The sequence below is a fragment of the Rhincodon typus genome, chromosome 42 (assembly GCF_021869965.1).
Source record: "Rhincodon typus isolate 14 chromosome 42, sRhiTyp1.1, whole genome shotgun sequence".
NCBI lineage: Eukaryota > Metazoa > Chordata > Chondrichthyes > Orectolobiformes > Rhincodontidae > Rhincodon > Rhincodon typus.
This window is the reverse complement of record NC_063373.1, coordinates 4,664,245-4,736,333: the sequence shown is the minus strand read 5'-3', so window position 1 is coordinate 4,736,333 and position 72,089 is coordinate 4,664,245. Positions and strand designations below refer to the sequence as shown.

Below are 72,089 nucleotides of genomic sequence, written 5' to 3'. Positions count from 1 at the left end.
TAAGTCAGAAATGCCTGCTTCCCATTTACAGAAGTGGCAGATGAGTAGCGACAAGCAGTGAAATGTCTCACTTCTTTGTCCGTGGATGAGAGAGAATTCATCAGAACAAGCACCAGAGACCGCAAGCTCAGACTTCTGTCTGGATTAAGTGTCATTTCTGCAATAACTCTCTGAAATACTGATTGAGTGAAAGTTTCAAATTTGAAATCCAGAATGGGCTCTTTTGGACATCCAAAAATAATCATCTTTTAAATTAAAATATTGAAAGCAATGTGCTAAACACGAGCTGCAACTCAGGGTTTGAATGAGGATTTGTGGCTTGGGTTCTGGTTGTAGATTTTGGCCTGTTCGCCGAGCTAGGAGATTTGGTGGCAGACATTTCGTCCCCTCACCAGGTGACATACTCAGTGTTGTGGAGCCTCCTGTGAAGCATTGTTGTCTTGTGCCGGATCGAATTTACACGGTCTGGTTTTAGCTGCGTTCGTTCGGTGTCAGTTCTGGCCGTGCATTGTAATGGTTAGTGTACGCCGGCAGCTTCATTCACAAAGGCTTCGCCAACAGACAACACAAACAGGACACATCAAAACTCAAAACAATAACCAGCATACCATACATTAGGAAACAAAACACCTCAGAACTGGCAGCCAGAGAACTCAGAGTGCTGGCAATAACGACAGCACAGAAACCAACAGCCACACTAAGATAGCAACCGAACAGAGTTAAAGAGCTAATGTATATCATGGACAGGACTATCGTGGTCTGGAGATACCATGCCGAGACTGCAGAAAACACTACGCGGGACAAGCAGGGAAACAAACAGCAACCGGCATCCATGAACACCAGTGAGCAACTAAACGACACGACGAGATGTCCTCAGTTTCAATACACACAGACGAGAAAAAACACACTTTCAACTGGGACAACACTACTATCATTGGGCACGCCAAAGGGAGGACATCCAGAGAATTCTTGGAGGTTTGGATATCATCCACCGACTCCATCAACAAACACATTGAATTAGACCCGATATAGCGACCATTTCAACGCACAGCCCGAACCGGCATGCACCAAAAGCAGCAAAAACCAGACCGTATAAACTCGAACTGGCACAAGACAACGGCGCTTCACAGGAGGTTCCAGAGCACTGAGGATGTCTCCCAGTAAGTGGACGAAATGTCTGCTATCAAACCTCCCTGCTCGGCAAACACACTAATATTTACATCGAGCTGGAACATTTTGTCTTAATGTTTTGTCAAAATGCATGCTTTCAAGTAAATAATCTGGTTACATATTAAAAATAAGACATCGGGCCAGAAGTCATCTACATAGATTCCTTCATTTCAAATCAGCATGTTGATATTTCAGTCTTCCAATTAAATAGAATATCTGAGCTAACATAATTGTGGAATTTACCAGATAATATAAACGAAGAGGTGACGATTAAGTAAAACAGATCAAAATATAAAATGCTGGAAATCACAGTGGAGCAGGCAACAGTCGTGGAGAGAGAGCAAGCTGAAGTTTCAAGTCGATGTGACCCTTCATCATAGATTGTAAAAAGTAAAAAGTATACCCCGACATATTTACTCAGACAGATTTGAAGAGAAACGTGTTGTGCCTGAAATAGCTGTTTGTCAAGACTTAGGAAGATGTAACTGATCTCCCTGTTTCCGCTGGCAGAGACTCAAAGCAATATCCAACCAGCTAACTAATCAGCTGATCAGCAATCTAAACAGCTAATAGAGTGAAATTGAAATCGGTGTTGAAATTGATACTGAACTTGAAATTTGGAATTATTTTTCCTGTCCTCATTCATGTAAGGTGGAAACCTTCAACATTGCCCTTTCAGAGCACAGTTTCGATTGTTCTTTCACAACGGGAACTTCATACCGTGTAACCACTAGATTTGCCATTGAAACGGATTTGGTTTGAGAAGTTTGAGCAGTTAATGTCTGAGATTGTACTGCTGCTTGGAATGCACCGAGGTGCAGGAAGAGATGTACAATGCCTTCGCTGCATGGTTAATAGGGAATATGTCTTACAATTATCAATAAAATTGGCAATGCATTGAGAATCTGGACAGTACCATATGAAAGAATGTATTTGATTTCACTCTAGCTCTAGATATTCTTAGCAGATGCTGCTGGCTGTGCAGAGGGCTCGCATTGTCTTGATTCAGTGATTGTTGCCTGTATGGAGAAACTGCACTTTTGAGTTTTTCCATCAGAGCAGATGAATGTACTCTGATTCATTAATATGAGTCTCCGAAGAAGGGTTCTTTTCGCGCATACGGAGCCTGCATTCAAGTCTCACCTCTTCTGAGGGTGCGTGACCAGGTCTCTGAAAAGTTGTTTAGAAAATTTCTACAATGACTATAGTGCCCAATAAGTTGTACCAGTGATCATGAACGAAACGTATATCTGTTTATTTCAGCGAAGAAGCTGTCTTATTGTCTGCTCTCTTAATGTTGGCGACAGTCGAGGATAGGGCATTGTCACGATGCACCTGTTTCCTTGGGACGATGTGTCATAGATTCACAATAACTTTGCAATTTAAAGCAAGTTGTTGTTCGGCCATTTATAGTTTGTACAAATATCTGAACATTCAGAATATTATCAAACTGAGTGCTGAATTAAGGTTTCCATGTGTCATTGTGTGAAGCCTGCCCCTATTCTGGATTACTATTTAAACATCAGAAAAGTGTCAATGCACGTGTGAAATATTTTTGAGCTTTTGTGTTTCAGAGGTGTTGTGTCCAGGATATTAGCTTTTATCTGTGCTGTGCCTCATTGGACAGTAATAGCCCGCCATAACTGCCACGCCCAAGACTGTTTATATTGAGATAACCGCACTTATTACAGTTGTCAGCAGCTGCCATATATATGGTCCTGAAACGTAATGACAAGAATTATTAATGTCAAGGGAGTCTAGTTCAATAGCGATATGTGGAAGAATTCATTGTATTTGAGGTTCATCATTACTTGGGATTGTCTTTTCCGGATAATAAAACGTTCCAATACATGATAGCTAGTTAATGGGAGAACGAAACTGAATATCTGAAAATGTGAGAACGAGCAAGACGGTGAGGAAGACTTACAAACAGTTGGGGAATAGATTGCAGACAGCTGACTGTGTTGAATCTGAGAAACCAGCCAATTACAACTGTTACCAATCAATGGCCAAACTTAAGGATTGACACATTTTAGAACCCGAATACGAGTTAATGTCCATTTCTTTATTTTGTTATATCACATGGAACAGTCAGTTTATGTCAATAAAGTTGTGCTCTTAACGGGAAAGGGAATCAGAGATTATGCAGGAGGGTGGATGTATCACAGATCACAAATGATCATATTAAATGGCAGAGCAAGTTTAAGGGGCCAAATGGCCTTCTGAACGTCCCATTCTGTGTTTCTGCGGCTAATTCTCTGACGTTATTGACTTCAGAACAAAGAGCTGGTGAGCTGATTTTATACAGAATGCAACACAGAAAAAAAGATCTTTGGAAAAGCTGACCTTTCTAAGTTTTGAAGGCATTTACAAATCAAAATGGAGATTACTGATCCGGCTCAGTGAGTGGGTGTGCTAAGAGTCTCTGTTGGTTTTTATTTTACCGGCTGACTGCGTCTGTGTCACAGTAATGCGTGGTAGAGACAAAGACAAGACCCCCGGCGATATTTACTGGAACTGTTTCTGGTCTTGGTCCAACTTAGTGCAAAACCGGTCAGAAAACCCCAGAAACATACTTCCCTTTCCCTTGCCGAATTTCCTCAATAAATATCTCAGAGTTTCCCCGGGATATTGAATGCACCAGAAGAAAAGTAGGTTCACTGTATTTTGTCGTGAAGATGCAATTCAGTTTTAGCGACTGTCATTCATGAACTTTCAACTGAAATGGATCTTAGGAAACTGAATCTTGGCTACACGTTCCTGTAACAAACATTATCAAAAATATATGTGATTAAAAAACAATGAAACACATAAACATCTGAAAAATATTTTACATGTACATTGACACTTTTCTGATGATTAAATAGCAATCCAGAACAGGGGCAGGCTTCACACCCTGGCACATGGCAACCTTAATTCAGTGCTCAGTTTGATAATATTCTGAATGTTCAGATATTTGTATAAGCTATAAATGGCCGAACAACACAGTGCTTTAAATTGCGAAGCTGTTGTGAATCTATGACACATCGTCCCAAGGAAACAGGTGCATCGTGACAATGCCCTATCCTCGACTGTCACCAACATTAAGAAAGTAGACAATAAGACAGTTTCTTTGCTGAAATAAACAGATATACGTTTCGTCCCTGATCACTGGTACTGCCTATTGGGCACTATATTCATTGTAGAAATTTTCTAAACAACTTTTCAGAGACCTGGTCACGCACCCTCAGAAGAGGTGAGACTTGAATGCAGGCTCCGTATGCGCGAAAAGAACCCTTCTTCGGAGACGCATATTAGTGAATCAGAGTACATTCATCTGCTCTGATGGAAAAACTCAAAAGTGCAGTTTCTCCATACAGGCAGCAATCACTGAATCAGGACAATGCGGTCCCTCTGCACAGCCAGCAGCATCTGCTAAGAATATCTAGAGCTAGAGTGAAATCAAATACATTCTTTCATATGGTACTGTCCAGATTCTTAATGCATTGCCAATTTTGTTGATAATTGTAAGACATATTCCCTATTAACCATGCAGCGAAGGCATTGTATATCTCTTCCTGCACCTCGGTGCATTCCAAGCAGCAGTACAACTGCCAAACAGGCATTAACTGCTCAAACTTCTCAAACGAAATCCGTTTCAATGGCAAATCTAGTGGTTACACGGTATGAAGTTCCCGTTGTGAAAGAACAACCGAAACTGTGCTCTGAAAGGGCAATGTTGAAGTTTTCCACCTTACATGAATGAGGACAGGAAAAATAATTCCAAATTTCAAGTTCAGTATCAATTTCAACACCGATTTCAATTTCACTCTATTAGCTGTTTAGATTGCTGATCAGCTGATTAGTTAGCTGGTTGGATATTGCTTTGAGTCTCTGCCAGCGGAAACAAGGAGATCAGTTACATCTTCCTAAGTCTTGACAAAAAGCTATTTCAGGCACAACACGTTTCTCTTCAAATCTGTCTGAGTAAATATGTCGGGGTATACTTTTTACTTTTTACAATCTATGATGAAGGGTCACATCGACTTGAAACTTCAGCTTGCTCTCTCTCCACGACTGTTGCCTGCTCCACTGTGATTTCCAGCATTTTATATTTTGATCTGTTTTACTTAATCGTCACCTCTTCGATTATATTATCTGGTAAATTCCACAATTATGTTAGCTCAGATATTCTATTTAATTGGAAGACTGAAATATCAACATGTTGATTTGAAGTGAAGGAATCTATGTAGATGACTTCTGGCCCGATGTCTTATTTTCAACATTTAACCAGATTATTTACATGAAAACAAGCATTTTGACATAACATTAATTCAAAACGTTCCAGCTCGACGTAGATGTTGGTGTGTTCGCCGAGCGGGGAGGTTTGATAGCAGACGTTTCTTACCCTTACTAGGTGACATCCTCAGTGCTCTGGAACCTCCTGTGAAGCGCCGTTGTCCTGCGCCAGTTCGAATTTATACGGTCTGGTTTTTGCTGCTTCTGGTGGATGCCGGTTCGGGCTGTGGGTTGTAATGGTCGCTATATCGGGTCTAATTCAAAGTGTTTGTTGATGGAGTCGGTGGATGAATTCCAATCCTCCAAGAATGCCCTGGTTGTCCTCCGTTTGGCTTGTCCAATGATAGAACTTTCCCAGTTGACAGTCTGGTTTTTCTCGTCTTTGTGTATTGAAACCGAGGACATCTGGTCTTGTCGTTTGGTTACTCACTGGTGTTCATGAATGCGGGTTGCTGTTTGTTTGCCAGTTTGTCCCAGGTAGTGTTTTGTGCAGTCTCGGCATGGCATCTGCAGACCACATCAGTCCTGTCCATGATATACATTAGGCCTTTAACTCTTTTCAGTTGCTGTCTTAGCGTGGCTGCTGGTTTCTGTGCTGTCATGATTCCTAGCACTCTGAGTAGTCTGGCTGTGAGTTCTGAGATGCTTCTTTTTCTAATATATGGAACGCTGGTTATTGTTTTGTGTTTTGGTATGTCCTGGTTGCGTTGTCTGTTGGCGAGGAATCTGTGAATGAAGCTGCCGGGCTATACCAAACACTTCAAAGCACAGCCGGAACAGGCACCTACCGGAAGCAGGAAAAACGAGACCATATAAATTCCAACGGTACAAGACAATAGCACTCCAAAGATGCTCCAAAACACAGCCGACGTCATCTAGTAAGGGGCAGAAATGTCTGCTACCAAACCTCCGAACTTGGCGAAAACACCAACATCTACAACCATCGACCGAGCTACAAATATTCACTCAAACTCTGATTTGCAGCTCATGTTTAGCACATTGGTTTCAATTCTTTAATTCAAAAGACACAGGACTCATTAACCTACTAATAATCCACAAATGCCTTCTTCCCTACATCAGGTGTTGGTGAAGATCTAATCCCATTCGAACGCACGGAAGTTCAATGAAACAATTTCATGAATCCTATGATGCACCGCCTTTTTGCAGCAGTGCATAATGTGACATTACTTCTATTTTTCCTAAAACACATGCTTATTCATGAAATTTGTAAATGTTGTGTCAAAAATATTCAGCTTGAAAGATACATAGTGCAATATAATTTAGCTTGTCTCTACACAGCATGTTCTACTCTTTACATAACAAGGTGTGGAACTGGATGAACACAGCAGGCCAGGCAGCATTAGAGGAGCAGGAAAGCAGACGTTTCGGGCCTAGACCCTGAAGAAAGTTCCAGACCGGAAACGTCAGCTTTCCTGCTTCTCTGTGCTGTCTGGCATGCTGTGTTCATCCAGCTCCACACCTTGTTATCTCAGACTCCAGCATCGGCAGTTCCTACTATCTCTGATGTTCTCTTTGGAGCCTTATTACAATTGCCTCTTCACATAGTTGATTCTGTTTGATGATTGTTGTTGGATGTCCAACAGAGCCCACTCTGGATTTCAAATGTGAAACTTCCATTCAATCAACATTTCAAACAATTATTCAGAAACAACACGAACTCAGACAGAAGTCTCTGAGCTTGCTGTCTCTGGTGCTTGTTTTGATGAATTCTCTCAAATCTGTGGACAGAGGAGTGAGGCATATCACTTATTGTCGCTATTCAATCTGCCATTCCTGTTAATGGGAAGCAAGTGTTTCCGAGATAAATTACCAAACAGCAGGTTTTAGATTTATAAAATGTTAAAAGAACCCCGGTGAAATGAAATTTCCACAGCTACAGATAAAAGTCACTGACTAGTAGAACGAGAATTGAAGATACTGGATGAGTTTGTTGGGGGGAAAATCGGAAACATTTTTAAAAATATATATGGCTGTTTTTTCTCGCTGTAAGACTCTGCTCTGTGACTCATTCTCTAGAGCTGAATTGTTTTTGTCTGTTCTTCTGCATCAAAGCCCCTTCTGGTGAACTCTAACTGACACTCTCAGTGAGTTTTTGTCGGGGCTGTGCCATAACTTTTCATCAGTGTGGGCTTCATAGCACAGAAATACATGGCGGAGTCAGAAAAGATGGTCTTGTGGATTGCTAACTCAGTAATCTTCGTGGATTTATTAAATGTGAAAGAGACTCTGTCAGACAAATCCGGATTTCTGTTTTCAGTCCCTGCTGTCACCATATAAACCATGTACTGTGGAGGCTGCCCCGGCAGCTGATTGTACCAGTAAACATAAGGGCTGGAAGAGCTTGTCTTCAAGCTGCAGGTTAGTGTGACATTGCTGCCCTCTTTAACCGTCATTTCAGAATTAGGCTGTTCCACTTTGTCTTGCTGGCTCCATTCTAACCAAAAAGAAACAAAATGCAAAATTGTCATTCCCGTAACTGCTTAACAAATAATAACATTTGGTTGCAAACATCTATGTCGGGGAAATGGAATGTTACTGGGAAGGAAACACTTACTGAAAAGAGTGATAATGATGAGGAGTGGTGTGAGAATATTCCTCATGGTGCACTCTGTGATTGTAATTCAGCAGTCTGGAAAAACGTCTTTCCGAGATTCCTGTTCAGAGCTGTTCAACTCAGTGACTATCAGTGACAGCTGCTGCGATCTCTCAAATAACAGAGGGAGAGGAAAGCGCTTCAGAGTCATCGCAGCAAATTAAAGCTGAGAGAGGAACAAACACAGATGCGGTCCTGACTGAAAGCATTACGTTGTGTGAGAACAGAAAGTGTGAAACAACACTCAGCTGCATCCGGAACTGTGAATGTTCAGAAGTCTGTGACCTCATTGCCCCCTCAGCAACAGAATCACTGAGGTACAAATAGAAGGGAATGGAATAAAAAGTCACGAATTGTATAGTACAGATTGAAGCTGTTTGGCCCATTATTTCTGTGCCTACTCTTTGAAACATCCATGTAATTAATTTCAGAACCGTAGCTCTTACCACATTCTGTGATTGTGCAAATTTTATTTCTTTCTAGGTGTCTTAACAATGTTATTCTGAAAGTTAGCATTGACTCTACTCCTACTTAGATCGGAAATTCTAGATTATAATAGCGTTCAATGCGTAGAAGAAAGTATGTTTTTTTTGTCAATTCTACTGATCTTGTTCCTTAGGTTACCGAAATCCATACGCCTGAAAATAATTCAGTACGATGAATTCCATTCAACCAAATTTCAGGGCTCAGCAGCTCAGTAAATTTTTTTTTAACCTTACGTTGACACGACGAGAATATTATTGTCTTGTCTAAATTGTTCATGATTCATGTGTCTGATCATCTTTTGTTTCCCAAAATCAGTAAATCCCTGTCCCACACAGGCTGTCTGACCTCTGGGCTAAACTTCGAAATCCGTATCCACATACCTTTCTCCACTCCCAATTTTTTCCCTCTTTCTCTGTCCTCTGCCTGTTATCAGTTGTCCAGCTCCTGCCTGTATACTGCGAATGAAATAAAAGAGACTGATCCAGGATTTTGGATCTGCAGAGACTCTTTGTCATGCAGAACAATGTACAAGGCTGACCAAAACCTTCCCTGGTACTGTCTTAATGGTGAATTTGCTCTTTCACCACCGTGTTCTTCACATTTCCTGCTCAGGAAATGGAGATTTATTCTTCGTGTACAAACTCTTAAAATGAATATGAATTCCTGGCTTAAAAAGCAACAAATACAGAGACAAAGCAGCTCTACCAAATTCAGTAATGGTTCAGCATCACAGATGAAGATATCGCACTGTGCCAGGAGGAAGATGGCGGGAGGGAGTCAAAGAAAAGAGCTGTAACCATCTGGGAAGAATCATATTAGATACATATGTCATCTATTTTATTTTCTCTTTTGGTTTTTACAACGAAACTTCATTATAAAGTATGCGTCTTTTTTTGCAAGGGGTTTGGAATCGCCTCGACACCCGTAAAGGAAAAGATAGAGGTATCCCCCGAGAGTGAGAAACGTCTGAACAGTGACAGACAGAGAGGAAGGCTATCCCCTATCTGTCTGAGATTCTTTTCTCTTTGTGGCCGCCAATTTCTGGATCCTTGGGAATAAATTGAAACGAGAAAACAGGTTCAATTTTATGTCACTGTAAACTCTGGGCGAATCTTCGGGAACATCGTTAAAGTCAGTGCTAGAAATTAAGATAGGAGATAAGATTCAGAAGTGGTGACAGCAATTTCATTGAGTCCTAAACACACTGCCTTAACCACTCGATTACTGTCGTGACATGGAAACATGTGCAAACGGTATTCATACAGGCTGCTCTGAAAAGCATTTGCCAGCTGTGTCCCTGTGGACTCCGTGAAAAAAGAATCAACACATTCACCACATTGAGTGACATTGGTACTCCTTGTTTTTCTGTTCTGAAAGAACCGGACAAATACCTGTATTCATTGGAACAGAACTTACTTACTGTAAGCCACAAAGAAGCACCAGAAATGGAAACCAATATTTAAATTTTACTTCAAAGAGACAGAAACGGAAACCCCACGCTCGACGATAGCATCACTCAAGCGCCCTCTAATGGACAGCTATCGCCAGTACAATGGGATATCAGAACAGCAGTGAGGCGAGACATTCAGGCGCCTCAATTCTGTTTTTACATCATTCGTTCCTGGGGTAACACTAGGCTCAACATGAGTTTTCCACCCATTCCCGACAGACTTCCATTCATTTAGAAACTAAATGTCTGCATCTCAGACTTCATCATCCACCAAGGATCCACACACCTGTGGGCTGGAGAATTCGAAAGAAGCACAGGCCTTTGACGTATGAAAATGCCACGCATTCACTTGTTAACGCCACAAATCTGCATGACGTGAGTCAAGGGTAGCATGTCAGAGCTGCGCCAGTGCTGCACTGGATAATGTGTCCGATCACAACTCAGGAGGTGTAGGTGGAACTGCTTCTCAGCTGAAGCGTAATTTACAAGCTTTCTCCCATTTCTTCACTCGCTGGTTGCATGGGCAATTCATGATGTTCTGGAGTTGCAGTTTTAATACTAAAGTTTGAAATAGATACCAATTTCAAGTATTAATTGTTAAATGTGTTTAAATCATTCTCACCTATATATTATATGAAGGAGGCCTTACTTCTAACAGAAAATTTTAGAAATGTATCCAATCGCACTTTACCTGCACCTCCTCCGAAAGTTTTTCATCCAGTTTCCTCAGCATGTGGTCCTAGATTTTAAGTTGATCTGCTGTCTGTCCTCACTCTGAAATCATATTCGTTTAAATATCCAGTACAAAGAGAATTACGAATCTGATGGACGAAAAACGGGATAGAAATCTCTCGCTGATGCAAGTCGCATGGAGGTCATTTGCAGATTCACAACATCAACTTTTCAAACAAATGAAGGAACATTGCTGGGATAAGTTGCAAGAAGTTGGTATGACATTTATTTGTGACTCATTCACTCGTTGATTGTCCAAATGCGTTTGGAGTTTTAGTGAGCGGTCTATAATCTCACTTTTCTGTTTTTTCTGTTCTCCATAAGTATGAGTTGGTGGAGAGAGAACAATTAATGTGTGCATGTGAGAGAGAACCATTGATGGGTATTTTTGAATTCAATCACTTCGTAGATTTCTAAGCAGTAGATCAAAGTACACGAAGGGTCTAGTTTATCGATAAATTTGCAATGGCTTCCATCAAAGGGAAAATATATAAACATTCCTATGGTTACTCATTGACTAAGAGCTCTGTTTGGACAATATTTTCTTGAACCCATTGAGAAACTGGGAGTCGGCTGCAAAGACTGCAGATGGGATGAAAAGAATTACAGATTTGTCCTTTGAATATCTCTTATTACCAACCTTTAAATGACCAATTGCATCACAGATACAAGCAAATGTTTTTGCAAGATCGTCGAATGCAAGCTGTCAGTGAGTGCAAGATTCTAATTTAAAATAACGATGTGTGGAAGATTGGCGTCTGCAATGAGTATCTGGTTATACTTGTCTATTTCCACTTGAACTGCCATTTTAATTGTCTTCTTTGAAATGTTTCGCGTGTTTTGACACAGATATTTTAGATTTGACTGTTTATTATTCTTGTGACTTCCGGTTTCATCTGCCGTTTTACATTCATGTTTGCACTTTAATCCTCATCATATCATGTACTGCTGATCATTTCCCAAAAATGTGCCTTTGCTGCATTCTTTGATTTAACCAATGTTCCCAAATATGATCCCGCATCTTCAATTTTTAGAACCCTGGCTACTTCCCTAAGCTTGCTGGATCACGGATCTCAGCAGAGATCGGAAATAGGCGATCAGAATGAGATAACTTCCACTTACCCCAGTGCTGGCGCCATGGCCCAGGAACTGAAACCCATATCTGCCATAGCAATAGCTGAGGCATCCATTAATTTCTCTTGTCTGTTGTCCCATCCTCATCTGCTTATTCATTTCATACCTGATCTTCATTCTGCCTATCCATCATTGAGTAAGTGCACCAAACCGCTGCACAATTAGGCAACACCGACTTAAGGTCTCTGTCTTTTTGCTGCAAAATATGCTGTTAGTTCCATTCAATGTATTGAACCTTACTATCACTACTATTCCTTTTGCTCACTTCAATTAAATGGGTCCCCGACTTATAACGTCATCACCAGTTATTAATGCACTGTTAATGTGACTTTCCATATTGCCTTGATCCTAACTCTGTTACACTGCTGTAAGTCATGTTTAGTAACTAGGCCGTATGGCCATTTACTTCACTGAATTACACTGGCATCATAGAATCCTTGCAATAAGAACAGGCCATTCGAGTCCACACTGACCTGCCGAAGAGCATCCCACCCAGGCTCACACCCCTACCCTCTCCATTGCCCATGGCCAGTCCACCAAACCCGCACATCTTTGGACTCTGCGTAAACCCACCTGGACGGGGAGAATATGCAGACTTCACACAGACAGTCATTTGGCTGGAATTGAACCCATTCCCTGGCACTGAAAAGCAGCAGTGCTAAGCATTGAACCAGTGAGCCACACTCAGCCTTTGCTATGTTGAAATCACGCAGTCATGTCTATGAGACAAAATGTTAAATAGAGCAGTCGACCATAACCGACTCTCTCTTGCAGTAAAACTCTCCTGACTGTAACCACATAAACGAATTTTTTTTTTTTCAAAAAAATAGTAAAGCACAGCTCTGTCACTCTTCATACTGCATTTAGCTGTTTCTCAGCTCTTAGCGCACCAAAACATATAACTTTGCATGTGATACTAATTGTGCCGGTGTAGTGTCTTATTTCGAAGATAGATTTCAGTTGTTACTCTGCTTGCATTAGAACAGGCCGTTTGTTGACCCTCCCTGCGGTTGTATGTTCGAGATGCTGCATGACCAAGAAATTTGAATGGCCACAACGTTGGATGCTGTCTTATATTAGCTGACACTAATTTCATGTGCATCAGCTATGACCCTATTAAAATGTTTAGTCAATGTTGACGCAAATAACATGAATGCTCTTACAAATAAACCAAATACATGACCTAATTTGACGCCTAAAAACTAACAAATAACTGAAGAGGCAAAGTAGACGATTTCAGAGGCAGGATCATTTACCATCAGCGGCTCCATTTGATGTAGCCAGAAAGTTAAATTTGTGGACAGGAGGGAACTACAGAATCCACAATAAACCAGCACTCCCACAGGTAGACAGCAATAATTCACTTTGCCAATAATGCAGACTGAAGGCATGAAACTGCAAATTGATCTGTTGGTCACTGTTGAACTATAACTGTTGTGCATGCTCTAACTGAATTGTCCCCACCCACCCCTCCAGACACTCTGATTCGGAATAAAAGAGGAGCAATCTCAACTTTTAGTACAGCTAAGGACTACAGTGTCAGCCATTTCTCCTATTTCTGAAAGACAATGCATGAGGCTGCAATTGGCCCCATTTTTTCAACTTGCTATCTCATTCTCGCTGTTATTGGTAACAAATGTCAAACAAGTTTTTTTGTTTCTGTAGATCTCCGGAAGAAAAATTCTCTCTGCCTTTGCTGTTCATAATGGACCTGGATTGAAAGCTAGTCTCAGTAATAGTGTCATTGAAACAATCATCGTTTACTGTAAAACCCCAACTGGACCTCTAGTGAACTTTAGGAAAGGGGATTCTGCCATCCTTCCCTGGTCTTGTCTACTTCAGACTCCAGATCCACTGAAATGTGATTCATCTTGATTTACCTGTGAAATATCCGAGGAAACTTTACAGTTCAAGGGCGTTTAGAGATGGACAGGAAATGCTGACATTTTAAGCGATGCCCAATCCTTTGAAAGTTTTTTTTAAGTCATTTCACTGATTTCTGTTGAATAAAGGTGCGTCAAATGCTCTTACATAAGCTTTCGAAGATACTGTTTGCTTTTTAAATCTGTAGATTTATAGAAATACGATCAAATAGATTGATGGGCTGTGACACGCAATGTACAATACAGTACAAATACTTATCATTTTTATTTTTGCATATACTGTTCAATTCTAATGAGACAAATTACCATTCAGTGTCTCCATCTTATTTGATTTCGAAAAAGAACGATCAAACTCAGTCTCTTTGTCTGGCAGGTGTCTCTTACAACTTCTTCTAATCTGCATGTTGGACGTTTCCTCTACCTCCAGGTTGCACGTAAAGGTTACTTCACTGGCCTGGATATCAATGACATACAGTATATCTGACAAGAGACGACTAACAGGCTCCAGTTATTCAGTTCTTGCAACAACGTCTTCATACACGCAGTATCCCAGGCCAAGATCAGAAAGGCGCTGCAAAAATTGTTGAATTTTCCCATTAGTCGGGCCATTGGTTGCATTAATCAGTGAGGAAAAAGAATAATATGTCGTAGTATGATTTAATGCTCGGCACTCTCTTCCTCTTTCTCTATGGAATAGATATCATACATTCAACAAGCCAGACTTGAGACATTTTAAGCCCATTTCCCTGTTGTGAATGTTGAAGGAATGCTGAGCTATCAGATGCGCTGTGTTCCTGGATGAGATGCTAAACCACTGAGTGTGTCAACTCTCTCAGTTGGAGTGCATCATATTTTCCAGTTGGCATTCGAAAAAGGACCAGAAATTTTATCCCCGGCTTGCTTGGTCAACATTTGTCCGTCATACATTAGCATTGAAACCAGTTTGCTGCTAGGTTCTCCCGATTTTTTTTTTTTTTTTTTGAATCTTGCTTTGTTCACATTTGATTTTTCAATTCTAACATTTCAAATGAATTTGAATGAATTAATAAATTGTGCCTAAAAGGTTTTGGGGACATCTTGAGGTCGTGAAAAATGCTGCATCAATTAAATTTCTTTCTTTATTTCTCTGTTTGCTACTTTCTTTCTTTTCTTTCTTTTCTTTCTTTCTATGCAAATTATATTTTAATGTCACTTTAAAATGGACAAAATGTATCATTTCTTCTGTGAGCAAATGCAAAAAGAGGGAAGAAATTTAGGAAATTTCTTTAAGAATTCAAGAAATTATAAAAAGGACCATTCTGGAGAAACCTAGCACGACAGATAACATGTGGAGAGAGAGTTAGGCGTGTGCCCCATCTGTGAACATCACCAAAGTCCTTGATTTCAGTTCTTGGGCCTCTCACCTCTGATCCTATGATGGATTATCTTTGATCAAGTCGATCAAATTGGTGAGTTCTTGTCAATAGTCCTAATAACTGCGGCAGAGGTATCCTGGAGCTGAGACAACTGCCTTCTGAGAATCACAAGCAGTTTGGTCGGTTCTCGGTATGACTCCAAACATGGAGAATATTCCCCTGATTCTCATTAGCACATCGTATGCAGTGAAGTGTCATGCGCAACATGTTTGCTGGAATACCCAGCTGTCAGCTGGGACACAGGAACTGACAGTTCTGTAAATTGTGATGAAGAAAGTGTGTTGCAGTGCCTTCCAGGACAATACAGTCTTTTAGGCATCGATTATAAACGTCTTCACAAATACTGCTGAATGCTTTGCTTGATTAATATTTATCCAAATCATTTTAGTTATAATGGCTATAGATTGTAAGATTATTTATCTAAGTCCACCGAATTGCCCAAAATAATAAAACGATACATGTTTATTTACACTAATCAGAACAACTTCACATGAATAATTCCACCATCAATACTGATGGAATGCTGATTTTTTTTTTAAAAAGTGAACTCTTATAAACTTCTAATTATCAGGAACTCAATCAAAATTAGATTCCCTCATGAATCACGGATGATGGATATTTTTAAAATTTTTATTGTTTGTATAATTCACCTAAATGCTGTTCTACCAATATTAATCTCATCAAAGCCCAAAAATATCGAGTAGAAGGAAGACTCTGAAATAATCTTCCTTGGCAATTTCTTTACGCTGTATCATACACCGTCATGTAAAATACAGAAATGGTGGGAAATAAATCTGCCTCCGCAATTGCTATTCCATAGGTACCAAAGACACTTATTAAGAACAGAATACATCTCCCCTATGATGTCTCAGGGAACATAAAGTACAAAGCAGCTACAGAATTAATTTCCTTCTGTAAGGCAGTAGTAAATACTTTTAGACAAATGCAGCTCTGTATAAAATACAGAGAAACTTTGAGAAACTTTAGTTTAGTCAAGGCTGATTATGTGTGAAATTGAGAATCAAGTAAGTTGTGTATCATAGAGGCGTAGACTCATACAGGACGGAAGCAGACCCTCCAGCCCAACACGTCCATGCCGATAGTGGTTATTAAACTGAAATTGTCCCATTTGCCTCGTGCTGTCTGGTCCATATTTCTTTATATCTTTCCTGTCTATGTACCTTACTAAATATCGGAACTGAAATATATTGAATTACACTTAAATATACATTTTAGTAACATAGTTAAACGTTCTTCCTGTGTCGCTTTCTATTCTACTGTCCACTACCTTTTTGTCTTCTCAATCGCCTGGCAGAGTGATTTTCTGTACAGTTTCATCCTCTCTTTGATTCACTGCGTTCTAAGTCACCACGGTACCTGATAGCTGCACACTGTTAAAAATAAGACTGGAGGAGCCTTTCTCAGCTTCCACAACGAATGCAAATTCCGACAACTCTTTCATCCCTGAGTGTGCAGATGCGGTATTTGGGAATTTATTAGCAGAAATGTCTGCAGCAGGATACAACGTCGTTGGAGGCAGACATTGCTTTGTCTTGAAGGAAAGTAGTGTGTTCAACATTTCCCTGATGAGCTGATGTAGGAAATGTCTCCGGATGAGAAGAAATAGCTGCAAAAGACGATCAAATCCGAACAAATTCAACATAAAACAGAAATAAATAAATAAAGTTCCTCTCACACAGGTGGTATAAACGTTATCTATCTATCTATCTATCTATCTATTCTATTCTATTCCATCCATAAAAGGCATAATTTACTTTTAATGTTGCACAGACAAGAAGTCTGATTTAGTATGATTCTTTACAACTTATCATAAGCATTAGTTTTTGAAAACTAATCCTTTTCGAAGTTTAAGCATTGAAAGTAAGATTTTTGAAATCACTGGTGTTTGTAAAATTCTCTTTTTTTTTGGAAAGTTTGACAGAAGGCAAACAGACACCACAATGCAAGATATTGTGTGGACAGATCAATGTGCTTGCAACTCACAGCAACATACTCCAGCGTCATTGACCACGTTGACGTCTCTAGAAATGGCTTTGGACTTCTTTGTTCTGTCAAAGGAAAGTATGTAGCGTCCAATAGTATTATTCCCCCTGTATATGTAACCGTTAAATGTTGGAGCCCGTGTTATTGTTTGTCTGTACTAGGCTGTATTATCACAAGCACGAATACAGAGCTAACAGTCCAAATCAACTAACTCCCTTTCCAGAGAAAGCACTTGATCAGCCTGTGAGATGTCATCCTTACACTCAAATGATGTTACAAAAGAAGTAGAACTCAAACACAACGTTGTACTGAGGGTTGGTAAAACAAGCCGTCTGATTAGAAAGCTAAACTTACAGAATACCAAGAACATTAGAAAACAGGTCATTGCAGGTTTTCCTGTTCATGAAGATGAAGATGCACAGGAGGCGGATCAATCAGGTACTGGTTTTCAGATTAAGATTCTCTGACGACACAAAGACTCTCAATGATGGCGATGGGGAGAAAATTCAATTCTCCCTGGTACAGACAGAGACTGATGGGCGTAATTCTCAATAATTGGATTGTCGTGGGATGTTGATGCCAGACGTCATACAAAGTCACACAATTCTGTCACTCGTTCTCTCTTGTTCTCAATCTATCCCTGTCTGTCTCTCTGATTGTCTCTCCATCTCCTTCCCTCTCCATCTCTCTCTCTTCCTCTTTTTCTGTCACTGTGTAGCGGCTGATTGGATGCTTCATGAAGACATGATCTCTGTCACTTTTTCAATTATAATAATCTTTGACATTTTGGATTCATTGAATCTAGCTTGTGGTTATTGATTGTAAACAAAACGAAACAGCAGTTATTGTTTCACTTTCAGTCCGTTATCAAAGTTCACACCACGTGCTGACGGTTTTGGTTTATGATTTTATTTGTCCACTTGGTGAACCTCTTTATTCATTCCCAAGATGCAGTTTTGGTCATTAAAAGGATCTGAGCGCCACTGGCTATGCGAGAATTTATTGTGCATCCCTTAAAACCAGGAGGGCAGCTAATAATCCACAATATATCTGTGTTTCGAGAGTCACATGTATTCTTGGTCTGGTGACGACAATAGTTTCCATCCATAAAGGGCATTAGATTTTTGCATTATTTGTCCGGTATTGTTTGGCATGCATTTTAAAGCATGAAAGGATGCCTATTTCAATGAAAGGTAGTTTAATCAGGGAGAGACCGAGATCAGTACAAAGACACAGTGCAAAGGGACACTGAGAAAGTCAAAGAAGAAAACGAAACGATCAGGGGAAATTAATGTTTATGCTTCTCACCGCTTGGTGCATGGCTGTCATCTGCTTTGATAGAGAATTCAGTCCTGTATTTAGAAACCCTTCAGTCTCTCAGTAAGCAAAGTCTGATCCTGTTCAGACTTCGATATCAGACCAAGAGAGTCAACACATCGAAAAAAATTGGTATTTTCTTTCAAAACATATGCCGGATACCATTTGCTTTTTATGTTCCTCGCCAATAATAGTGCACTTTTAGAATGGCGAGCTGTTTTTGTTTTTTTAATAATGAGTGTGTTTCACAGGGGGTGTTTTTATTCCCTGAACAATGGAACATTTTGTATTTGTGACGCAGGAACGAGTGGCAATGATACAGTGTCACACAATCCAGCTGAATTAACGGTCTGGAAGGGAGAGCACGCAAAACTGCACTGCCGTTACTTGGCAACTTAGGCTGATGGAAGCCTAATCTGGTACATCCATTGCTCCCGGGAAATTCTGAGATACTTACTGAAGATGCAGAGGGTATGAGTATGAGCCTCCAGAATTGCAAAACAGATTCCCTTTTAACTTGCACAAAAAAATGGTTATTTTAAGCATCTTCATGCTCTTAAACTGAACACGCCACATATTTCTGTGCACTGAACTCCTCACACTGATGCAGAAATACAGCAGACAAAGTACCAATATCTACCTTGTGAATTCCAGGAGTGTACACCAGATGGTGATCCCACACCGATGAACTGAAGCAACAACTCCGCGTCCGCAGTGCAAGTCATTTGTGTCAAACGTGAAATGAACGATAGCCTGGGTTGGTCATCTGGCCATAATCATGCAAAGTCATATGTTTTAAGAATATTTCGATTGTATTAAGCAGAAGAAGTGGAGCATTATGTGAGGAGACAAATTCAATTTTATTGCACTTTCTGTATTTTGCAAGATTAAATGGTTTGTGTTGCAGTTTTACAAGCGTTATGAATGAATTATATTTTTGGGGAAAGGAACAACATCACATTAAGCCATTCACATATTGAAGGATTGGCTTATGGTAATAAAATTTATAAAGGAGAAGCCAATGGAAGATGTGGAAGATGGAACATGCATCTCAACGTGGAATTGCAAGACACATTTTGGGATGTAATTTCTGAAGCCATTTCTTACGTTGACTGTCGTGGTCAATGAAATTGGGAGGCAAAACAGGTCCAAACCACATGGATGTTTTCAGCCCACAGTGTCTTGTAATCCGTCTGAAAGGATGTTCATCATATTCAGCTGAGGGGCAACGCTTGACCTAATTCTGGATAATGAAGTTAGTCAAGTGATTGTTTTGTCAATGTGCGAGCAATTTGGGAAAATGACTATAACTCTGCAAGTTTTAAAATCATTATAGAAACGGATAAGGATAGGGCAGAAGTTAAATATCTAAATCGGACTGAAACCAAGTTCAGTATCATTACAGAGATAGTAGGAACTGCCGATGCTGGAGAATCTGAGATAACACGGTGTAGAGCTGGATGAACACAGCAGGCCAAGCAGCATCAGAGGAGCAGGAAAGCTGACGTTTCGGGTCGAGACCCTTCTTCAGAAATGGGGGAGGGGAAGGGGATTCTGAAATAAATAGGGAGAGAGGGGGAGGCGGATAGAGGGGGAGACGGATAGAAGATGGATAAAGGAGAAGATAGGTGGAGAGGAGACAGACAAGTCACAGAGGCGGGGTTGGAGCCAGTGAAGGTGAATGTAGGTGGGGAGTTAGGGAGGGGATAGGTCAGTCCAGGGAGGACGGACAGGTCAAGGAGGCGGGATGAGGTTAGTGGGTAGGAGATGTCTCCCTAACCATTCCACAGCTAGTCTCCGCCTCCCTAACCATTCCATGTCGACTTCACAAGCTTAAAAATCTCCCCTCCCCCGACTGCATCCCAAAACCAGCCCAGCTAGTCCCCGCCTCCCTAACCATTCTTCCCACCTCAAGCACCACCCCCATCTCCTACCAACGAACCTCATCCCGCCTCCTTGACCTGTCCGTTCTCCCTGAAGAATTAAAATACCAGGGCATAGTAGGCTACTGACTAGTTGCAGGCAAATGGGATTATTCTAGGTTGGTGTCTGTTGGTTGGTACAGACATGATGGCTGGTAGATGGATGGCTGGTATTGATGCTGCACTCTCTGTTCTCTCTCACTGCAAATCTTGAAAGCGAAGATGATGGATTATCAAATGTATGCTGGCAGGTACAAAGGAGGGCAGATCCAAGGAGCTAGAACATAAACAACATTTTAAATGTAAACCACAGTCAGGGACGGCGCTTGAATCGTCGTTTAAGCTGCAAAAATAGTATCGTCTTTTTAATTGTTTACTAAATAACAGGCAGATACCAACCTTGCACTGGGACAGCTGTAAAGATTGTTTCAAACAAAAACAGAATAATTTGAATTAAACAGATCCGAGGTCAGATTACGGGAGTCACTATGACCAGTACATGGGCGATTAGAAGAGTGGAATTTCACAGAAACTATGGGGCCTAAATAAGCCAAATCCAACATAAAACTCTGAGCTTCAGGGCTAAACTATGACCTACAAGTTCATGTCCAAGCTACAAAAAAGTCCTGCCTTGGAACGATATGAACATCCTTCAGTTTCTCTGGAATGCTAGATCTCCTTCACACCACCCCACACCCACTGCTCCAAAAAAGCAAAATTCCGGGTGTCCCAACACCACATGGACTGTACGGCCTCAGGAGAGCTGATCACCACCACCACCTCTCGGAATTTAGAGAAGGGCAATAAATAGTGAACAAACCAACGATATTCATGTCACATCAAGTGATAAATTTAAACACCAGACATGGATTTTAACCCAGCTCCACATCTGTAAAGTGGAATATTCCCTCCAATGTGTCGTTGGAGTTTGCCTATTTTAAAATGCTTCCATTCAATCGGAATTAACACCACCATACCCACCGCCCCCACCCCCAACCCCGACCCCGTCATTCTTCTCATTGCATGCGAGGGCACAAAACAAAAAGATGAGACATCAAAGAACACTATTCAAGGGAGGGATAAGAACTAGAGTCTTCAAATATCAAACTCTTTTAGCATATACCGAGCAGAACAGTGTAGTTGCTTGGGGCTGGTGTTGTGTGGAGAGCATTTCTGGTAGGGAATTGCGACTCAATATATTCCATCTTTCTCTCATTTACCGACCATGGCTTGAAACTGAATTTGAAATGTCCACAGCTCTGATGTTTTCCTTCTTGAACATGGTTTTCAGATCTCAGTCATGGAAGTTCTATCACTCAGCTGCTGTCCTGAGATGTTTGAGTCATGGAGGTCATGACGTTATGGTCTGACTCAACCAATCCTTAAGACAGTGAGTTCCATATTCTAAAGCGAAAGCAGTATTGCGTTTTATTTTTGGATCGTTATTCTGACTCAAATGAAGCAGCGCAGTGTCATCAAAGTTTTAAAAGCGACTACCCCTGAATATTGGGTTCATCATTATAATTACTCTTTTTATGTTTTGAGTTCCTTTCTCCTTCTTGCAAAATATGGCGTAAATCGGTTCACAATAACTCAAGTGTAATGCAACCAGAGTTTAATAGTTATTGAAAAAAATACTGATTTGCCTCACGCTTATTAACAGAGAACTCGAACGCTTCCCTTAAGTGTTAAATTTCTTACCGGCAATGAACGTCACCGAGATTAGCGTGAAAATGGAGAACTGCTTCACTGTTGATCTGGTTCCTGGGGATTTGTTTGTATCACATAAATCTGAAAAGTAGCGAATAAGAGAGAGAAAAAAATAACAGATCATTCGCTGAGAATGGTCTGATATCACTTCCTTCACAGCAAGTAGCTACAAACATTGCATACGATTTGTTCAGCGTCATTAATGCCCCGGTTTTTCTGACATTAACCTCACATTCTACTGATCAGTGAAAAACCAGGTAAATACAGACAGCCTGCCCTGTAATAAATCTGACGTCTGCTCTTTCATCTGAAATATTCAACTCAAAGAGATACAGGGGCAATGTAGATGAAGATCTTTTGTTTATTTTCTTCACAGTCACAAATCAGAATGAATTTGTTGATGCGTTTGGCTTTGATAAACTTGCCACTAGAGATAGACCAGGTGACTTTTGTCGCATTGTGCAGAGAGACACGGCTATGTAATGGATGGCATTTGTGAAGCTGAGAGAGCATTTGTGAACCAGCATGTGTAGTGGAGATTGTCCACTTGGAATGTATCGGGTTTTTTTTTTTGGTGGGAGCTGGGAATAATTGTCCGGGATTGTTCCTGCAAGCTGAATACATAGCATAGTTGGATGAACATCCTGGTGCAATTGACGTTGAGGGGCTCTATCTTTAGGTTTTGTTTTAAAGATCGGTGTCAGTCCTTTGAAAAATATACTCATTATACATTAGTAGTGGATGAATCACCAACAGAGTCCCATCAAATAGATCCAATGAACAGACCACAGTACTCGGTTGCGGGTAAGTGACAGCAAAGATGTGTAAAGGTTGACAAACATTACACACAGAGAAACTGTTCCAGAAGATAAAAAAAATTTCATCAAGTATGTGTAAAGTTTGCACATTCGCCCTGTGTCAGTGTGGGTATATTTCAGGCGCGTTGGTTTCCTCCTGCAATCTAAAGATGTGCAGGTTAGGTGGATGCATCGCGCTAAATTGCTTCGTGATGTCCAGGATTGTGGAAGCTAAGTTGACAAACCATGTGAAATGCAGGGTTACAGGGGTGGGGTGGGATGCTCTTCGGAGGGGCGGTGTGGTCGTGATGGGCCGAATGACCTGCTTCAGTACGGGAGGGAATCTATGATTTTTGTTCTGTAAATACATTTACAAATGCCGGTTTCAGTGAATACATGAGTTGGAATAAAATAATATTAGCCGTCAGTCATCATCAACTTCCATTGATCATTGTTGTGATTTCTTATGCCCTTTGGGTGGCACGGTAGTTCATTGGCTAACACGCTGCCCCACAGCCCTAGTAACCCAGGTAAAATTCCAGCCTGGGGCGACTGTCTGTGTGGAGTTGGACGACATCACAGTGGGTTTCCTGTGGATGCTCCTGCTTCTTACCACAGTCCAAAATTGGGCAGGTTAGGTGGATTGGCCATTCTGAATTGCCCGGGCATGTAAAGGCTATTTGAATTTGGCTGGGGAAACACAAGGGAAGGGTTCATTTGGGTGGGATGCTCATTTGAGGTTTGGTGAGGACTCGGTGGACTGAATGTCCTATTTTCACACCATCGGGAGCCTATAATTTTTCGCCGAAGGTGTCTGTGGAGGTGAAATTATTGCTTCTTTTTATTGGCGTGAGTGCACCCTCTGCTGGACACTACTGGAACTCTCGGTGTCGGGGAGGGTGTTTTTGGAAATGATCGACGTATCTCTGTATCAATATGCCTTTCATGGCACAGAAGTACACCGTGTTGTTGGACACAGAGGTCACAAAGCTACGTAAAGGAACCGTTTTGTTCTTTTTATTTAAATCAGCAGACAGCCTGTTTGCTATTCCTAAAGGATTCTCTTCAACCCTTCTGACCTACATCTTCAAAAAATATCTTGTATTTTTCCTGGGCTAATTTGTGTACCCGAAAAGAATCAAGAAAAGGACAGCTGTGTGTATTTACACTCGAGTATCACTCTCTGAGATTCTCGAATCGCTAATTCAGGTGAATCCTGTTGCATCGAATTCCGGCCACCCATGCTGTAACACAAATGCGTCATGCTAAATTGCCTCGTGATGTCCAGGATTGTGGAAGCTCAGCTGACAAACCATGGGAAAACACAGAGAGAACGTACAATTCCTGGATGATATATTAACTATTTCACCACAGATTCAACAGACTGGAAGACTGTTAATATGAGGAAAATACACAGGGAAGACATGATGTTAGGTGGGAAGTTTAAGAGAAAAATAAGCCTGAAGGTGTTCCGTATGTTAACCTAGTTCAGGATTAGACTTTGCTAATCGAGAACATGCGCAGAGCTTTTCAGGACCAGGATTTGCTGCTTTATCAGAAACAATGACAGTTATTCTCCGATCAATGACAGTTGCATAAAATTACTTTCACCCATTGTTTCCATTTCTCAGGCATTCGATTCATTTTATCAACCGTTCGTGTCTGTCACTGCCCGCACATCTGTCTGTCACTCCTTCCAGCTTTTCATGACGGTGTGGATGCTGGGAAAAAAACACAAAAAACAACAAAAATAAGTGTTTCAAACTTTTGATCAATAACACCACATCAGGTTGAATTAAAAAAAAAGAGAAGGTGCCTATTTTAAATCTGACATAAAACAGAAATTGCTGGAGAAAATCAATCGGTCTGGCCTCATCTGTGAAAGTAAAGCACAGACAACGTTTAGAGTGCAATGACCCTTCTTCAGAATCAAAGAGGAAACATATTTGATGCAAGTGAAGATTTCAGTGCAAGATCGCCGCAGAGAACCTTTTTGCTACATCTGAAGGTTCCTCTTCAACCCCAGTGACATACATCTTCAGGAAGTATCTCGGATTTTTCCCAGGCTACTTTGTGTCCAGCGCTCCAGCTAGAGCTCCTCTGCTTCGCCAGTTCCTTTTCCTTTATCTTTTTTGTTCTTTTTTCTCCAGTTTTCTCTTCCCTTCGCCCTCACCAACTTCCAACTCCTTAAACTTACCCCAAGGGAATGCAGAATGCAGAAGGCAATCCCGCTATGTGAGTCGACTCGGTGACCATGCCAGCGCGGGAGGCAAATCCCGGAAACGAGAAGAGGGCCAGAGCCCGTCGAGAGGCAGTCTTAGTCCAGGCTGGCTTGGGAGGTGAGCCCTAGAGGTGAGTCGTTAGGCGAAACCTGGCACGGGAGGCGCTCCTAGCACAGACCAGCCTGAGAGACGATCCTGGAGGCGAGTCGAGGGGCCAGCCCAGCGCAGAAGGCAGTCCGAGCCCGGACCCGGGCCAGCATGGAAGACAAGTGCTACAGGCAAGTCCTGCTGGTGAAGTCTCGGGCCGGAGTCCGGCCCGGGAGGGAGTCTGAATCCAGGCCGGCACGGGTGGACATGTCCTGGTGGCGGGTTTCTGGACATAGGCCAGCGCGAGGATGCAGCGAAGCCTCTAGTTATGAAGTCGGGCTAGCATGGACTCAGAGTAAAGGACTGTTATTTGTGTACTTTTTAACGATGCTTTTAATCTTATTCTGGACTTTGAGTAATTCGAGTATTTTTTTAAAAATTTGTATTTCTATGTTGATTTTATTTTGACTCTACCAATTCTGTAACAATTACCTAAGTATCTGTACCTACGTATCATGTACTTAAGATGGCACCAAAGCTGCGATGTCATGAGCTTTTCACTGCACTCATTCGAGTGCACCTGACAATGAAGACCATTCTATTCTATTCTATTTTGTCTCTTTCTACTTCTCTGCTGCAAAGACAGTGACATTTGTGTCATATATGTAAGTTCAAATGCACCTTCCCAAGTGCTGCTCAGGGACATTCTGAAAGAAAGACTAACACTGAGCGACGAATTAGCGAAAGTGAGAAACAATTCTGTTTTCAAGGGGTTGGTGTGGATTTTATGGCCCAGTGAACAACCACTGTTCCTAACATTGGTTGAAGGAGCTTTTTTTGTCTTCCACTGAAATCCTCAAGACAGTGAAGAACTATTTAGATGAGCACTTATACGTCAGAACACACATGGCTACGGGCCAAGTGCTGGAAACTGAGATTAGAAAAGATGGATGTTGATGACTGGCACTTACACGATGGGCTGAAGGGCCTTGTCGGTGCTGTAACACTCGATGACTTGATTGGCCTAGATGAGAAAATAATTCTTATAAAGAAATCAAAAGCTGCGTCACTAAAAAGGGATGCAAGCGAGGATGCTGTCTTCCCTGGTGGCCTAGTGGTTAGGATTCGGCACTTTCACTGCTGCAAGCTAGGTTTCATTTCTGGCCAGGGAAGGGCAATTTGTTATTCTTGTACAAACGTTAAAATGACTAGGAATTATTGATAGTGCCAACAGCAAAACCAGAAGAGCTCTATCGAAATTTTTCTGGGTTTTAAATTAGAGACGAATGCATCATAAGTAGCTGGGGCCAATTCACATTTTTCTGCAAGAAAAACAGGAATTGCTGCAAATACACAACAGATTTGGCGTCATCTGTGAAGATAAACGAGAAACAATAGGTTGGCTTCAGTGATCCTTCTTCAGAACTGGTGGTAGTGAGGAAACAGTTGGTTTTATGCAGAAGCTAGCGAGGGGATTCGGGTGTAAGGAATAAACTATAAGTTGAGATAGATCCAAAAGAAAGTAAAAGACAATTGGAATAACGATCAACCCAGGGGAATGAATGGCTGCAAATGGGAATACTAGTGCGTAACAATGAAAATGGTGGACGTGTTCACAATTACGACAATTAAAAAACATTTTGATACTTACATGAACAAGAGGTTAGGACGGATATGGGTCAGAACCAGGCAGGTGAGACTAGTCTTGTTTGTGATTATGTTTGGCATGGACTGTTTCCGTGCTGCAAGACTCTTTGATTAAATGATAACAAGACCTGATGTGTGGGTTGGAGGAAAGCGTGGTGAAAGAGCTGAAGCCCCAAACTTGTTGAAGTCGATATTTAGTCCAGAAGACTGTACAGTTCTAAAGATCAAACGATGTGCTGTTCTTCCAGCTTGAGCTGAGTATCACTGGAGCACTGAGACAGAGATGTTTGCCGGTGACAAAGTGGTGTGTTGAAGTGGCAGATAACGGCAAGTTCAGGGTCTTTTTTGCGGACATAACGTAGGTGTACTGTGAAAAAAATCTCTCAATGTTCGCTTCATCACCTCAATGTAGAGTACAGTGAATGCAGCAAGCCAGATTAAGTGAAATGCAGGTAAAGTGTTGGTTCACCTGGGAGGTCCATTGGGCCCTGCGGCATTGAGAAATAAGGAAGTAAACGTGCAGAATGAATGGGAAGATGCCGTGGGGCTGTGGTAGGCGACGTGTCTGAAGAGCAAGTGGATTATCGTGTTTCAGATGGAATGGTCCTTGCAGAAAGCTGACAAAAGAGGGGAGCAGAATATGTCCCTGGTGGTGGCATCCCGCTGGATGTGTTGGAAATGGCATGTAATAATCTTCTGGATATGGATGCTTGTGGGATGGTAGGTGTGGATAAGGGGACCCTATTGCTTTTGTCGGAGCGAACAGAGTGAAGGAGAACTGAAGTGCAGGAGATTGGTCGGATTCAACTTCGGGCCCTGTCAACTACAGTGCTAGGAAAACGTCGTTTGAGAAAGAAGGTCGACATTTCGTCGACATTCGTATAGAAATTGCCATCATCAAAACATATGCAGAGAAGACAGAGGAACTGCGAGAATGGAGGAGAATCTTTGCACGAAGCAATGTGTGACAAAGTATAGTCAAGACACCTCTAGGTGTCGATTGGTTTGTTGTGGATATTGGTGGCCAGCACTTCACAAGAAATGGAAGCAAAGATGTCGGGGAACCAAAGGGAGAATAAGAAGTGGGCCGAGTGAAAGCGAGACCGGGTTGGAAATTTGAAGCGAAATTGATAAAGCTTTCCAATTTCGAACAAGGGAGGGAAGCAGCACTGATGACATAATCTATATGCTGGAGGAATAGCAGTGTGAGGGGCTTAATAAGAGTGTAACAAGAAATCGTACCCCACAAAGAGACAGGTGTAACTGAGACCCTTGCCAATACCCATGGCCACACATTTTACCTGAAGAAAGTGAGAGATGTTAAAAGTGAAGTTGTTCAGAGTGAGACTGGCTCAGCCAGGCGGAGGAGAATGATGGCTCATTGGGATGGCGCAGGCTTTTCTCCCAGGAGAAAGCGGAGAACCTCGAAACCGTCCTGATGGGGCTGGATGTATTACAGGGATTGCAAGTCAATGGGAAAAATGAGGTTGTTGGACACTTCAAACTGGAAATTCTGAAATTGACATAAAGCGTCAGAGGAATTGCAGATGTAACCAGGAAGGGAATGCATGAGTGGAGAAAAACGACGAGTTGATGAAGAAAGAGATAAGTTCTGCCGGGCAGGAGCAGGCAAAACAATGGGTCTGCCCGATAGTCTGTTTGTGGACTTTGGTAAGGCAGTAAAAGCGAGTTGTGTTATTTAGGAGACTATGATTTTGGAGGAAGTTGTGGGGAGGTTACCGGATGGAATGAAGTTAAAGACGGTAGCCTGATGTTGCATGATGGTGTCATGATCCAGGAAGAAAAAGGAGGAAGTATCTGAGAGCTGGCATTCGGCCTCTACAATGTAGGGATAAATCTGCAAGAAAGTAACAGCACCACCTTGGTCAACCGGCTTGAATACAAATTCAGGGGACAGGTCGAGTTTAGGTAAATACCCTAAGGCATATTCCTCTGCACCTAAGTATTCAGTTGGTCCTAAATACTGGATGCAGTACTATACACCGCTCCTCACAGAAACACACAAGATCTGAGGAGCCTTGACATATTTGATGTGTAAAATTTGTTTCCTTTTCTGAGATAATCTTAGACAAGAAAGGCATATTCTCAGTATTAGGGTTGCACAATTATGACAGAGATGAGAAGGAATTTCTTCTTTCTCAGACTTGTGAATCTGTAGAGTTCTTTACTGCCGAGTCAATAGAGGCTGGTTCATTAAGTATATACAATGATGTAATAGACAGATTTTTAATCAGTAATGAACTGGAGGGTTCTGGGGAAAGGCAGGAAAATGGAGTTGAGTACTTCTGGATTAGCCATGATAACATTGAATGGTGGAGTAGGCTTGATGGGTTGAATGACTTACGTTTTCTCCCACGTCTTATATTCTCAATATGAAGCTGCATAACTAAACTGCAGAAAGTTAAAAATATCTTTATACCTGCACGCAATTGAACTGCGGTGAGACACGCAGAGGGAAACATATGACAGAGAGTCATTTTGGCTGATGGATTCAGAATGATCTGTGTGCCATGGTAAATAGTGAAAACTGTTAACGGACAGAAAAAAAGACAGGCATTTCAACTGAGCCTTTTATCACATCAGGGCAATGGAAGGAACATTGGAGCAGATTAATCCGTTTAAAATTGCAACGTTGACTGTTGTAATCTAACAAAGGAGTGAGTGTTTGATAAAAATGCTGATTCGAAAAATGAACCTGATATTTTCCTCCAGAAATGTCAAATCGGTTTCTCTCCACAGACACTGCCAGACCTGCCGAGTTTCGCCAGAAATTTCTCGAACATAGAACAGTACAACACATAACAGGCTGTTCGGCCCACGATGTTGTGCCAAACTTTTACCCTAAACCTAAGGTCTATCTAACCTCCACCACTACCTTATACTATCATCCATCTGCCTATCTAATGAGGCCAATTCCACTACCCTCTCCGGCAATGCATTCCACGCCCCTACCACTCTCTGAGTAAAGAACCTACCTCTGACGTCTCCCCGATATCTACCTCCTTTCAATTTAAAACTATGTCCCCTCGTAAAAGCTACCTCCACCCTAGGAAAAAGTCTCTGGCTATCTACTCTATCTATACCTCTGAACATTTTGTACACCTCTATCAAGTCACCTCTCATCCTTCATCGTTCTAAAGAGAAAAGCCCTAGCTCTCTCAACCTTTCCTCGTAAGACCTTCCCTCCATTCCAGGCAACATCCTGGCAAATCTCCTCTGCACCTTTTCTAACGCTTCCACATCTTTCCTGTAATGAGGTGACCAGAACTGGACACAATACTCCAGATGTGGCCGAACCAGGGTTTTGTATAGCTGGAGCATAACTTCACGGCTCTTGAACACAATCCCTCTATTAATGAAAGCTAACACACCATACGCCTTCTTAACAACTCTATCCACCTGGGTGGCAGCTCTCAGGGAACTGTGAACATGAACCCCAAGATCCCTCTGCTCCTCCACACTGCCAAGAATCTTTCCGTTAACCCTGTATTCTGCTTTCAAGTTTGTCCTTCCAAAATGAATCACCTCACACTTTTCAGGGTTAAACTCCATCTGTCACTTCTCAGCCCAACTCTGCATTCTATCAATGTCCCTTTATAACCTAGAACAGCCCTCTGCACTGTTCACAACGTGACCCACCTTCGGATCGTCAGCGAACTTGCTAATCCACCCTTCCACTCCTTCATCCAACTCATTTACAAAAATCACAAATAGAAGAGGACCCAGAACAGATCCTTGTGGTACACCACTCGTAACTGAGCACCATGTTGAATATTTTCCGTAAACTGTTTCCATAAATTTCTGTTTATGTATTTTTTTTTCAGACAAATATATGGAAAACAGAGAGGAGCAGTGGGTCACAGGTCATCACTCAGACTGGGGGACAGTGGGTCGGGACTGGGGGTAACTGATTGTCATCATTGACAAAAATGACACGGAAGTACAGTTTCCACATCCAGATATGAAACAGACCTGGGAGGATCTGGGCTGTCATTAACACTGATGGAGATGGTGATGAAAAACAAGAGTCTAAGAAACACATTTTCTGAGATGGTGCTTTAATTTACTTACAGATAAGTTTGCTGTGCAGTAACTAAGTGAGGAATATGGAAAGGCTACAGAGAGGAAAACTAAAGAATACACGATTGAAAAGTCCAAAGGGAGGACATTGTGGAATGAATCAGTGCCTGTGGGTAGCAGTTGCGGAACCTCCAAATGTTCAATGTTTGCATCAAACATAGAACAATACAACACAGGGCAGGCTTTTCGGCCCACGATGTTGTGCTGACCTATTATCTTACTCTAAGATCGAGCTACCGTGCATACCCAACATTTTACTATCCTCCATGTGTCTATCCAAGAGTCGATTAAATGTCCCTAATATATCTGACTTCATTACCACCACCGGCAGTGCATTGCAAGCACTCACCACTCTCTGTGTAAAGAACCTACCTCAGACATCTCCCCTAAACCTTCTTCCAATCACTTTAAAATTATGCCCCCTCGTAATAGTCATTTCCACCCTGGGAAAACGTCTGTGGGTATCCACTCTATCTATGCCTCTCATCATCCAATACACCTCTATCAAGTCACCTCTCATCATCCTTTGCTCCAATGAGAAAATCCCTCGCTCCCTCAATCTTTCGTCATAAGACCTGCCCTCCAGTCCAGGCAGCATTCTGGTAAATCTCCTCTACACCCTCTCTGAAGCTTCCACATCCTTCCTATAATAAGGCGACCAGAACTGAACACATTATTCCAAGTGTGGTCTAACCAGGGATATATAGAGCTGCAGCATAGCCTCATGGCTCTTAAATTCAATTCCCCTGCCAATGAAAGCCAAACCACCATGCGTCTTCTTAACAACCCTATCAACTTGGGTCGCAACTTGGAGGGATCTATGGACGTGGACACCAAGATCCCTCTGTTCCTCCACACTGCCAAGAATCCTGCCATTAACCCTGTATTCTGCATTCAAATTCGACCTTCCAAAATGAATCACTTCACACTTTACCGGTTTCAATTCCATCTTCAACTTCTTTGCCCAGCTCTGCATCCTGTCAATGTCCTGATGCAAGCTACAACAGCCCTCCGCACTATCCACAACTCCACCAACCTTCGTGTCATCGACAAACTTACTAACACACACTTCCACTTCCTCATCCAAGTCGTTTATAAAGATCACAAAGAGCAGGGATCCCAGAACAGATCCCTGCGGAACACAAATGGTCACTGAGTCCCAGGCTGAAGACTTTCTATCTACTACCACCCTCTGAGCTTCTAGTGGACAGACAGTTCTGTATCTAGACAGCCAAATTTCTCTGAATCTCATGCCTCCAAACTTTCTGAATGAGCCTACCATGGAGAAACTTATCAAGTGCCTTGTGAAAATCCATATACACCATATCCACTGCTCAACCTTCCTCAATGTGTTTTGTCACACCCTCAAAGAATTCAATAAGGATTGTGAGGCATGACGGGCCCCTCACAAAGCCATGCTCACTATTTCTAATCAAACTGTGCTTTTCCAGGTAATCATAAATACTATCTTTCAGAATTCACTCCAATAATTTGCCCACCACAGAAGTAAGTTTGGCTGGTCTGTAATTCCAAGGATTATCCCAATTCCCTTTCTTGAGCAAGGGAATAACATTTGCCACCCTGCAATCATCTGGTATTGCTCCAGTGGACAGTGAGGACGCAAAGATCATCGCCAAAGGCGCGGCAATCTCTTCCCTCGCTTGCCATGTAACATTGGTCATATACTGCCTGGCCTAGCGGGCTTACCTATCCTCTATTTTTTTCAAAATTTCTAGCACATCCTCCTTCCTAACATCAACCCCGTTCACATTCACTACCTATCCTCATATTAGCGCTGAATTCTCCATGAATTATCCCCTTTCAGACATTACCCAGTTCCCCTCCGATGGCACTGACTTAAGAAATGTAATAATGGACGAGGATCTGGAGTTTCTTCAGTGCCTGCGCACACTGTGCCTCAGTCAATGATATCAGTAATTGGGCATTTCATTCTTAAAAGGATTTTGGAATACAAATTCTTACTTTGGAACATGATGTTACCCCGTCTTTTTTCTTTAAATAAAACGTCCAAACTGACCCAAACCACCCTAATTTATATGAGAGTGTATCTACAATCTCATTCCCCTTGCTTACAACGTGTTACAGAGGCTGCGACAGGAAAGAGAGAAAGGTTTGCTGCAACTATACAAAGTCCTGTTCAGTATAGAACGCCGGGAGGGCGGGGTAAAGACTGTTTCTCAGCACTGTTGATGTTGAACTCCTGCTAATGAGAACTGTCCACACCTCATCCTAAAATTTTTGAAACACCTCCCATCATTTTCTTCCCAGGGACAGTGAACAAATGAACGGTAAATGGAGGAAAAGTACCGCACTCTCTGTTCTCTCTCACTGCACATCCAAAACTCTGAAGATTAGGGATCGTTAAATATACTTCTGTCATGCAGAAAGAAGAGTAAAGACCATCAGGTAGAACTAGAACAACATTTCAGACACAAATGCTATTCGAATTGTGGCTCATAATTCGGTTACAATAACAGGAAGAGTTGCTTTTCTATAATTGTTTGTCCAGAAACAACAGATTTCATTGTTATGAGATAAGGGATCTTAAATCGATCCGGGGAAATGGGGTATCAGTGTCAGTTCATTAGTCACTTGACCCACAAGGGTAACTTAGCTGGAGTCACTGAGAAGTGTCCAAGCAGTCAGATTAACCGAATTCTAGAGGAGCCATTGATCTAGAATAAACCATATCCAACCGAAATCCGGAGCTTCTGGATTACAGTACCATCTCTAACTTTCCCCGTTATTCAGTCACCTTCTTGACTTTGAACAGTATATATTCCTTCATTGCCGCTGGCTCAAACTCTTGGAACTGCCTTGCTAACAGCATTGTGGCTGTCCTTGCATCCCAACCATTCAACAGTTCAGGAAGGAGATCATCGTAGCCTTCTCTAAGGCAAACTGGGGTGACAATAGGAGATGGGTTCTCTCAAACGTCACCGGAGGAATAAAAGGAATCCGTTGGTACTTGTGCAACTGACATATCCAGATATGAACCACTGTCAAGAAATCAACAAACGTAGGTCGTCGGTGAAGAATATTCAATTCTAGATAGCCCAACAGCAGAAACCACTTGTCATTGAGACTTTCACTGGTGGCTCTGACTCATTAATCAGCCGCTACTGGAAGTATTCATTTCGTTCTTGCTCTACCAACGTGAGTTATAGCCCACTTTCTGGCTGATATTTTAAAGCAAGTTGACATTATCCTGAACCAGTGAATCTATCATTCGCCATTCTGGAACTGTTAACATGCAGCTGCTGGGGCAGTATTGAATAACACGGAAAACGCTTGACGTTATTCAGGTTGCTCTAGTAGTTCGTTATTAGAATCATGTGAGAGGTTATTGTTTCTTGAACAAGACCTAAATCTTTCATTAGACGTAATTGGTTGCTGCATTTTCTACATTATTTCATCGTCGAAAAAGCGGAACATTTTGAGTTAGTTCAAAAGTCACGAAATAAATTATTTGCTTTGCATTCACTAAACTAACAGCTTCAGTTTAATTCAACAATATGCTTAAAATGAATAAAGATATGTATTCAAATGAAAAATATCGGATATCATTGTGAATTCGGGAAGCGTTTCAGATCCACTTCTGATCTCATTGTCTGCCTGACGCGCTGTCATATTCAGTGACACTCTGACAGTTTTTATACAGGATCAGCCCAATTTTGTGGCTCAGTACGCAGTGATACACCGTGCAGTCTGCCATCCCGTTGTCACCCCCTTCAACTTGATAGTGCTGTTAACAAACACTGAGGGAATTCTGTCTCTTGGAAATCTCTCTATGTTCCCGATGTATTGGCTTCTCCATATCAGAAACTCCATGGAGTCACTAGAATTTTGACGGTACCAGAATATTTAGGATCGCTGCTTGATAGAGTGTAAATACAGAACAACTGGATATCATTCGACATACCAATCCAGTGCGATTGATGCTCGTCTCTGTGAGACAGAATCTCCTTGACAAAGTCCAGCAAGACCGAGGAGAATCCGGAAATTACAGAAAATGCTCCATTACTCTTTTTGCCCATGCTCATCCTATCACTTTGAACAATAATCTGAGAAATAAGTCAGAGAAGATCAACAAAAATCCATTTCATACAACTCAGCGGCTGTAACGGGAAAGGGCTTGACCGATTAAATATAATGTTCTTTAATAAACAGATCACACTTTCTAACAAGGTCATTTTCCATTTCAACTGAAGTTTGAGAGGAAAATTGCAAACGGCCCATGAGTTTACAACTGTCGCCTCTGCCAAATCATCTCAATGGACTCAGCCCTGTTTGATTTCTCAGCCTAAGTCTTCCATTGTCATTCACTCGAACACATTTACTAACTTCTCCTAATCAGTGCTGGGTATAAGGACAAGTTTGGCTCTGGATGATTGTTCTCATTCGGAGAGAATGCATTGCTGACTCTGTTTTGGTGGAACTGCTTGTGTAAACGTAATTGCAACTGACGATCTGAAACCAAGAGTTCCACAAGTTATCAACTCACCAGTTAGAACAGCTGCAGATGTGAGGAATAAACACAGTGCTCCGTGCGACATTGTTGCACAGAGATCGCAGTGAGTGTGAGCAGAACTCGTTGAAGCTGAATTTGTTTTAGTCAAGAATTGGAAAGGGGTTAAGTAATTTCTGTATCTCTGCCAATTGCTTCATTGTTGACAAAGACATCAGGCGACAGCCAATGATGTTTGAAAGCCTTTGTTCTTCAATTCAATCAATCAAGTTCCATTGACCTCCACTTCATATGGCCAGGACAGAAAGGAGCACAATGAATTCATTCACCATACCACGGGGTTTTAGACAAACATCAAACTAATTTTGACATTTAATAGGTTTATTTGTCTGTAGCCAAAATCAGAGAAGAAACACAGTTCATGTTCGAGTATCAGAACTGGAGCTCCCCACGTAACAGCTGGCCTCTGATTTTGAGAGCTACCTTCAGTCCATGCAGACGGTCAGTAGGTGTGAGAGATTTGGACATAATGATGAGGTCAGTAAACAACCAGAATTTCAATTACTTAAACTGTAGACGGGAATGTCGTTTTGCTGCATTTTCTGGTAAGATTCATAGCAACCAACGTTTTTCTAATTTTGCTTTCTGCCATGCAAATGTAACTGTAGTATCTCTACTGGATACTTTGCAGCATCTGAAAAAGACGGTTCACTGCTGCAGTTTCAAGGAGTATTACAATTGGATGCCAGAATTTCCTGCGGCACCCAAATTCCACAAGTGAAAATTTTAAGGAAGACAGTATCGTGCAGTTTTTTCTCAAAGTTTGAATGGGAATGGTGAGACAGCAGAGATACGCGTTAACACGAATCCTGAAGGAAAAGAATTACTTTGTGAAGTTTCTGAATGGCACAAAAATAAATGGGAAGGCAAGTGGTGAGGATGACACAAAGAGGCTGCAAGAGTTGATGTGAGTGGGACTACAGCGTCCGCTGGCAGGATATCTAGTAACATTGCACCACAAGGAAATAAACAACTCGGTGAATGGGATGACATCCAATTATCAGCTTTTAGGAAACGTTTTTGACACAATTGGATTCTGTAACTATTAATGAAATGTGAATTGTGTTAAAAGAAAGGCCATTTTACTTCCTTTATGATTGACTTATGATTTAATCTGAATTAATATTTTACCTCTTTGCATCACGCTCGTATTTTGCACTTTCTTCCATTTCTCTTTCAATAGTTTCTCGCCATTCAGTCCTCTACAGGTATTGTCACTTTATTTCAGCTTTTTCTCTATCCTTTTCTTTCACTGATATTAGCACGTGTATACTCTTACTTTATCTTCGCCCAGATTTCTATTTCTCTTCACTTCTAATACTCTTTACATCTTGTTTTTTTTTTTGTCTTCATTCCCGTTAATATTGAATTATAGAGGCCTAAATTAGTAAGGCTGATACTTCAAATTCAGCATCGTGGCCCTCCCAGTCGGTGGAAGTTTTAGTATAGCCTCTCCCTCTGTTTGTACCACTGTGCCTTCAGCAGCACAGAGATAGGTGGCAGTGTCGTTAAGTCTGGTGTCTGTCACCCTTAGGGCACTGTGTTTGTAGTCTGCACTGATTGAAGCAGTCATCCTCTCCCAGATCCACAATGCCCTCCAGTGGCGACTTCTGGAAATTGCGAGGTAAATTTCTCACCGCAAATTGAGTTCACTGGATCGTGCTTGATCAAAACAGATATATCTCGCCTCCCGGAATAACATTGATATCCGAGGATACTCTACACTTTTTTCTTCAACTGCGGCACCCAATGATTTCAGGGAATTTACTTCACACATTGTACAGAAACTTTATTCCATACAGTGATAAGCCTCAGTGTAACAAGAGAACTGTCTCAGCATTAATCCTAAAATCTTCGTTTGTGATTGAAAGCAATGTGTTACCTCAGAGTCGTGCGATCTGAACATTCATTTCCATTGTGTGCACAATGCAAACAGGAAACACGAAGAGCAAACTTGGTAACTCGTTATCATATAACCGTCAACGGGTATTTTTCTGAAATCTTTCTCTCTCTCTCTGTCAAACACACACACACACACACACACACACACACACACACACACACACACACACACACACACACACACAAATGCACACCTTCAGCTATCATTCTTTGATGGATTGGCTCCCAAACCACACAAACATCTTCCAAAATCTCCCTTTACTAGAAAATGCAATGTATTCATTAAACTGCTGCTTGCAAAGAAATTGAGTTTGACAAAAGTGGAGCAATAGTGGAATCGATTGATAGCTTGCACCTGAAAGGGGCCAGAATACTTGCTAAAAGTTCACAGAATCCCTGTTTTGCCTGCCCTTTGGATACAAATTAACAGAAAGCACGGACCAGGTTTCTGTATGTAACATGGATTAGTAATTAGTTCTCAGGAAGGGTCACCGGATCCGAAATATTAACTCTGATTTTTTCTTCACAGATGCTGCCAGACCTGCTGAGTTTTACCAGCAACTTCGGTTTTTGTCCATGAATTAGTAATTATTGTGAACGAATAGATTCTAGATGCAGGTAAACAATTATGAACTGATGATATATAAGTTGATCGGTTGAAACTGATCACTGCAATGAACCACTCTCACCGTGTTATTCTTGGGTACAGATGGAGCAAGCTGTCAATTTTAAAGGTGTCGCGCATCGCTGTCCTTCCTCTGACTTAATCCCAAACGATTTTCGCACTGTGCCTGTGCAGTGGCGTCGAGCCGCCAGCAAAGAATGGCATTATATCAATTTCAGCGCAGAGAAATAGGGAGAGAAACTTCAAACAATCCTAACCTCCTGGGAGAAGGTGGTGGCCAGCTGCCTTCTTGACATCTACATCCGTTGGTGTGTTGGTGTACCCACATTGTAGTTAGGAAAAGAGTTTCGGGGCCTTGACCATCTGATGGTGAAAAAATGTCACGACGGAAGATGCCCTAACAGTAAGTTGCAGTAAGTGGTGTTTCCATGCATCTACTGTCATTGTCTTTCTCAGTGGTGGTCGGCGTGAGAAGGTTCCATTGCAGGACATTTGGTGAGTCATCGCAGTGCATCTTGTGGCCACACCTCTGTAATTGTGCATCAGTGATGAGGCAGTGAATGTTGAAGCTGATTATTTGGGCGTCAACCCAACAGATTTTTACATGTTCTGCTTTTCATTTATGTAAGCGATCTTTACAGTCCACCTTTATGATTCCTCTGAGATTCCATGCATCTTCTATTTTCCTGTTTAACACGGTTCTTGACTATCCTTTGTTGAATTCTAAATTACTCTCAATCTGTTGGCTTAACACTTTTCCTTGCAGCTTTACAAGCTATTTTTAATCTAATATAATCTTGCAGTACTTCTGACAGCTGCAGTTGTTTAATTTTCCTGCTGTATATTTCTGTTTCCGTGGAATGAATAATCACACAATACTTCTTCAACTTGTCTACTTTCAAATCATTTTCCTATTTTGGCAAGCCATCACAGCCAATCTGCCACTCCAATCTTCATAATTTCCATTGTTTAGATTTCAGACCCTAATCCCAGAATAAACTATGCCACTTTGAAACTTGATTAAAAATCCCAGTCTTATAGTCCTATTCTACAAACTTCTTCACAGCAATCTTAGTAATTGCCCTTTCTCTTTACAAAAGGCTTTAGATTATTTGGTCCTTCAATGTTCTGCTTCAGAAATGCTCAGTACAAACTCAAGAAAAGCATCCCGCAATGCATTCGTCGAAGGATTTCCAGTGACGATGGGTAATTGCATCCCGTGCCGCAGCGCTCACATTTCCATGGTTTCTCCATGGTGATATCGTCTTTGTACCTCTTCAAGAGGGGTGATCACTTGAAGCCTTGACTACATACAGATTGAGCACAGTATCTCCCTGCTGTGAATGTTTTGTCAATCTTCTTGAGTAGTTAAAATTCTCTTCACAGGAAGATTGTAATCTGTTTCATAATATAAAACGGAACTGCGGATGCTGGAGATCTGAAACACATAGAAGTGTATGTTTGTCACCCATTCCTAACTGAAGGCAAAGATAAAAGTTTATGTTTCCAGTTTCAAAATGGCATTTGATAGTTCTCCAACATTTGAACCTGTTTGAGTTGCCATACTAATGTAATGACAAAATTACATTTAAATATATCAAATAAAATCTGTACTAAAAATGCACATGGAGGTAGTTTCACTGCTAGATAAAGATGGACCTGCGTTGCTTCCAATAATTTCGTCTTGTCCTGCATTCTGCTTCCAATAGACTTTCCTTTGAAATATGCATCATCCGTACTGGCAAGTTAAAATGAGTTGGAATGCATTACCTGAAAGGATGATGGAAATAATTTCCATCAGAGCTTTCAAAAGGAAATGAGAAGTAAAGTTGAAACGGAAAGCTTTGGGGAAATGTCGTAAACGTGGGATCTGACAGCCTGTTCGTATTATCACTAGATGATTAATCCATAGAGTGAGTTAATGCTCTGGGATCCTGGATTTGAATGATGCCGAAGTAGATGGTGGAGTTTGAATTGAATACAATAAAACATCTGGAATTAAGAATCTCTTAATGACCTCAACAGCATTGTCGGTTGGTAGGAAACCCTATCTGGCTCACTAATGTCCTTCAGGGAAGGAAATCTTCTATTCTCATCTGGTCTGCTCCACATGTGACACCACGCCCACATCAATGGCCGACCAAGCCACTCAGTTGTATCAATCTCTCTGAAGTCTCAACAAAGAAATGAAATTGGAAGGACCACCTGGCATCGACCTAGCCACCGGAACGATAAACTGCAGAAACAGTCTTGTGGACCCTGCAAAGTTGTCCTTACAAACATCAGGAAAAGTAATGCCAAATTTTGCAGAGTTGTCTCAGAGACTAGCCAAGCAAAAGCCTTACATACTCATACCTATGGAATCAAATCTGACCGACAACGCCACAGACACAACGTCACCATTTCTGAATATATCCCATCCCACCCGCGGACAGACCCAGCAGAGCTGACGACACAGTGGAGTCCTCATCATTATCTCTGGACCTCGTGAAGTGTCATGGCTTCAGGTTAAACGTCCTGGTAAATCTTCTGTGGATTACACTTCTGTCCTGCCTTGGGAGATGAATCAATAATCCTCCATATTGTCTTTCTCTCTTTGCGTGTGTGTGTCTGGGTCTGTGTTTGTGTGTGTACGCGTGAGTATGTGTATGTCTGCTTCTCGGTCGCTGTTTGTCGCTGCACCAAAGAGCTTTTCAGAAGCCGTTCTGCTGGCCACAGTAGCTCGCTCTCTGAACATTTCCCTTCTGACTTAAAGTGGGTGCTTGAAGAAATAAAAATGGGCGGGGTGATGAAACCCCCAGCGATTGCATAACATCCAGATTAGGTACAGACAGTCATAACTATCTCTCCCTGGACATCTGTCGGTAATTCTGCAGATAAAGTACTGCCTGACTGTTGTTATTCTCCTGGTCACAAGTAAGTTGTACAGAACATCCAAACTAAATATTCAATTATTTACCAATTTCATTTGCAGGGGGATACTTCTTTCTCATCCTCTCTCTAATCCACTTTATGTCCACTGTTTAATTTCAGAGGTGAATAATAGAGACTCAATGAACCAGTCAGAAGCAATAAAGGACGAATATTCAGCAATATCCTGTACTTACTCGGTGTTTGCTGCAGCTACTAGCTATGACAATGCGTACAGTTATGGTCACTAGCAAAAGGATGTAAATGTTTTGGAGAAGGTACAGAAAAAGAGTGGTGAGTGCCTGGAAAGCATTGACAGAGGAGTTGGTGGAAGCAGACAAAATAGCTGCATTCAAGAAGCACCTGGACGATACATGAATAAGAATGGAATAGAGGGATGCTAATCCTATAATTTAAGACAGTTTTAGTCTGGAAGGGCAAAATGTAGCGGCGCAGGCTTGGAGGTCCGAAGTTCTGTGCTGTATTATTCTTTGTTCTTTGAACTGCAATTACACAGCAAAATCCATTTTCCAATGCTTTTCTGGTGCATTCAGCATGCCGGGGAAGCTCCGAGATATTTATTGAGAAGGTTCGACAAGTAACAGAGAGATAAGTTGCCAGATTTCTCCGACAGATTTTCTGCTACCTGGGACAGTGAAAAGTAAAATGTTCCTCTAAATATTGCCGCTGCTCTTGTCTCTGATTGACTAAGTGACTTATTTAATGTCACGTGTACTGAAATACAGTGAAAAGCTACAAGCGGTATAGGCAGGTCATCGTAAGCAAAGGATGTACAGATCAAAAAGACTTCGACAAAGGCATAGAGTCTACATTGCACAGGGCGTGCGTTAGGCGAGATCAGTATCAGCAAGATCAGCTCAGCGTTGTGCTCAGCCAGTGAGGGAGGTGCACACAACAGACCATGAAACAACAACTTCAGAACCCCGTGCAATGTGCAATAAAGTGATAACTCAATCTTGACTTACATCAAGCCCTGTATGATGTGTTTAGATATCCATAAGCAATTCCATCATTCTTCCTGGCATATTTCAATTCGATTGTTGCCCTCGGTCTGGTTTCTGATCATCCATTAACATGTCGGAAACCTACAGCTATTCCTGTATTACAGATTATTGTTGTATTGGTCTGTGTTCATTAGTTTCTAATTCTGTCTTGATAACAATGAGGTTGCACCTGTTAACATTGAAGATGCTTGGTATTAATATATGTAAGCATCTTTAACATTGAAGAATCTGTAATCAGGTTGCTACAATTGTTTGGACTTTCATTCGACAGGCTTTGGTGTCACTGCAAATTGATATTTCGTGTCAAAATTATTTGTTCCTTTGAATGAGATATTTCTGGAACGGCTGGACTGGGAAATACTTCGTTCTAAGCTACTTCAAGTTTTGCATTCTTCATCGTAGTGGCCTCTTTCCAGCGATTCTCAAATAAACAGCAACTTCCCTCACACAGTGTCAGAATCAGCAATTGATGTGAATGATTTTAAATGATATTTATGTGGACTATGCTCTGGGTATGCCCTCACAAGAATATACTGAATTACCAGTGAGTGGCCGGCTGTTATGCAGACCCCTCAACAGGTAGCAGCTGTGATCCAGAAACCTGTGGCAACGATTGCCATTGCTCGCTCCCAATGCTGTGAGACTCACAGCACATTAATAGACCGTGGTATCAGACAGTGGTAGCCCCGAGATTGTCAATTGGTACAACTTGTCTGACTGCTGGACTGTATCAAAAAAAACTGTTCTGAGTGAAATCCACCTTCAATTTAGGACCACCGCTCTTGTACCTCCGGACTGCAAGCTCGGGTTGACAGCATGGGTACTGATGGGACCAGAATAAGGAATACCCTTGGTCAGCGTAGGTGCAGTTTAAGTGACATATTCTCCCTCTGACTGTCTGAGGAAGGGCTCCCGCTGAAAAACAGAAATTCCATCGCCAAGATCTGGAACACAAGGCTAAAGAAAGAGGAAATCATTTAATAAAACTTAACTTGAATTGGTGTATAAAAAAAATCTTATTCAGTGTGACATGAAATTAAACAGGAATTTATGCATCAATATAACATCAGAAAAATTGGTCTATATCCGTGTTATTTCAGAAGAAATGCCCTTTCCCCTTCCTCTGTTTCTATCTGCATGTCCTTATTTCCATCTCGCTTTCATCTATTTACCTGACGTGTGTTTCATGAATCTATGGATTTGATTCAACCGCCCTTGGCGCCAGTGTGTTCTGTAGTCTGAAGCGTACTTAGGATTCTGTTAATTTTTCGATTAGATTTTTTTTTACTCTTACACTTAAGAATCACAGTTTTTGGAATCTTCCCCAGTCCAAAACATTATCTTTATGATTATCCTGCCAAGAAATCTTCATCAGTGTAAATATCTCTAGCAATTTTATCGTTACGTGAGGGAAGAAAAATGTCCGTTTATATAGTGTGTTTCAAATGTATTGTCCCTTAATACTGGGATCATCACTGTAATTATTTTTGTGCGTTTCGTGTCGTTTTCTTATTCTTACATGATGGAGAGAAAATCGGTTCACAATTGCTCAAGTGTAATGCAGCCAGAGTCCAATGTTTGTTGAAAAGAACACTGGTTTGTTTCACATTCAAAAATACAGAAAATGAACTGCATAATATCAAATAAGACAGAGAAAAAAGGGCTCCGTTAATCTTTACAGTTGAGCTATTTCAAAAATATGTTCGGCAAGTGGAAGACAAGTTTAAAATAAAAGCTGCACTTCAAATGTTGCGTGATAGACAGGACTCAGAAGAATGAAATACTGATGTCATCTGTGGGTAATTAATTCATGTTTTTCTTTCTGTTCCCTTATGGAATGTAGGCATTACAGAAAAAAGCCAGTGATAGCTCTTTGTCTGTGTGACTTGGTCAGTTATTTCAAAAGGCCCATGATCTGTAGTTAAATGAAGCCCAGAACAGTTAACAGTGGCAGATTTCCATTCCTATTAGGTTGCAAAGAGCAATGGGTTTTTACAACAATCGATGACAGTTTCACGACCATCATTACTTGGTCGAGTTAATACAAGATTAAATGTGAATGAGTTGACGTTTCAACAGCTGCTAAGAACGCAAAACATTAGCCTGGCCTTCTTGCTTACTAGTCCAACCACAAAACCATGATACAATCCCTCGTTCCCTCCCCCCACTCCCCATCCCCAGTCCTCCACTGACTATGCAATGTTTCATGTTATTCTGTAAATGTTTCATTTCTTAATGACGTCTTGGAGATTAAAATAAGAAAAGGGACGATTGTCGGGTATAAAATTAAATAGAAATTACTTGAACTGAAGCGTATAATTTATATTTCCGTAAAGAGAAAGAGGTGGTCAGCAACAATGTTAGCCCACTAAAACAGCAAGTTGGGTTATTGTCAATGATTGTGTGGAAATGCCAGTATGTTCAGTAATTATTATGTCTCAGTGTTTACAGTAGAAAGAAGGATAGTTTGCCAGAACTGGCTCAGAAACAGGTACTGAATAAAATTAAAGTAAGCAAAACATCGGAAATGAGGAAATTAATGGAATTAAAATGGGTCAAGTCACCGGAACCTAATGGATTCCATTCAAATATGTTAAAGGAAGCAGGGGTGCACATTTTAGGGTCATTAACTAAATCTTTCAGTTCTAAATGATTATTTTCAAAAATTTTAATGATCTGTGCAGCTGAGCTGTAAGTCTCATTGTACATGCACTGTTTTTAATTTCATACGAAGAGAAGTAATGAAATACTGGTCTTCATATACGGTGGACTGGAGTACAAGATTGTACCGATATTCTGCAGTTATACAAAATCCGGGTTAGCCCATACTTGGCGTATTGTGAGCAGGAAGGGGCACCATATCTTTGGAAAGATATATTGGCTTTGGAGGGAGTACAAAGCAGTTTTAGTGGTTAGAAGCTTGAACTTCCTGGTTTAATTTATAAAGTGAGATTATGGAAGTTAGGCCTGTTTCCATACAATTTGGAAGTTTAAGGGATGATCTGATTGAAGTCCAAATGTATTACCAGGAATAAACAGGTTCGGTAGATAAACTATTCCACCTGCTTGGGAATTCTAAAAAATGGCGGCATAGTACGACAATTAGGGCCAGAGATTTGAGAAGAGATGTTTGGAAGCACTTCGACACACATAAGTTGGTGGATGTTTGGAACTCTCTTTCACAAATGGGATTGAACAAAGGATTAGTTTTTAATTTTAAATCCAAGGTAAATATTTCATTTTAGTGAAACCAAAGCGTTAAGGGATATTGGCCAAAGGTGGCTATCTGGAGTTAGGCTACAGATCAGCCATAGTCTCATTGAACGATGCTCGAGGAACTGAATAGCCTATTCCCGTTCCTATTTTCCTATATTCCTTAATAAAATGAAGCTGTTTTAGATTAGAGATAGTGTGTCATCTCATTCTTAACAATTAGTGGCTTCAGTTGATGGAGACAGAAATGCATATTTTCTTTTAGGAAAGGATAAATGCAAACCTTGCTTTTAACAGTTCACATACAGATACAATTCGGCATTCACCCATTCACCCAAGCTATAAAATGTAATTTGTCTGTTTGTTTGCTGAACTGTAACTAATATGCATGCTGTGTTTTTATAATGCTTCTGGTGACTCCCTGTTGGAATAAATAAGGACCGATTTCAATGTGTCACAGAAATAAGGTTTGCAGTTTCTGAAATTGTTTTTGATTCTGGAAAAGATGCACGGACCAGCGAATGGGCTCTTGTTTGCCATTTGCTACCCCATTCTCGCCTTTATTGGTGCACCAGGTCAGTAACTGATCTCAATACGTCATTTTATGAATATGAATGAATTTAGTTTCTCCACTTTTAAGATCAATCCGAATTTTTTCCAACATTCAGCGCTCTACTATGTGACTAGATGGTATAGTGGCAAGTTATAGAACGTTATTTGCACTTGTGGTATGGAACATGAAACGAAATTGTTCAATGCATTATGCAACATGATTATAAAAATATCACATATTAAATTGCTGAAATATGAATCACCATGAATGAAATTTGCTCAATTCGATTATAATTAAATATTATCTCCATGTAGCAAAAAACTCATCTAGCGTGTTTAATGTTTCTAGTTAAGAATAATATTAGTAGCATATTGCATGAATATTTAACATGTTGATGTGGTCAGCGACATTAATCATGGAGACTTTTGAAATGTGACTGGCAGTGCAAGAACTTCTAGAGATTATACTTTTGCTTTGTCCTGATAGGTGTTGTAAATTTTGCTTTTACTTTGGTTAATTAAACTTTTTCATCCTTAGACGGCTGTTGCTCGTTCTAGCAAGGAGATTAACTTCATAATAGAGTTTGTTTGGATCTTCAGTTCTTGCCGTATGTTTGGTGGGGATGCCGTTTAGCATGTATTACTAATAAATTTGACTATGACGTACGGAAGGAGATATCGATTTTGATACCCAGATCCTTGATCTAAGAGATATTATAAAGCATGTCCCGAAATAGACTGGCGGGCAAGAGTAGTTGAGGAAGTGAGTAATGGAGATCTGAACTTCTACATATAAATTCACAACTGCTACTGAGTTAAGGATTGGTATCATACCAGAATTACAGTTACAGTGATCACAGATGGCAATACAATTTTACAGATGATAGAAGGAAGATTGCACCATTACTTCAAAATCAGGATGCATGAGACTATTATAACCCTGAAATTGCTGGATGAAATGCCAATGTAGACCAGCAAGTATAGAGGTCATGAATGTACGAGACTTGTTATGAATAACAGATCAGGCAGCAAATGGTTCAAATGTGTTTAGATTGGGTAGCAAGCTGTTCGTGTAGTCTCAGTGGTCATATAAATGCGTTTGTCTCTGGAAGGGTTGGGGATTTCTCATCTATGGAGAAATGTTTGCTCCCAACATTGGCTCCAGAGCAGCTGCCAAAGGCTTTGGAATAGTTAATCCGTGGAGATACGACTGGATGCATCTGGAGGGGTTCTGCAATAAGATTTCATCAGGCTGTAGCTTGTGTTTCGAGTTCACTTGGTAATATATTCCTCCCTTGTTATCTTTCACAGCCAACTTGTTAGCGATTATAATTCTATCCCAAGGGCAATGCGGGCTCTCGGAGTGCATCACTTACTATCTGGTGGCCATAGCAGTGAGTGATTTCCTTGTCATCATCACAGGTGGAATTCTTAACAGGATTGGCCGTATTTATTTTAGCTACAGTATTCTTTCCACTACCCCTGGCTGCAGTCTAAATGCGGTGTTGGTGTATGCAGCCCGGGATTGCTCTGTCTGGCTGACAGTAGCCTTCACAACTGACCGTTTTGTGGCCATCTGTTGCCAGAGATTGAAGAACATATACTGTACTAAGAAATTTGCATCGCTGGTCTTAGGAGTGGCCTGTGCCCTAAGCTGTGTCAAGAACACCCCTTTCTATTTCATTTATCAGCCCATGTTTTTCCTAGAAGGGATGCCCTGGTTCTGTGATATCAAGCCCACGTTCCACACTTCACCTGCCTGGCAGGCTTTGCACTGGCTCGACCGAGTCTTGGCCCCATTTCTCCCATTCCTCCTCATTCTTCTGCTCAATGCCCTGACAGTCAGACACATTGTATTGGCCAGCAGAGCACGCAAGAGGCTCCGAGGCACTGAGAATTGTGAAGATCCAGAGATTGCAAACCGCAAGAGGTCCATAGTCCTGCTCTTCGCAATCTCTCTCAGCTTCCTCCTCCTGTGGGCCACCTATATTGGTCGCTTCCTCTATCGATTGCTTGCACATAAGGGGTACATCAGCAGCCTGAACTTCAAAGATCCACAGTACATCCTTCAAGAAACAACCAACATGCTCCAGATAATCAGCTCCTGCAACAATGTCTTCATCTATGCGGTAACTCAGAAAAAGTTTCGAAAGGAGCTAAAAAGAGTGCTGATGTGTCCTTTCACTACTCTAACTGGATGCTTCAAATGTTAAAAAAAAGTACACCAAATCACCATACTGAATCTACTGGTGCCCATCAGTATCAGTGTGCCCGAGAATATAACACTTTCATTTTACAAGTAATAAATAGTAGATTTAAACCGCAAAAGTAGAGAAATATAAGATAAAAACTCTCAAGGTGCGTCAGTACACTAAACAAAATGCTGAAGAAATTCTGAATGACCAGAGTTCATGCCTTTCTGGGTGGAACTTCTGTCCAACTTCTTAATGGAACATAAAATGCACCTCGCCATTTCAGTAAATAATAAGACGAGTTATCTCCATAGTTCTGTGTCAATATTTATCCTTCATGTAGAAGGCAGGGACAGGGTAATGAGCAGATTAGAAGAGATATAGCCTATTTTCCCCTCATGTTTTGTATGTGATTACTGTTCTGAAGTACTGGAATTTACCTCTGCGCAGTTGATGCCACTTTTTTTTGCATCACAGTAGGAACGTGTATAATTTCTTTCTTTCTTTCTTTCTTTCTTTTCTCCTTTCTTTCCTTCTTTCTTTCTTTCTTTGTTCCTTTCTTCCTTTCTTTCTTTCTTTCTTTCTTCCTTCCTTTCTTTCTTTTCTTTCTTTATTTTTGTTGCAGACCCAAGATCGTTAAACAGGTGTATTTTCTTGAGATCTCAGCAGAGAAACGGATTTTAGAAAATTCTGTTTTTGTGCACCATCGCTCGAGCGTTCAGAGAATACGAATTCAGGCTGTGAGTTCGGCCGTTGCTCATACCATGGGACATAATAGCTAATCCATGTAGATTCGTAGGCACAGTTTAAAGTTAGTATTTGTTGTGTCTTAACATCGAGGCTGAGTGACGGAAATTCCATGCTCAGATTTGAAAATGTTTAATCGGGAAAATATCAGATAGACTTGTGTTGAAAATTTAAATTAAAACATTGTTCAATTTGAAATGTGTTTTGTCTGTAATTACCTGTCAGAAATGCTCCCCAAACAAGTCAGACACTGGTCAGTTGCAGCCTTGATCTCCAATTTATGGATGTGGAGGTGGAAATGTTAACAAGCTCGTTCTATTCCCCAACATCAACAACCTGCTGTTGCATGTTAGCTTGATCTGTCTTCCACTCCTTGTGTTCGCTATAGCACTATGGGACCAGTTCCAGTCAGCTGACAGGTAGTGAATGGAAACACCTTGAGACAGATACAGACAGTGTCATTATGAAAAAAATTGTTTCATTGTTGAACACGTCGAAGCCTTTATCAATCTACAACCAGAAAAATGGTCTTATCAACAGTTTTTTTTTTTAAATTCAGGCATTAATGCTATTTCTCCTTTTCAAATGTCATCTGAAAGTTCAGAGCATTGAAAGTCAGAGATCTTCCAACACCACTTCAGCTTCATTGAATTAAGCAAAGTTCTCTATTGGTGGGAGCAGCTATAGTAGATAAATTATAATCACGTTAATAACAAGGTTAAATAGAGAAACTCCATTAAAAACTTTAGAGTAGATTGGATTTAATTAAATGAGGGTTCATATTTACATTGTTTGCAAGTGTCGGCAGTTAATAGTTGCCATCTCACTGCAGCTTTGTGATTTCATACTGCTAAAACCGTGTTCCGCCCAACTAATTTGACTTATCTTCTCATTTTAATGCCTCTCTGCATTAAAATATATAGAAACTGTGACAACAAGACCAATGTGACATAATCATACATCAACATCCTTCGTTCATTTGAGGATTCGATGATATTTCAGCAATTGGACATGGATTTCAGATCACCAGCAGATGGAGCTCTCTCACATTGCTGTGTGCAGTCTGCACGTTGCACGGTTATAGTGACCCCATGTTTTTCCAGGAGGACTAGTGGCTCCCAAAACTCACCCTATTCGTGCCACATGCTATGATATATTCATGTATTTTCTATCCCTTCAAAGAGCTCTTACTTCGACTGTTATTTCCTTACTTTTTCCACTTTCTTTCTCATTGTCTGTTCATTTCTTACAGTTTGTATCTCAATCTGTACTATCTGCAAGCTTCTTCTTTCATTTTATCTTTATGTAATAAGCTCAGTCATTCTGTATTCATTTATTAACCTCCGTGTCGACATTTCTACGTCATTTGAATTCTCTTTGTATCAATGTTGACGCCTCAGCATCTTGCGTGAAATACGCCTTAATTTCTCTGAAAGGCCTTTCCCTCTCATTCACTCCATGTTTCTTTGTTCTTAACTTATTTTCCTCCATTTGTTAATTGTCTTCGTTTTCGTGTTGCTGCCGTTGACGCCCTGATGTATATTCACCGAATACCCTCCCCATCTGTGTCAGTCTCATTGAAATCATTGCCTCTTCCACAGCACATGCCCGGGTCTTTACCACATTTTCTTTCCGTATGCCTCTTCACCTCTAAATACGATTACACCCGGTTCTCCCCGAAGGACTAATTCAAGACACAAATGTGCTTGGTGCTGCTTTCGTCTATCGTAATTTTTCATTTCATTGAATATATGCAAGTGTTATTCTTCAATCCACTTCCAGGAGAATATACTTGATTCAGTGCCTGTTACAGTTTTTAGATTGCGAGTTTTCTTATTCCGTCGTGGAACATAGGCATCGCTGGCCGGGCTTACAATTATTGCCCATCCAGAGCTGCTGTGAAGAAGCTGGTGTTGAGCTGTCTTCTGGAAGTGCTGCAGTCCGGTGTGATCTAATTTGACCAACAAAACCGTTAGGGAAGCAGCCCCCGATGTTAGTAAGAAAGATTTTGTATGGCCACCCTTGTCATTTCTGGTACCCATATCAATGCCAGGTGGTCCTGCCAGTTTTATTTCTGAGATTAACCAATACTCTGCAATTGAAGGCACAATTACCTCTCACAATGGATCTCACGCACTCTCACATTTATATCAATAATCAAAAACGAACATTATTCACTTCCTGGGCTGTAATTAAACACAGCAAAATAGCTGCATTAAAATCAACTCAGACCCATCAGATCCAACACATTTCTAGTCTATGTGTCCGTACAACGTTCCAGCACATTTAGGAGCGTGAAATGTCAGTATTTGTATGCGTCTGAATTTGACCCCAGGTCCCAGTCATGAGGTCTAGTGATCAGCGTGGATTGTTTTCTTGCCCTTGTTGAAGGCATGTGATACATTCAACAGAAAATTATGCCTGGATTGTACATCCCAAAAACATCCAATGAAACCAATTCTCCAGTGATATTCCTCATCATCGAGCGGAGATACTAGGAAAATGCAATGAATTGAATTGGAATGTTCACGGGTTTAATTTTAGGTCAACATCTGTTGGATAAAAACTTCCAGTCTTAAAATATATTTCTGCACTTTTCCTATCGAAATATGTGCGTCAAGATATTGTGATCAGCCAATCACATCAGTCATTATTCCAAGCGGGAGAATCTACTGAAATGAAAGAGTATAGAATCTCCAGAAACTCTGTGACAATCCGCCTTTCTAACTGCAACTACAAAACCATTTTTTTCATGTTGGTAATGCCACAGATGAACAATTCAAACGTTTTGTCCACACAACAAGAGGTTATAACGACCTTCAAAGGGATATCACTGGGTAATTGCTGCAGAAATGTGTACATGTGCAGTGAGGCACAATAATAAATTCTCTCTGCATTCCACACCAGCCTCTGTGATTTCCTTAAGATGCTTACCCCTTCGTGAACGACATTTAGCAGCGTAGGTGTCAGTATCATGTCCAAATGCCTATTAAGACCACACCGCTATAGATATTTCTTTGTGTTATTAAGATGTTAATCCTTAGCATTTGACCATTGGGCGGGAGCATTTTCATCAAATTAAATGTTCAAATCAAATGTTCCAGTGTTTAGATGTTTCAAAAGAAATAGGGATGGTGGTAAAAGAGGTGGGGAAGTGGCTTTGCTCTTCAGGGATGGCATCATAGCTGCAGAAAGAGAGGTATGGGTAGAAGTCAGAAAGAGAAAAGGAGCAGTCACTTTATTGGGAGTTTTGTATAGACCCCACAATAGCAACAGAGACACTGAGGAACAGACTGGGAGGCAGATTTTGGAAAGGTGCAGAAGTAATAGCATTGTTGGCATGGGTGACTTCAACTTCCCTCGTGTAGACTGGAACATCTTCAGTGAAAATAGTTTGGATGGACCAGTATTTGTCAGGTGTGTCAAGGAAGGATTTCTAACTCAATATGTAGATAGGCCGACTAGAGGGGAGTCCATATTGGATTTGGTGCTTGGCAACGAACCTGGCTAAGTGTCAGATCTGTCGGTGGGAGAGCATTTCGGTAATAGTGACCACAACTCCCTGAACTTTTACTATAGTCATGGAAATGGATAGGATCAGATGATATGGGAAACTATTTAATTAGTGGAGGCGGAATTAAAATGCTATGATGCAAGAACTGCGAAGCATAAATTGGGAACAGATTTTCTCAGGGAAATGCACGGCAGAAATGTGGAGGTTGTTGAGGGAGCACTTGCTACGAGTACTGGATAGGTTTGTCCCACTGAGGCAAGGAAGGGATGGTAAGGTGAAGGAACCTTGGATGACAAGACATGTGGAACATCTAGTCAAGAGGAAGAAGAAAGCTTGCTTAAGTTTGAGGAATCAAGGATCAGACAGGGCTCTAGAGAGCTACAAGGTAGCCAGGAAGGAACTGAAGAACGGACGAAGGAGAGCTAGAAGGGGGGTATGATAAAACCTTGGCGGGTAGGATGAAGGAAAATCCCAAGGTGCTTTTTTTTTTAACTTATGTGAAGAACAAGAGGATGGCCAGAATGACGGTAGGGCCGATCAGAGATGGTGGAGGGAACTTGTGTGTGGAGTCGGAGGAGGTAGGGGAGGTCCTTAACGAATACTTTGATTCGGTATTCACCAGTGAGAGAGACCTTTACGGTTGTGAGGACAGCATGAAACAGGCTAATATGCTCGAACAGGTTGATGTTTAGAAATTTTGAAAAGCATGAGGATAGATGAGTCAGAGATAGTAGGAACTGCAGATGCTGGTGAATCCGAGAAAACAAAGTGCAGGGCTGGATGAACACAGCAGGTCAAGCAGCATCATAGGAGCAGAGAAGCTGACGTTTCGGGCCTAGACCCTTCATCAGAAAAGGGGGAGGGGAAGGGGGTTCTGAAATAAATAGGGAGAGAGTGAGAGGTGGATAAAAGATGGATAGAGGAGAGGATAGGTGGAGAGGAAACAAACAGGTCGAAGAGGCGGGGATGGGGCCAGTAAAGGTGAGTGTAGTTGGGGAGTTAGGGAGGGGATAGGTCAGTCCAGGGAGGACGGACAGGTCAAGGGGGCGGGATGAGGTTAGTCGGTAGGAGATGGAGGTGCGGCTTGAGGTGGGAGGAGGGGATAGGTGGGAGGAAGAACAGGTTATGGAGGCAGGGACGAGCTGGACTGGTTTTGGGATGCGGTAGGGAGAGGGGAGATTTTGAAACTTGTGAAATCCACATTGATACCATTGGGCTGTAGGGTTCCCAAGCAGAATATGAGTTGCTGTTCCTGCGACCTTCGGGTGGCATCGTTGTGGCACTGCAGGAGGCCCAGGATGGACATCCCCTGGGCCAGATGGGATATACCAAAAGGTTACTACATGAAGCAGGGGAGGAGATTGCTGCGCCTTTGGCGATGAGCTTTGCGTCCTCGCTGTTCACTGGAGTAGTACCAGATGATTGGAGGTTGGCAAATGTTATTCCCTTGCTCAAGAAAGGGAATATGGATAATCCTGGGAATTACAGACCAGTGAGTCTTACTTCTGTAGTGGGCAAATTATTGGAGAGGATTCTGAGAGATAATATTTATGATTATTTGGAAAAGCACAGTTTGATTAGAAATAGTCAGTATGGATTTGTGAGGGGCTGGTCATGACTCACAAGCCTTATTGAATTCTTTGAGGATGTCACAAAACACATTGATAAAGGTCGAGCAGTGGATGTGGTGTATATGGATTTTAGCAAGGCATTTGGATAATGTTCCCCATGGTAGGTTCATTCAGAAAGTGTGGAGGCATGGGATTCGGGGAAATTTGGCTGTCTGGATGCAGGATGGGCAGTCCAATAGAAGACAGAGGGTGGTAGGAGATGGAAAGTATTCAGTCTGGAGCTCGGTGACCAGTGGTGTTCTACAGGGATCTTTCTGGGATCCCTGCTCTTTGTGACGTTTATAAATGACTTGGATGAGGAAGTGGAAGGGTGGGTTAGTAAGTTTGCAGATGACACGAAGTTGTGGATAGTGTGGAGGGCTGTTGGCATTTGCAACGGGGCATTGACAGGATGCAGAGCTGGACAAAGAAGTTGCAGATGGAATTCTAACCGGTAAAGTGTGAAGTGATTTATTTTGGAAGGTCGAATTTGAATGCAGAATACAGGGTTAATGGCAGGATCCTTGGCGGTGTGGAGGAACAGAAGGATCTTGGGGTCCACGTCCATTGATTCCTCAAAGTTGCTACCGAAGTTGATAAGGTTGCTAAGATGGCGTATGGTGTGTCGGCTTTCATTGGCAGGGGAGTTGAGTTTAAGAGCCGTGAGGCTATGCTGCAGTTCTATATAACCCTGGTTAGACCACCCTTGGAATATTGTGTTCAGTTCTGGTCGCCTCATTATAGGAAGGATGTGGAAGCTTTAGAGAGGGTGCAAAGGAAATTTACCAGGATGATGCCTGGACTGGAGGGCGGGTCTTATAAGGATAGGTTGACGGAGCTAGGGATTTTCTCATTGGATCGAAGAAGGATGAGAAGTGGCTTGATAAAGGTGTGCAAGGTGATGAGCGGCATTGATACAGTGGATAAGCAGGGTTTTTTTTTTCCCCAGGGCAGAAATGATTACTACGAGGGGACGTAATTTTAAGGTGATTGGAGGAAGATATAGAGGAGATGTCTGAGGTAGGTTCTTTAGATCGAGAGTGGTGCGTGTGTGGAATGTGCTGCCAGCGGTGGTAGTGGAGTCAGATACATTAGGGACATTTAAGCAATTCTTGGATAGGCACGTGGATGATAGTAAAATGTAGGGTATGCAGGGTAGTTTGATCTTAGAGTAGGATAATAGGTCGGCACAACATCGTGGGCCGAAGGGCCTGTACTGTGCGGTACTGTTCTATGTTCTGTTCTATGTAAAGTATTATCGGGCGTTTGATCCAGGTCTGAGCCTATTCCACTGCTTGAGGAGTCGTTCCAGTAAAAAAATAGATCAACAGCAATGCAATACCGAATGAAGACGTTCAGCCAGTTTTGCTAGTTCCTCATACAGCGGTCGCTGCAAGTAATTGCGTAGGTGAAGAAGACGGTGAAGAATGCAAATTGTACGTTGGCTTCATAGTGAGGGGTTCGAGTGCAGTAGCAGGGTGTCTTGCTGCAATTTTACAGGGCCTTGGTGAGACCATATCGGGAGTATTCTGTGCAGGTTTAGACTCCTCATTAGAAAATAAATGTTCTGGCTGTAGAGATTTACTGAGCTGATTCCTGTTTTGCCAGGACTGGCGTATGAATTGCGCCTGAATCAGATATGACTGCATTCACATGGGTTCAAAAGAATGGTAGGGGGAGGGGAGAGATCTCATAGAAACCTATAAAATGCTCATAAGACTTGACAGGGTAAGCACAGGAAGATGTTCCCGATGGCCAGGAGATCAGAACCAGAGACCACAGTCTGAGGATATGAAGTAGGGCTGAGGACTGAGAGTGGGAGAAATTTCCACATGCAGAGAGTGGTGACCCAGTTGAATTCTTTGCACAAAATGTGGTTGAAGTACAAGTAATGAAAGTTTTCAAACCGAGTTAGGATTAATGGTATCACCGGGCATATTTCGAAAGTATGAACAGGTTGTTGAGTTGGCTGATCAGCAATGATTGTATTGAATGGCACAGCAAGCTCGAAGGGTCAAATGACCTATTCCTATTCCTATTTTCCGTGCTTTTCTTTGTTTCTATGAAACACACCTCCACCTGTAATATAAAGAGATGTGTTAATTATTGTAATTAAAAAAAACATGTAGTACAAATAAATTGAGAGAGAGTCTGTTATAGTACTTACCAGTTCACAATCTTGTGTGATATAAGTAATGATATGATATGGCATAGTATTGACTTGCACATAATTCGGTAACGAGACTGGATCTATTAGGAATAAAAAGAAACACCACGCAGTGTCACAATAAGTGGAGCAATAACAGGGACTTGGTCTCCCACCATGATAAGTGAGCCAGAGCCAATTCTGATCAAAACTAGTAGACAACGGGTGCTGGAGATCAGATATAAAAACAGGAAGTCACGGGAAGTCTCCGCAGATCTGCAATATCTATGGAGATAAAGAGAAAAAAGAAATAGAGTTAACGTTTCCAGAACAATTTAGTTCTCCTGAGGAACCAAAAAGAGATGGTATAGTAGTCAGAGATAGTAGGAACTGTTTCCATACTGTTAAACAGGGGAGGGAAGTTGAAACTGAAGGCATGCTCAACAAATAAAAGGTAGTGATTGAGACTGAAACCAAATATTTCAATACTCTAACATGTTAGAAACTGTGATAATGGCTGCAAAGACGACAAACCATAGATAAAATGTAAGTATTGACAACAGCATAGATGTCAGCTCTGACAGAAAACAACATCTTAAAAACTAAGACAAAGGTTGAAGAGTAATATCTATATCAAAATGAAAGTCAGAGTTTGTGATCTGCTCTGGTATTGACAAAGAACGGCGAGGCGCTGGAGCTTGTAATCAAATGTAATTATGAAGGAGAAGAGCAGAGAGCAGAGAGCATGGGGAGCGGATTCTCTTGATTACGTCTCGCATCAGATTGTTTCTTCAGGTTAAACCTGCAAGATATACAGCTGGGCAAGAGTGCTCTGAGCTGAATATTCACGATGAAACAAATTGATACAGGCCACATGCACAATTTATCAGTCAACTGGATTGTAACCTCTGTGGTGACAAATCTATTTATGAAGAGTGCTGTGTCATCCGTGGTGGCACCAAAATTTGAAACCGTCAGTTTCCAGCCTGCGACTGCATCCAGAAATAATGTATCAACCAATGCAGAAAGGCATCTGAGGATTATTCAACTTTCAACAATGTAGGGAGAAAAAGGTTAAACGAAATCAATTCGAAATAGAGAGGAAGACAGAGATAAAAGGGCAGCAAAATTCCGTGAAACATAAACAGGCAGAACAGTTCCTGCAAAGATTAACACTGGTTTCTGAAAGAGACAATCTGCTACACAGAGTCAGAGTAAAACAGACAAAGAGAGAAAACTCTAAAGATAGTGAGGAATAGAGAGTAAGAGAGAGGGAAAGAGTACATCTGATTCAGATTTTTTTTAAAAAAAATCTTCTCCTACTTTGTGATTTCAATGTAAATTAATGGAGGTTTTCAGAGATTACAAGATGTGGAATTGTAAGCGACTGCATTACAAAAACGACATATTTAACATTTCTGCGTAGAAATGAGCAAAGAAATAGAGAAAACCGTTAACTGGTGCACGTCTCTCAAGGTCAGTGACTATGGATCACAATTTCAATATTGGCAGCAAGAGAGCTAGGAGAAATGTATTTACTCAGAGAGTTGTTAAGATTTGGAATGTGCTGCCTAGGGAGTGTGGTGGAAGTGGATTCCAGAGGAGGTTTCAAAAGTGAGCTGGGTACATCTTTGAAACTAATGAATTGAGTGGGCTATGAGGTAGCTGGGTCACTTTTTCGGGAGCCAGTGCAGACACAATGAGTGGAATAACTTCCTTTTGTACTCTAAAAATCCATGATTCAAAGGTGTGAAATGTGTATATTTTGAGAAGGAGATGGTATGCAATTTCCGGGGATTGCTGTAACTCATCACAATATCACTGAGGCAAAAAAATGGTGGAGTTCTTTTATGGTTCATTTTAGACCATGATTGAATGGCAGAGTAGACTCGATGGACCGAATGGCCTAATACTGTTCCTAAATCTTCTTATCTGTTCTGTTAAACTCTGGAAAATTTATTCTTTTTAATCGAAACATGTTTGATACATTAATTCCAGACTTTGCAAGAGCACTTTTTAAAATTACTCAACGGTTCAAAATTTTTGGACAAATTTATTTCATCTACTCTTGTGGAAATAAATTACGTATCGTTCTTCTACCCACCTCTCTTTCTTTCTCTATCTCTCTCTCTCTCCCCCCACCACAACCCCGCCCCCACCTTGCTCTTTGTATCTCCCTCTGTATCCTTGTACCTTTCCATGTCTGCCCCGTTCTGTCTCATTAATCGGAAAACATATGTCATTCTTTACATGCAGACGTAGGTCTTACAGTTTCTCCACCATACTCTCCCATTCAATAAGACGATTGCTGATCTAGCAACATAATGCACTCACATTGTCTCTGTACAGAATGTTCAATAAATATATAGTAACGCTCCCAAGTCAATATCCAGAATTGTGGCTCGCATTGATTTGACAATTAATTCATTGAACTTTATGTCCATGATGGCAACCACTCAAACATCAAGTTGCTATGGGAGCTCCACTTCCCATTCACTCTACTTGTCACTGATCCAGATAAGATATATTCTAAGAGTCCTCATGAGTCTGTCACTATTTGTTTTCTGTGAAACATCCCCCCATTCTCGATAATCAGAAGACACTTCTTAATTTTTTCAATGCAATGCTGGGACGTGAACGCTGCTGGCTGGGTCAGCATTAATTTCCTATCTGTAGTTGCTCCTTGAGATGATGGTACTGAGGTGCCTTCTTGGACTGCTGCAAGCTTTATACTATAGGTAGACACTCAATGTTATTCGAGAGGGATTTCCATGATATAAACCCAGCGACAATGAAGGATAGCGATATATTTCTAAGTCAGAATGGTGAGTGGATAATGACTATTGAGTGTAATCTCCGATCTGAAATAAACAACGAGTAGCTGCCTATACTATAAATTTTATTGTACCTTCCTGCCTGGCATTAACAGCAGCTGGTAACAGAGAATATTCAAACTATTTCAATTTGATTTTAGCTTTTCATTGAGGGTATGAATATATTGATATTTACGAAAAAGGAACAAAGATAGAAGAGTAAAGAATCATTTACTTGAATGCAGGCATAAAGACACAGCACAGACAATGGAGGAGCACTAAGATAAATTGCACTATTCAACTGTGATCGCTCATGGCAGTAATATGCTGGTTGAGAACTGGGTATCACACACAATTTTTGCTCCAAATTTTAAATATCTCTCCAGCAGTGGATCATGTTGAGATAGGGGTGGGGCGGGGGAGGTGGTCTGATGGGTTAATCATTTGCATTCTGGGACCTAATTGCCTTCCATAGATTTATCTGGGCCATCAGTGATAGAAGCTACAAATTGTGGCGACCATTGAAATCGTTTTGCTTTGAAATAAACAAAATACAGTGCAGTGGCGGTCTGTTAGATTAGTCGATGTAGAAAATAAAACATCATTTACTTACACCTTAAGAAAACAAGTCATAGCAGACCTTGTGGAGCTGGCACTGACAGCACTAATGCAAAGCCCAACGCTCGTAGTTAAGGATTTCATTCCTATACAACTCATCAATTAATTTCCCTAAACTTGCACTGACTATATCCTAGTTTTGGCTGTCTGGGAAACAGAACAGCACTGAAAGGTTTCACAGCTGCGCTGGAAAGACAAAGCAGTGAGGTAAGAGCATCCTGGGGTATAAATTATTGTCTGATTTCCTTTTATAGACAAGATAGCGAAAACGCCACTATTCAGCGTTTGATTGTTTACGAATCATTTCTGAGAGGTAATTGTCAATTAATGCGGTTTGTTCTTTCTGTAATTTCCCAAAAAAAAAATTATTCGTACCCGTATTGTTAAAATGAGCAAGACTAATATCCTGTTTGAATGTGCTCTTCATGTCTGTGTCTTGAAGATTCTGTCACTCAACTCCTGTCCTCGAGAGTTAAACTAAAGGAAAAACAATTACTTTCTACTGTATCAGTGAGAAAGCATGGAGCATCAATTGTTTATTCTGGTACCGCAATATACAGACAGATAACCTTAGCTTAGACTGATGAAATGGTTGTGAAGATAAAGCAGGTTTTGTAAGAGTCCATTTCTCTGCGACGCTTGAAATCAGATCCAAAATCACCACTTTATCGATCTTTGGGCTGTAGCTTGCTGACACTGCAGTTTTTAACTGCGCCCTGAGACTCGCAGCGATGGAAATCAGTGAGGTAATCATGCAGAAACTCGGGCCGCTCTGAATGCTTGAAATATGCATGTTAGACCAGGAGATTGTAGGGGTCAAAATGACGATGAAGTGCCGCGTCCCTTTCCTGTGATACATGATGAGATGATCCCAGGAAACAGGCCATTGTATGAAACCACTAACACAGTCGGATGATAACGCCCAGATTATTTTCTCAAACTGACAAGGGCGGGGTTGAAATGTGAATGAAAATTCTCAGTTAATTTCAGAGTCACCACCTGGATTGAGTTGGCTGACAGAGTTCTGGCAACCTTCACAATTTAATGTCGAGTTCAATAACTTTAGGGCCTGATTACCTCATTCCATGTTTTTTACCCATTGCCACCACTCTGGTCCTGTCATCATACGAGCTGCTTTCACCAGAGCAAACTGACCCCACCACTCCGCATTTTCAAGGACTCATGGTTCATATTGTCAGTTTTTCTTTATTTCCAGCTCAACGTTATACATACCTTTGTCTACCCAACTGCTGTTATCTTGGTGTTTCATCTCCATCTATTGCCTACTAAACACAACCACTCCACACCCAAGCCCCACGTCCCCCTTTCTTCAGCATACAGACCACCTTTTCCAGCCACAGTTGATTCTGAAGAAGCGTCACTGGACCTGAAATATTGAGTCTGCTTTCTCACCACAGATGCTGCCAAACCTGCTGAGCTTCTCAAGCAATTTCTATTTCTGATTAATTGATTTTTGTTGGATTAGTAACATTGCTGCCTATCTGCGCTGCCGAGTTTCGTTTTCCTTATTCTTTCATGAGATGTGGGCGTCACTGGCTAGGCCACCATTTATTGCCCAGTCCTAATTGCCCAAAGGGAGGGTTAAGAGTAAACCATGTTTCCGTGGGCCTGGAGTCACATGTAGGCCAGACCAGGTAAGGATGGTAGTTTCCTTCCCCAAAGGGCATTAGTGAACCAGATGGGTCTTCTCCTTCTCCCCCCCACAATTGGCAATTGACAATGGATTCATGCTGATTATTAGATTCTTAATTCCAGATATTTATTGAATTCTAATTCCACCATCTGCTGTGGTGGGTTTCGAACCCTGGTCCCCAGCATATTGTCTGGGTCTCTGGATTAACCGTCCAGCGATAATACCGCGAGGCTATCAATTCCCCCGTGCGTGAGATGACTGAGATTTGCGGTTCGGCAGGAGGTTTCGGAAGCCACAAACAGAAAGATTCCGTTTTCTCTTGGAGTTTGGGTGAAATCAGTTTTTCAGATGAGGTAGAGTTTCAGAGAATGAGGGATACTCGGGCTTTGCCTCGCCCCTCATACCCACAACTCGTTGGAAAAACAGTCACTTCCGTTTAGTCCTTCACCCGCTCCACTCTTCCTATTAACCAGGAGTTGCTGTCAATCGTTCAAGCCCCACAGTGACCTGGAGCATGCACAGTTGGACGGAGGCAGTGCTGCCCAGTGTGGGAGAGGACTGAGGATGGCGGTTAGGCAAGAGGTTTCCAAACATCCCGGGGAGGTCGCCAGTCCAGAACGACATGATGCCTTTCCTGCCCCTGGAGTTGAAACTTGTCAGACGGGGCAGGAATGGAAACCGCAGGAGGAAGGCGCCTGGGTAGTATATAAACTCCTGGGTGAGGCCTGAGGCCCCGAATAAGAGCCTCATAGGACGCGTGTTTACCCCTTCGGGGGCTATATTTCCTCCCAGTTACACCAGCAACTGGCCACCATTTTGGTGAAGGGGACGTGGGTATTGTTGAGAGGATGGTTGCATGGATGGCCATCTTGGTAAGGGACAGATAGGTTTTGTTGAGGGTGCGGGCCTTACTGGTGGCCTTGTTGATGATGACGTCTTCAATCATCATTTCCGGGACAGAATTCTCACTTTGTGGCAGTCTTTGTGTCAGCGAGGGTTTACGAATTTCACTCTGAGCGACCAGGCTCTGAGTTTGGACAATGTGCCCTTAAAACAGAAAAAGGGAGTGATAGAGATATCCTGAAAAACACAAAGGTGGGTTGTAAATTAGAGGTGAACGAATCTGTCAATTTGTAGGGCTGGAGCTGAAAGATTCAAGATCCCAGTGACCCTAAGAGAAAAATCATTGGCTTATTGATTTACTGCCCAGTTTGTAGACAAGCCGGAGAACTGAACACATACATGAGTTTGGACAATGTGCCCTTAAAACAGGAAAAGGGAGTGAGAGAGATATCCTTAAAAGCACAAAAATGGGTTGCAAATTAGAGGTGAACGAATCTGTCAATTTGTAGGGCTGGAGCAGAAAGATTCAAAACCCCAGTGACCCGAAGAGAAAAATCATTGGCTCATTGGTTTACTGTCCAGTTTGTAGACAAGTGGGAGAACCGAACACATACATGGGATATGATGGGAGAACACGGAGAGTTGTGGAAAGAAATGTTGAGGATGGATATGGATATCAACCCAGAGAGAAGGGATAGTGTGTAGTACCATAATTTATTACTTTGGGGCAGTAGAAAGGGAAATATTTCCAAAGAAATTAGTATTCGGTTGTTCTTCCCTTCTGGAAAATCATCAGTGCAGTCACATGAGGGAGAAGCTATTTACTTGCTCCACGTGGGGAGAAGGAATTTGCTAAGCCCACCAGCCTCCTGTCACATTAGCAGACTTACACTGAAGAGAAGCCATTAGCTGCATTGACTGTGGAATGAGGTTCAGGCGGTCATGTAACTTCACGATACACACCAGCGAATTCACACTGAGGACAAGCCATTCATCTGCTATTCAACTGTTGACACTTTTCTCACACTGTTGACACTTGCAAAGACTTGTTATTCAACCTGTCAACACTTCACTCACACATTTGTATATACGTTTTGACACTCTTGATTGCCTGAATGATTTTACCATTATTTCTCTGCATACATATTCTAGGCTTGTGTACTTCCCTGCAGTTCATAGGATGAAGGAGCAGCCCTTCAGAAGCTTGTGATTTCAAATAAACTTGTTGAAATATAACCTGGTGTTTTGTGACTTCTGGCTTTGTCCACCCCAGTTCAACACCGGCATTTCCACATCATCCTATTTGTGATCTGTGTGCTTCAATTATGATTGTATAACAATCATCAGCGTTCTCCAGAAATCGCCAGCTTGCAGACAACTGGCATTTTTTTAAAACAAAGCATAATCTTTCACCAATCCAAATTAGTTGTTATTTTACAATCTATTAATGTTCTTCAAATCTTTAATGATTCACGTAAAAATGATACTTATTTCATTTTTGAGAACATTACATTTGTCATCTACAGGTACATTGAATTTTTGTGCTCTGTCAGTGTGACTACTGACCATTGCATCTTACTGCACAATTCCAGCAACAGAGCTGTTGTGGTGTTGGCTTCAAATCACAAGAACAGTCAGTGTCTTCACTTCAGGCTGAGCAAACTGAGAAAGTCTGAGAGGACCATAAGCATTTTCAAGGAGTTTTTTTTGGTGCTAGGTGATGTGAAGGGAGGAGTGAAAAGTCATCTTGTTTCATTTCTTGATGCTGCATGGAGACATGCGGGGATTTTTGGGTTTAATCGAGATTTGGATCAAGGTATCTCAGTTGGAATGCTGCAATTTAGAGGTGACAAAACAAATCTCGAATTAGGCTGTCCTCTCAAACACAGAGTTCCAACATTTTCAAACTAATGTGGCTCGGCATGTATACAAGACAGAAGCTTATGGCTTGTGAATTTACTTTCTGCATACTGCCAGGCAACTGGTGCTGCGCGAAAGGGTCCTCTTCAAGAATTAAATGAAGTTCCTATACATCGAGTATACGTTGGAGAGAGCCCATAGTAGCTGAGACAAATCGTAAGAATTCCATTGGTTTGGCATGAACTATCAGGATCATGAGACATCACCTCAGACATTACAATTGAAGAAAATAACGTATAGTGTCATGGTGTAGGTGTGCACGACCTATTGGTGATAGAAACTGCCTCTTTAGAATCGATCTCTTTGGCAAGCAGAAAATGCACATGGCATGAAGTCACGCAATCTGAAATGCATGTGAACTCGTTTTATTGACTGGAGCATGCCGATAGCCTCTGACAATGAAATTGGCTTGTAGAAAACATGATGTACTTCACAGAGCTGCAGACACGGGCATAAACATAAACATATAGATGCATGCACACACAGAATTACTGACACACGCACAAATGAACACAGAACAAAATGCCATCTTGTGTTAATAATGAGCAAAACCATACTTGAACCATAGCTTCTTGTCTCCTGGGAGGCTCTGTGTCATTAAAATTTAACACAGTGGTGTCTCCACACTATCTTTCAGATGGGATGATGAACAATACTTTGAGGCAAAAAGGAAAGCACTAACTGCGGCAACAATCTTCTCTGGACAATTTCCTTTCAAAAGAGATGAGCAAAATTACATGACTAGGAATTGACACATTTTGTTCAAACGTTGACCTTGATCTGGCGCTAATTAACCTGGTCCACTTTGGGTTAGTTACTTCATAAAATCTGGGACGGCCAGCAGACGGCGATGAGCTAGAAAAACAGCAGAATTGCTTTCTCCGCAGGTAATATATCCAATACCTGTTGTTCACATTTTCACAGTAGATGCAATGGCAGTTCTTCTCCAGCAGATGGAAGTGAGGACTGATAGCAGATGCTTCAACCAACACACTTCTCTTTTATTAACTGCACATGTTGCAGTTCGTCAAAAATCCACAGTGAATTGTAGGCATGATTTTCCCATTCCAAAAATATTTAATCCACCTGATTACCTTCATAGTTCGTAATAATATTTTCTGACATATTACTTATGCAAGATGTTAAGTTAATTGGCAGGGATAGTAGGAACTGCCGATGCTGGAGTCTGAGATAACAAGGTGTAGAGCTGGATGAACACAGCAGGCCAGGCAGCATCAGAGGAGCAGGAAAGGGGATTCTGAAATAAATAGAGAGAGGGGGAGGCGATGATGGCAGGTGGATAGAGGAGCAGATAGGTGAGAGAAGATGGGCAGGTCAAGGAGGCGGGTTTGGAGGCAGCAAAGGTGAGTGTAGGTAGGGATTTGGGATGGGGGTTGGTCAATTGGGAGGGAGGGGCGGATAGGTGGGAGAAAAGACGGACAGGTCAAGGAGGCGGGGACGAGCTGGGCTGGCGTTGGGTTGAGGTCGGGGGTGGGGAGATTTTGAAGCTTGTGAAGTCCACATTGAGACCATTGGGCTGCAGGGTTCCCAAGCGAAATATGAGGTGCTGTTCCTCCAGCCTTCGGGTGGCATCGTTGTGGCACTGGAGGAGGCCTAGGATGGACATGACGTCCAAGGAGTGGGAGTTAATTGGCAAGTAGTTTACTGCTTTCTGTATTACCTCTTTTTAATCAAGGATTCCGTTTCATAATTTTCCAATCTACTGGAACAATCCCTGAATCTCAGGAATTTTGGTAGATACAAGCCAACGCATGAAATACTTTACAAATCACGTCTGCACTGCCCTAACATGCAATTCACAACGACCCCGGAATGTCAAAAAGGACCTGCAGTTATTTGCTCAAGAACACTTCAGGAAAACTGATGATTGTAGTTTCATTGCTATCTTAACGTCAATTCGTTTTCTTTATTTACCAGTTATTTCTGATGTGTTACTTATATCATCTACTGAGAGGACTGTAGCATAAGTACCTGTTCAATTAACTATCCATCTCATTATGGTTACTGCTTTCACTGACTCAATTTCCACAGATAAGACGTCCTTCTTCTTAACTATGTTTTAAAGTATATCAATATTATCTCTAACTTATCTGTTTTACCTTGCTAGCTAACTTCTATTTTTACTCTGATACGTTCTTCCTTCTTAAACTTTTATTCTTCAGCTTTTCTCTACACTGTCCAATCATCTGACTTCTCACCTAACCGTGTGCAATGATGTAGACTTACGTTCAGTTTGATGCTATTATTCTATTTTTAACCATGGGTTGTGACTCTTTCCCTTGGGTTTTGTTTTCTCACTTTACAGAAATTACCTATACAGCATATTCTGAAATATCTCCTTAAATATCTGTTAATGCAACGTTATTAATTATTCCTTTCAATGATTTACCAGCTGACTTTAATTAGTTCTATTTTCACGCCTTCATATTTGTTCTTACTTAATTAAATAATACCAGTCTTAAGACACTCTTTGTGAACTCAGAACAAGTGCAGAATTCACAAGATGATTACTGCTTCCTGAGGTGATTACATAATCCAATCTTGTGGCATAACATCAAACCTAGTAAACCATTTTACCTCTCCTCCTTCTCTCAGAAATTTGTCAAACGTACTTACTCAAAAGGGCAGCTCCAAAGTAACAATACCTAAAATTTATTCTTGATATCTTGTATGAATGGATAAAAAAAAGCACCAAATATCGCCAGTGGAAAATTGAAAGGCAGAAAGACTGTTCACCGATGCAACCTCTGTTTTTTTTTACCTGAGATAGCGCCAAACTTTCCTAAAGCTTTCTATTTTTAAACAAAGGTTTGTGAGCGAAACTACTTTTTACAATTTAGTTCCTTTCACCCAGTGTTAAAACTGAGATTATCTCTCTCATAGTTAATGCACGATATTATACACAGTCTTGTATGTTTTATGTTTTATTCTAGAAAAAAGGAATGGAATTGAATACAATGCTGAGACCAACAACAATCTGGACGTTTATTCTTTAGGCTGTCAGTGTGCATTCACCCTCATAATCAGGAAGACTTTTGTGCTGATAAAGAGTGACATTTTAACGCAGTAAAAATCTGGACTTCAAAGCCAACATTATCATAAAGACTAATGCTCCTTAGGGATTTAATTCTGCCATCCTTACTGAAAGGATAACTCCAGACCCACAACTTACATGTGACTGACTGTTAACTGCCCTATGAAATGGCTCAACCAGCCTCTAAAAAGGAATCCCAACAGCAGGATAGACACAGCCGAGGGAACAGCACAGTGGTCTACACGAGGAGGGAATTTCCCTGAGAGTCTTCAAAATTTCCTCTCGACCCCTTGAAATATCATCGCACCAGGTCAGACATGGGCAGGAACACCTCTTCCTTATTACCAGGTACTGCACCAACCATTGTGCGATGATATCATCCACTCCCTGGTATTTCCTCAACTTGTCCCTGACTCCAGTGTCTCTGATCTGTTCGCAGCTGCGGGTTCCAGTAACAGATTTTAATATGGAATATTACAGTTTCTTTAGAGGTGAGTATTTTTTAAGTATTCATGTACAATGTAGGGCTTTGAGTGCTGTGCTCTGTAATCTGAGACAGAATCAATGGCTCTGGGGCTGATGTGAAAACTTTTCTGTGAATCTGAATCCATGTCTATCCATTGCTCAGTTTCACCTCTGCCCTCCCTGATCACCTCTCTGACATTGTATAACCTGTTCTGTCTCTAACAGTGGAACTATTTTACCCAAGTTTTCTTGGTCAGATTTCCATGGCTGCCTATCAACTGACAATATGCTGCTGATTTACCAGCTGGACCTTCCCACAGAATCTTTCAAAAGTTAGACTTTTTTCTCTTCTGGGCTGTAGCCCATTTTCATCCACTTCTGAGGTTATTGACTATCAAATTCTGCGTGTTTAATATTCTCTACAATATATTCTACACTCCATGAAATATTAGCTCTGTTTCTTTCTCCACTGCCTGACTTGCTGACTATTTTCAGGATTTTTGCATGGTAGATTTCCAACATCTACAGTGTTTTGTTATTATTGTATCACATGGGCTCACAGGACAGAGTTTGGAAACTCCAGACATTCCAGGTGCTTTGTATCCAGGTGAGTGTTGGTTGCAGAGGTTGGTCTCGAGAATCATATAGCACGGAAACAGACTCTTCAGTCCATGTTGAACATAATCCCAAACTAAACTAGTCCCATCTGCCTGTTTCTGGCCCATATCACTCCAAACCTTTAATATTTGTGTACTTGCCCAAATGTCTTTTAAATGTTGTAATTATACCATCATCCACCACATCCTCAGGAAGTTCATTCCACACTCGCATCACCCTCTGTGAAAAAAAAAATGCACCTCATACCGTTTTTAAATCTCTCTCCTCTCATTTTAAACATATGCATCCTGGTCTTGAAGTCCACCCTTCGAGGGAAAAGACAACCCCTTAACTCTATCTGTTTTCCTCGTTGTTTTATAAACTTCTCTCAGGTCGTCTCTCAACCTCCTGTGCTCCAGTGAAAATAACCCCGCCTCTCCAGTCTCTCTTTATAACTCAAAACTTTCATACCCAGCAACATCTTGGTAAATCTCTTCTGAACACTCTCCAGCTTAATACTATTCTTCCTTTAACTGGGCGACCAGAACTGGACACAGCATTCCAGAAGAGACCTCACCAGTGTCCTTTACAACATCAACATGACTTTCCAACTCCTAAACTCAAAGGACTGAGCAATAAAGGCAAATGTGCTGAATGCCTTTTTAACATTTTTAGCTGTCTATATATAGTTGCACTGTTGGTCTTTTCTCATTGAGTCACAGAACTGGTGGCTTCCTTCTGTGCTGTAGGAGCTCAGTTAGCCTATCATGCCCATGCTGGTTTTCTGCATATGTGAATCTGATTTTCCCTATTCCTTGCCCTCTCCATGTAGTCCAGCAATTTAGGAGCTCATCCAGTTCCCTTTTGAAAATCTTTGTTCCATCAGTTTCAGCTGGAGTGGAGATGGAAGAAAAGCTGCTGGAGTTAGCCCCAAAAACTTTGGAATCAAGTCAGGTCATGCAAAGTCCAACATAAAATTGGTGACGGGAGAGAGATTATCGGGGAGTTCAGTTTACTGAATTGACATCCTTCATATAAAGTAACAGGATATTGTTTTAAGGACAAGTATTGCTGAAGATGCTATCAATCAATTTTGTACACATATTATTCTTGGATTTGAATGTCTACAAGATGACATTTGATCGGCTTGAACAATAGTTTAGCTTCAAAACAGCTTTCCTCTCTCTTTCTCTCTCTGTCTCTCTCCTTATCTTCATCCCTCCTCCTAGAAAGGCCAGACTCTGTTGTTGGCCAGATGGGTGGTAGATTCCCTTTACTGAAGGACATCGGGACCTCGGTTTGTTTATTACAATCCTAAAGCTTTTATGTCACTATCTCCTCCTGCTGGCTGCACAAATGAGCAGATTCATTCAGCTGTAGCTTAAAATTTGCCTTTGTGTTTATTTTTTTGTTGGTCTCTTTCAATCCATCTTCTCCTCTTTTAGATCAATTTTACAGTGTATTTGAAAGAGATGATTTGCAGTCAGAAAGCTAAAACAATACATCACATCAGGTTCTGATGCAATTCATCGTAACACCCATAGCATTGGATTTTTAATATGAAAAGAAAAAGTGTTGTTCACAATGGACATAAACCATGGAAATGCCAAGACCACGAGGAGGCATTCTGATTCTCCTCTGAGCTGGAAACTCATCAATGCAGGCAGACAGGGGGAGGACAATCTCCTTCCCTGGCTTTGGGAAAGGATTCGTTCACATATCCAACCTGTTGCAACACCAGCGTGTTCACTCTAGAGAGAGACCATTCTCCTGCCCCAAGTGTGGGAAAGGATTCATTCATTCAGCACATCTGCTGAGACATCAGCAAATCCATACGGGGGAGAAACCGGTCAGCTGTCCCAAGTATGGAAAGAGATTCATTGGTGTCATCTGCACCGATGACACACCAGCGTATTCTCACTGGGAAGAAGCCATTCGTCTGCTCTGTTTGTGAGAAGGGGTTTGCTCACTGATCCACCCTGAGGTCACATCAGCGAGATGCCACTGGGTAGAGGCTGTTCCCCTGCTCCTAGTCTGAAAAAGCATTGAAGACTTTATCAATCCTGCTGAATCACCAGCGAGTTCACCAAAAACTGCAGCAATTCCATTTTGCTATTTATTTCACTATAGTGACTGGAGACTATTTCTGCTGATGTCAGTGACCTCCAGCCAAGGTAATGGTGTTAATAAACTGTATAATGTCAAATAAATCAACGTTTTGTTAAACTAGGGTCTTTTTTAAGATATAATTTGAAGTGTTTTCCCAAAAAATGAGTGAAGCTGATGGATCTTCTTTGTCACTAAGCCTGAGACAATCCGATCAACTGCACCCCTCCTTCCAGCTGCCCACTGGGCCAAACTGTTTCTCAGATATTTCCTGGCCTGAGTGCTGGGATTGCATTTTTATCCAGTTTCTCATGATAAAACCATAGGAAGGTTACTGCACAGAAACAGGCCATTTGGTCCCATTTTCTGTCTGCTGGCTGATTGAACTAGGTGCCCTCTCTCATCCCACTTACCAGCACTTGTTCTTCAGCCTTTTGTCGGTTACAGTGTTTCAGGAACAGCTGCAGATTCCAACTCAGTGAGTTGCAGGTTTCCATCTCAACAACCAAACCTGGCAGCCAGTTCCACACACCCACCACCTTCTGGGTGTAAAGGATTTTCCTCACGTCCCCTCTAAAGCATCCAACAATTGTCTTAAGCCTGTGCCCCCAGTTAATTGATCTCTCCACAAGGAGGACCAGGGCTTCTCTGTTCACTAGATCAAAGTCCCTTTTTTATATTTTGTACACCTCAATTAATTTTACCCGTCAGCCTCCTATATTTGACAGTAAACAACTGCAACCAATCCAACCTTTCCTCATTGCTGCAATTTGCAAGCCCTGTCAGCAAATCTGTCAAACTCCTCTGCACTCTCTCGAGCAATAATGTCATTTCTGTAAATGTAATGACCAGTATTGCACACAAATTCTGGAAGTGACATCATCAATGTCTTATAAATTTCCAGTAGTAAATCCTGGCTATTACAGTAAGGGTCTGACAATGGGGGAAATGGTAATGGGACGGGAGACGAATGTAAATGAAGAAGATGGTGACAGAACAGGAGACGTCTGTGCATGTGGAAAATAGCAATGGAAAATGGCAGGTCTGTAAGTGGGGGAAAAGGCGATGGGACAGGGGACGTCTGTAAATAGGCAAAAAGATGATGGACAGGGGACGTCTTAAATGGGGGAAACGGAGATGGGTTAGGGGATTCCATAAATGGGAGAAATGGTGATGGGACAAGAGACATGTCAATGGGTAAAATGATGAATCCCAGTCCCTTGCCCCACTCTGAAAGGCACGTTGAGCTGGCATTACTTGTTGCCTCCTGAGCTGGTGGAGTGTTAGCTCCGAGAAAACCACAAATCTAAGCTCGATGTTACTCAGAGGGAATTCCCCTCCACCCCACTCCAAATGTACATATCTCAGGATAGTATGAAAATGCAGCGTTTGGTTATTATCAGGGTCAGATTGATCACTTAATGAAACATGGAGACCTGCAATATACAATTCCAAAACGTTTTTTAAAAAAGATCTTATTTCATTGCTCAAACTTCAAGATTGTTACCAAAGGAATTTAGAACTATATTGCAGCGATTTGGTGATTTGTTTAATTGGGAACTAAACTGATTGCCAGGAGTATTTTGAACATGTGATTGATACTTTTCTTTCCATCTCCTAATCTATTCATCCATTGTGTTTTTGGATCTCTCTCCCGATTCCCAGCCTCAGTTTTCAGGTCATCAACCTTCCGATTCCCTCAAACAGTCTTGGCCACAAGTCTCACACCCCTCCCGGCCTCCCCCGTGCTCCAGCCTCACTCCTGGTCCTAGTATCAACTAGCCCCTCTCTCATTCATATTCACTCAGCTCTTACCACATCTGCCCCCTCCCCCCGCCACACCTCAAACATAGCATTCATCACCCTCAGCGTTCCTTAACCCCTTCTATGACCTCAGTCTGACTCCGAACTCACACAGTCTGGTACTTTATATCTACAATTTTTCATTCAAGGCCAAAATCCTGGAGTTCCTCCATAATTTCATGGTGACACAATAGCATTGCTGCCTGATAGCGCCAGGGACCCGGATTTGATTCCAGCCACGAGTGACTGTCTGTGTAGAGT

General features: G+C 41.5%; 1 protein-coding gene and 1 gene segment (V, D, J or C); one reads left to right on the top strand and one right to left on the bottom strand.

The window, feature by feature from the left end:
- Positions 1–7,550: 7,550 nt before the first annotated feature.
- Positions 7,551–8,239, bottom strand: LOC109919300. The segment is given in 2 exon segments: positions 7,551–7,903; positions 8,024–8,239. Coding segments are annotated over 2 exon segments (399 nt in total).
- A 12,388-nt stretch (positions 8,240–20,627) lies between these two features.
- LOC125487489 (probable G-protein coupled receptor 139) lies at positions 20,628–47,958 on the top strand. Its single transcript, XM_048619080.1, has 5 exons — positions 20,628–20,656; positions 25,063–25,251; positions 45,699–45,768; positions 46,284–46,353; positions 47,057–47,958. The coding sequence occupies exons 1-5, from the start codon at positions 20,628–20,630 to the stop codon at positions 47,956–47,958; spliced, it is 1,260 nt and encodes a 419-aa protein (XP_048475037.1).
- Positions 47,959–72,089: the final 24,131 nt, after the last annotated feature.

Bases quoted from the DNA above. Each gene is read 5' to 3' on its own strand.
- LOC125487489 (XM_048619080.1), top strand. From the start codon at position 20,628: ATGATGGATTATCAAATGTATGCTGGCAG. The intron at 45,769-46,283 runs GTCAGTAACTGA...TTTCATCCTTAG, and splicing joins CGCCTTTATTGGTGCACCAG to ACGGCTGTTGCTCGTTCTAG. The intron at 46,354-47,056 runs GTATGTTTGGTG...TATCTTTCACAG, and splicing joins TTGGATCTTCAGTTCTTGCC to CCAACTTGTTAGCGATTATA.